The following is a 72,089-nucleotide window of genomic DNA, read 5'->3' as shown; positions in this document are numbered from 1 at the left end:
TCACATTTCACATCAGCGCCAAATCAGTTTTTTACAGTTTCTTTTTGTTTTTCCTCATATATCATGGCATCAGACTGTCATCTTACTAAATGCCAAAACCACTTAAAAATGAAACCAGAAAAAACCAGCTTGTACTTCCCGAATTCCATGAAAAAAAAATATACACGGACAATCGACCGCCTCGTTTTTTCCCACCCTTTCCCTGTCTTCCCCACGGACTCCATTCCGTATACTATTAGCTTGTTCTCTATGGTGGGGGCATCGAAGCCCCTCTACGGTGTCACATCATCGCCATGTAAGAAACGAGTCTTCGAAGCCCTTCTTCATAACGTCTTGGCTAAGTTCCATGGAGTGAGATTAAAAAAAATCATTATGAATGTTTTGTTTATAATATACTAAAAGATAATATATATCTGACTTGTATTTATAGACGCATAGATGGTATATACCTATGTTACATATTATCATACGAAATGTGCCACGTCACAAGAAGACCACACGATGCTCATTGATAATGATAATATGGTGTATATGTGAGTTGTAATGACTAGGGTGGATAGACGACAAGGTAATGTTTGAGTGCTAGTATGCATCTATGTATGCTACCAATATCATTCATCAAGGTAAAGCGGGAATGTAACGAACCCTTGGAGTTTATGATAAAGCATATCTCGACAAAGTGCAAGTGAATTTTGTGTCGATTTATTCTGTTAAGAAACACTGGACTAAGTGTCAAACATGCGACCCGATATAACGTTGACCGGGAAGTGTCAATGAAATATGTACTCGGAAAAAATATAACATTGGTAAATGTCATATACCATAAACACCCGAGTGAGAAAAGCGTTGTATGTCAAACATCTCGACGTGTATATTATAAATATTTTATTTGAAAATCATATGCAAAGGTTTTTTTTTTCCTTTTTTCAGGTAAACTAGTAATTTCTTAACAAAATTTTAATGACTAATAGTGAAAACGACTAAGCGTATTATAGACTACAGTTTGACAGCCAATGAGCTAGATGGAGAGGTAAGGGGGAGACCTGATGTTTTATGTGACCCATGTTCGATTATCCCCCCCCCCCATTTAGTTTTGCGGACATTGGGTGATGATGATAGACTAGACGAGTATGTGGTGTTCACTAGTTTGATCCTTGAACTGGCCGAGTTTTATCTCACTTCACTATTGTGTCTTCGAGCGAGTGTTCACAGGGAATGACCTTAGATAAATGATTTCCCTTATCGTAAAAAAGAAAGTAATAATATATGTATAATAAATAATATGAGTATATGTATATTATAAAGTGACAATCTAGAGATGATTATAAGTTTTAACTAGAACTAGAATGATTGAGTGGACCCTAGTGAAGATGCCACGAAGTTTCCTATGTTCGTTTTATTCATCTTCAACAATCAACATGACAACATCCTATCCATACCTTCTTGGTCATATAGTGTACCTTCGGCCAACGTCTCCTCACGTTACATTGGGTCACATAACATTTGCTAGCTTCCATGTTTGTACTTGACTTATTAATTAGTTTTCGGTGTCACGAGAATATTCTCAAGGTTGTATATCGCGATTATAAATAAAAATGACACATATGTTAACTCATCAAGAAATGATCATTAAAGTTACCAAATTAGTCGATATTATCGTTAGAAAATGAATGGTTTACGTGTTATGTGGTCGTGTAGATAGAAGGGAATAGTCTTATCTTGCATTGTCCATATGTGTTTTGTGTATACAAATGAAACATGATTATTAATATAGGTTTGTGTATGAATGGTTTTTTTAATATATTATATAACTCAGGATGTGTACTCAGGTATAGAAATAATTATAAAATCTTTATGGGTTTGAAATGTGTATGATATTAGGTGAAATCCGTCGGATTACCCGCATTGTGCCGCATTAAACTTAAATAATAAGTAGTATGTTACACTTGTTATAAACATGAATATAATAAGATTATAGGGTGGTTATAACTATGGCCGAGCGTTAGATATTTCACGTTGGTTTTATAGATAAGTTTATGATTGGATTTCCAGTAATAGACATCCCAATAAGTAACAACAAGCGCGATGGATATGAGACCCACATGAACCCCAAATTTTCTTATATGTTATTGAACGTATCACATTAAAAGGTATTCTAAACATATTATATTTGGTCTAATGAAGTTGAACACGTATATATTTCTGAGTAGACGGATGTTATAGAAAGTAACTGGTACATAATTTATAAAGCTTTGCATGTAATTAGACTATGTGTAGTGGAGGGGCTACAAATTAGGACGTTTTGCATCATGTGGCGCTCAGTCAGCAAAGAGTGGGTTTTTGTTTTTAGGGTGTAATGGTGTAGGAGCTACAAATAGTAATATAATATATATATACATATATATATATATATATCACACACACATGTATATAATAATAATATAAACACACAAAACACACACACATGTTGGCCGACAAGAAACCCCCGCCCCCGCCCCTTTTCGCCCACATATCGCCGGTGGGGGAGGGGTGTTCCCCCTTCTTCTCGCCCCAATTTGCTCAAACTCACGCCCCATTACGGATAGTCTTAGGGGTCGAAATATTTGTGCCATACTCCCATGAAAGTGAGAATCATAGTATTGAAATGAAACAAGAAAGTATTAGCCTTTATATGCAACAAGAAACTGTTGGGCTTCACACGCAACAAGCCCAATTTTTAAGCCATGATAAAAGAAGTTTTGTTTTTTTTTGAAAGTTAATGATAAAAGAAGTTAATAAGGTATTATGTACCATAGGTTATGTTAAAATACGAAGTAAAAAAAAGTGAGAAGTATGTGAAGTAATCAAGTATATTAATTTTTAATTTAAATGATTTGAGAATAAAAAAAATGATAGAAAGGGCATATATGGAAAAGTCCATATTTGTTGACTTTTCCCCTGATGCAATGCACAAGTTAATTATCTCATCATTTTAAAACGCCTATAACCTTTTCATACATAAATTTGTTTTAAAAAAAGTTCACCATAATAAAAAACGTTTTTTTTCTTTAATATGATTTCATATTGTTGTTAAAAAATTAACAAAAATATCTTGAAGGATGTGTATCAAACCAGGCCTGTTTGGGGTATACCCACATTTGGGCTCGGGTCCAAGTGTCAAGCCCAAAAATCCCCAATATTTCTATCAAGATAAATGGTACCAAATTGGCTAGTTTTCCTCTTAATGTCTATCAAATTCTAATAATAATAATAATAATAATAATAATAATAATAAAATGAAAGTTAATGCTTTTATAATATTCGGGTGTTTAGAGTTACCATTTTTTAATTTGGACCTATTATTGTAATTAGAGGTGGCAAATGGGTTGGGTTGGATCGAACGAATCATGGGTTGAAATGAGTCATGGGTCAAAACGAGTATGAGTCAAAATAAGTTTGGGTCAAAACGAGTCAATTAAAAAAAGGGTTGTTTTGGTTTGGGTCAAAATAGGTTAGGGTCAAACCGTTTTTTTTTTTTTTTTTTTGTGAACGAGAATAACGGCGGAAACATTTTAGTTTTTTTAGATTTTTCGTTTTTTACTTATATAAGTTATGATTTTTTTAATTATTGTTTTTGAATTTTTTTAGCGGTTTTCTATTAAGATCAAAACCCTCAAAAAAATATTCAAAAATAATAATAAAAAAATTATAACTCAAATTATAAATCATAAACAAAAAAAGTAAACACACTAAAATGTTTCATACGTTGTCCTCGTTCCATAAAAAAAACATCTAGAATCGAACCGAAATCAAAAGAATCGATGAAAATGAAACAAAGAAACAAAAAGCCAAAACCGGACTACATCAATTGAAATTGAAAAAAACAATTAAAACGAAACTAAAAGAATTCAAACCGAACAAAAACAAAACTGATAAAACGAACAAAAACGAGTCCGGAATCGACCAGAAAGAAACAAAAGAAACCAAAACCCAACACGTCGCGGTGAAAAATCGTGTTGACTTGAAACCTGAACCGAACCCGTTCCGATCTAAAACCCGTTTCGTGCCGAAATCTGTCTTGTACGAAAACCCGTTCCGATCCGAAACCTGTCACATTTCCTTAGGATACTAACCCAAATCGACCCATTTCTTTGAACTTGTCGACCCATTTTGACCCGAAAATAAAATGATGGAATTTCAAATGACTCATTTTGACTCATTTATTTAAAACATTTTACCCAAACCAACTCATTTAACTTTTAAAACAACTCAAATTCACTCATTTGAAAGGGTTTGGGTCAAGATTGCACCCCTAATTGTAATCTATTAATAGCAATTAAAAACAGTTTGAAGAATGTATACGTAGATAGTACTTGTTGCAACCCATTTGACACACATACGTACCCCATCTCTTATTTATGTTCGTTCCAAGAAAAAATGTTTATAATTAAAAAGGTTCGGCCGGGTGTCGAGTTAGGATGAGTTCAAGTCTGATTTAGACATGGTATTTCATCAAACAAACAAAACTTTAGACCTATAGAATCAGTAGTATCAGGCACGAGACATAGAAACTTTTTATCTATCTGGTTTATTGGATTTAGATGTGATAATTTTCGGGTCGGATCAAGACACGTAATAAAACACAATGTCATTAGTTTATAAACTCACTTGTTTGAATTTGAACCTGGAGCCTCGAAGAGAAGCAACATGCTCTTGATTACTAGGCCGTGAGATCATTACAAAACCCTATTGTTAATCACTAACAACATACATACATACATACATACCATCAACCGACTATTACAGGCTGCAAAAAGAAGCCTGTAATAGTCGGTTACTCGGTTGTCAACTACATAACATTACTTTATCTGAAAGCTTGCAGATACTGTCACGCCAAAACATATACACAAAAGAAACGACTACGTTGTTTTTTTTTCTTTATCTAGGCAGATAAAACTCAGATAAATAGAAAATTTAACAACCTTAAAGTAGACAATTTTGACCCACTTACTAACTGTCACATTGCAACAACATCCTGTCTTCTAACGTAGTTAGTGCAGATTCAGTTGTTTAAAAGCAAACCAAGAAACATTAAAAGTGATCTAATCTATATGTTGTGCTGGTCGCAGGACGGGGGAACTACAGTAACCTCCATGGAGCGTACCACCTTATGGGAGTACCTGGTAAGTCCACTAGTTCAACCTTTTATGAAATTAATATATGTTTTCAAAATGTTTGATATTACGTGTTTGTGATCCACCAGCAAACGACGTTTCGGTCAGGACGCAAAAAAGACTGAAGGAGAAACATAACTGAGGTCTGAAGGTTTCAAAAAAAGAAGCTCACTTTTGTCACATCCACGTCTTTTCAAGTGTTTGCTAGGATTTTGGTTCATGTTTCTTCGTATGCAGTTTGACTTTTCTGTCTTTTTTTTTCACCTTGTAAACAAATCTGGAACTGGTTGTGTTCGCTGCGGTTGTTGATGCTATGGAATCTCGCTCGTACCTTTCTTATATACGCGCAGTGGCTCATTGAAAAATAGCATGTTAATTTCTGAACTATCGTCGGCCTTGCTGATAATGAGATCTTCTCTTTTCATGTTCTCATCATATTATTGATCCTAAACAATCGTCTGATTTCTTTTTCCGGTAGTGCCATTCTTGTATGCCTTTGAATGCATAATTAATAATAACACAATTTTCCTTCGTTTGACCAAACAAACAATCCCCAAAGTTTGAAAGAAATATACTTGAGTGCCTACTAAAATCTAAAGTAAACAAAAGACAGAACCATGAGAAAGCCAAGCCCAACAACCCTAAACTTGAAAACATAAGTATGCAACATGTTCTAATTAAAATGCGATTAGATTGTTGAAATGGGTAGGACGAAGGATTGAGAGACGTAAGAAGCGGATGTGCAGGTGTGACGATGGTGATGACGAGGTCACTCTAATTATTTACTTGTTAAATAAATTAAAATGGCTAAATACAATTAACGCCTGAAGAATCAAAATCATAAGAATAAGAATGATTCTTGGAGGTTGGTTAATCGAACATAGATTGAGAAGTAGCTATTATTTGTGACTAAACTCTTACAATGTACAAACTCTTCTATTTATACCCAAATGACTAATATACAGTTGACTTCTAACAAACTCCTATTTTGACTTTTACCAACTTAAACTTTGACCACAACTAAAACATCCAGTTGACTGACTCTATTTAACCGTAACTAAACGTGAGTACGTATCATATACTAATGCGAGGGATTTGTAAGTGCTCACCTTAGAAGCATTGAATCAAGCTCATATTCGTTTATACAATGCATTTGGGCTGCAACTATTAATTAGTTCTAGGCAATTAAACCTCTCTTGACTCGTAACTATTAACATAGCTATACATATATTGAACATATTAAACACATCACTTAAAACTTCCATTGATTATCAAAATAAACATTTACCTTCTGTTAGATACTCATTTTGTTGAACAAAAATTTTCACATATACTAACAGCCTCAAAAGTTTCCTTGGGCTAGAATGCTACCCCTAAACTCTTAATTAATCCCAAAACCTTTCTTTGGTGTTCATCTTGGATTCGAAACCCGGTTGGTATGCCATAACAGACTGGAGCAGCACCCTTTAGACAGGGTATTAAGCACCCGATCCTTTTTGTGTGTTTACAACCAACTTCACACTCATTTGTGCACTGGGAAGAGGATGATCTTGCGTCTTGCCACACTCTTAAAAGAGCTTTGGTGAAATCGATAGCACCGGTGTCTAGCACATCCCAAAGGTTCCCTATAACAAGGGGAGATCCGACCACTAAGTAATAAAGTGGGCCCGGATTCGGGGCATATGACCCGTTTAAACGCAAGGATCCACTGGAGCATCCCATGAGAAAAGCAGCCGCACACTCTTTAACTTCTACCAGCTTTTTGACGGGCATATACATATCACCTAGTGTACAAAAAAAGGGGATCATAATTATATAAATATATAAAGCTGGTTGTAAACGAGAAATTACGTATAAAGCCCACATACCGCCTCCATGACCAATGTACATATAAAAATTGCGTTCTCGTAGGACCGCGATCAATTCCTCTACGCTAGCTTTGGTTCCGCTTGTTCCCTGAAAAGGTAAATAAACAATCAGCCAAAAGTCTTTGCAGGTCAACCCAACTTACCCAAATAAAAGATGGAACTTTTCCCATAATCATACATGGGTATGCATCATTTGAAATGTTAACAGTAATAGTATTAAATTTATTGATATATCAATAATTACTAGTTATGTTTTCACAACGAATAAAATAAGCTTGTAACTACATACCTTTAATTTTAATGCTTCAAACATTCGCTTTAATGCTTGTATCGTTGGAATGTCACCCGATGGATTAAGTAGATAGTACGAATCTAATGGATCAATCTTCGGTAACGATAAAACACCATGTTCGTCTTTAACTTTAAAACGATGGCCTCTCTTATAAGCATACAGAATGCTCAAAACAATCAGCATTCTATATACTTCTTGGTCTTTTAACACAGGTAGACTCTCCCACGGAAGCATCTTGCATGTCAAAAAAACAAAAGGCATTTTTATCACATATTTGATACTTCCACAGTGATACAAAAGTACATGCAACAAATAACAATTTAGGAGTGTGAGCATCAGAAATACACATCAGGTCTAAAACCCAAAATAATTGCCTCACCTCAAAAGATGGCGAAGATTTCTGTCAAGGTTTGACATCAATTTCCAATCAACTTCTTTTAAATTTGGATTGGGGAAACCTCCCAAAATGTCTTTGATATGGCTCCAGGATCTTTGTGAACAACGGAGCAATGTCATCAACAACTGTGTGGCCGCCCCACGGAAAATTCCACCTTCCCTCTTTCACAATTGGGATATCTGAAAGTCCTAAAGGTTTAAATGAAACATGAAATAAGTTCAAGTGCCAGTTTTTACAAACTGAGTGTCCAATTGTGTAGCTATCTATGTACCTATTACAACTAGATCAATTGGCAAAATAACAACAATAGGAGCAATACCACCATCAGCCAAGACTGTTTCTTAAACTCCAAGGACAATATATCCCATGATCATCTTCAAGTACGCTAAGACAAACTATTGTAACTTGAGGAAGATCATTAAAAAAACCTTCTAGTTCCCAAACAGATTTAGGTGCCAGCCTGCAGTTAGAAATGTCATATACGAAACTATATCGCAATCTTGATCCATTACTTATAAAGGTTTAATCGTTCATATTTTATCTCAAGCGAGTCAAACATGTAAACTCAAAAACGCAGATATACATGCAAACGAATCAATTGGGTTGGAGGTTCTGAAAAGCATATTGCTAGCACAACATCTCAAAAATCATTTGCTTAAAATAATGGACTTATTACTGAAATAATATAGTTTTTACAATCTTGTATGGCACGCATAACTTATCTAAAAAATTAATAATGATGGACAAAACAGTGTGTTTCGACATGTTACCCGCCCGCCTAATTTACCACTATCTCTAGTGAAGAGGCCTGGCACATACCTAACTGAGCTGAGATACGATGAGCTGGATGGGAAAACACCCTGAAAAATAGTTTAAGGGACAGAATTAAAGGCAAACTAAAAAATTTACAAATCAACAAATATAAGTTAATTGTTTGTGAATAGAATTCAAAATTACTATAAAAGTTCATTGATAATGAACCAATTGTACCTGTGGTAATTTCAATTTAAAGATATAGTAACAATAATAAAAATGCATCAACATATGACATTCACTAAAAAGGGACACAGAAAACATGTATTCATTAAAAATACTTACCTAAGAGGCTTGTAGAAAATAAGCCGCCCAATAATTCTTGCATAAACTGCTAGTAGAAGTCAACATACAAAAATCCCCGTTTGAAGAAGCAATTGCATACAACACGGCTAGCAGCCTTGATACCTGTAACAACATCATCATCATCATCATAATAAATTACCAGAGTCAGCATATATGAAATGTGAAATTGAACTCGATGCATAAAGGTTGTCTGAAACTATAATCATAACTACCTTCCAAGAGAGTTCGGGAACCTCATAGCATAATATGAAAGAATGTTTCAACATGGAAACCACTAGGGGTGTGGATGACGTGTCAGGAGAACGATTCTTATCAAAAAGATTTACTCTTTACTCAAGAAGATAACACTAAAAACTAATATACGTTTGTGCTAAACTTTACAGCATTAAATTAATGTAGTAATACCTAGCAGGATCGTCACAATAATGTCTTAGTGATGACTGGCATATGTTGTAAAGTGACGATGCATGCTCAAGTGCATATGCTTCTCCAATGACGTTCTTGTTAAATAGCTTATCCAGAAAAGCCAATGAAATGATGGGCGGCAATGGATCAAAAGTATTCTTGATGAACATCACATATATGCTCATAAAAAATGCTTCATGTGCCTTCTGGTTTGGCCATTATCCCACATACAGTTTCCTGGAAATATAAGGACAAAACATGATAAACAAATTAATATAAATAACAACGTAACGGCCAGATATGCTAATAACTGCATAAGTTAGACTAGAACTAGTTTGTCACCTACTTGAGGTTACATAAAATTTATTAATACAACTTATGACAAGAAAAGCTAAGAGTTTTCAAGTCAGTTTTATAATACCTAAACCGATGAGAATTTTATTCAAGATTTGTCTTCGTGTATAATCCCATTTTATCTTTATGACACTTTTCAACAGGGAAGATTCCGTGACCTTTAAAGAAACACAGTGCCAGCAGCTTATTTTACCAAAAATGCATGTACTACCACACCCACAACAATCAACCGGGTTAACCTCTGACTTCTGTGTCCTTTTCGACTTGTTATCCGCATCTTCACTCTTCAACATAGAGGTTATATTGATTCCAGCAATCACCTTTCGCTCTGCTTGTAAAGTTTTTTCACCCTTTCTACCTTTATCGCCACTTAAACCACCATCACAAAAAATTTCATTCAGCAGAACTGTATCCCTGGGCTTACTAATACAGTTTACCCAATCAGGAAGCTTCAATATTTCTGCAGCAGCATTATAGAAGCCTTTAGCTTTAGATATAAGTAAACGTTTTTCTGCATTAATGCTTCTGTGTAGAGTTCTCCATGTTGTTGTTTAACTGCAGCTTCTAAGATTGACTTGCACTTTAAGCAAAAAGCCAGACCCGACCAATTAGCCAAAATTGTTTGTGCATGGGTTAGCTCTTCTTCAGCTAGATGCCACAACTGCTTTTTGCTGTACAGTTTTCCTGTTACAAAACAAACGAGAAATCAGTTGGCAGCCTCCTGGATTTCAAGGAAGCTATGAATATTAAAACAAAATTTGGTCGAAAGCGTATAATGAGAAGTATATTAGGATATAAAGCGAAAACATCCAACAACATAAACTCATTTGGTAGACACATAACCATATTATACAAACACTACTTCGGAGAGGCAGCAATTCAGACTGGTAGCAAAGATAAATCAATTTGGACTGTGTTTCATCTCTCTCTCTCATATATATATAGGATCATGTGAGAACTTTTTTGAAATTGAGAACTATGAGAACTATTTTGGACCACAAAAAACCCAAAAATAAAAATAATCATAAAATAAAAAAACATACAAAAATCAAAAAAGTAAAAAAAAAACCAAAATTCTTATTTTATCATCCTGTTTTCATAAAAAAAACTCGGTTTAGCTAAATTATATACACATATGTATAATATATACATATATGTACATTTACATGGTGTCAAGTTTAGTCAACATTTCTGTTTAATTATTTTCTGTAGGTCAAACACGAACCCAATTATGCTCCTATAAATGACCCCACCTTTTAATTACTTCTGTTTGTCCATAATTTGAGCTCATGGTGTCAAGTTGCAATTTTGTGAATGTCCTTTATATATGTTTTAAAAATTACATATAACATATGTTAGAATAGTGTAACAAGTGTTACTAAAAATGTTACATATATCATAAGTTCTTAGCATCAGCAGTTCCTTGTAGACAAGAATCAATTGAAGTAATCTGAGACATAATGCTCCTGCAAACCAAACGATGAAAATTTATTTTAATATTGTTAGAATATACATGAGATTTGAAAAGAAAATTCCAAAAACCCATCCAAAATCCAACTAGAAAATCAAATAACGTTGGAATTCTAATAAATAACCCACAAATATCATAAAAAAAACAAACAAAAATCTGTAACATTTTTTCAAAACAACCAAACCCAAAATCGGCAGACAAGATTCATCAAGAATATACAAAAAAATTGCAAAACTAAAAAACAAACACACACAAAAAGTTACAAAACTAAAAAACAAACACACCCAACAAAATTTCATGGATGAACATAACCATACTCCCAAGATACCGCCAGATCCAAAATCACTTGATCTCATTTTAAAAATCAAATTATTTCTAGTATTAACATCGAAAACAATTTCTCTCTTACTTTATGAACATCGAAAATCAACGTACCTTTGGATTAACTATGGCTTGCGAATTCCGGCAACCGCGGTGGTCGTGAATCCGTTTTGTCGATTTGTATATGGGTTTTGGAACTTGGCTTCGATATGCTTTGGATCATGGTTTTGATTAACATTATCACCATATTTGGATTCTTCTTTGTTGTGTAATTGAAAGAAAGAAATTATAAGAAAGAAAGAAGATATTTGGATCTAGACAAAGAAAGAAATTTGAATTTAGAGAGAAGAAAAATAAGATTCGTTCTTTGTAGTGTGTGTTTTAGAAAAGAGAAACGATTAGGACATAAAGTATGAAAGAGAATCTTTGATAGTGACATAAAGTATGATAGTTGTTTTTACCCATTTGCCCTTTTTGTACTTGATTGTTATAAAATAATCAACTAAAAAAATCAGATTTATATGGATCAATCTCAACCATTCAAAACAACAAATCAATGGCTTAGAAAGAGTTTCCGGGGTCTTCGAGACAGTTTTTATTTAGAGAGAAGAATAGGGGTTCGAATAAAAAGAAAAAGTTTCCTAAGAATGGTAAGAACCAATAGATTTTTGACAAGTGACATTACAACATATGGTGAAAGAATAATTATAAGAAACTATGTCGGTTATAGTGGTGAAAGAGTAATTCTATAAAACTATGACGGTTTTTAGTAATTTTAAATCTCAACCATTGATTGATATTATCCAAGGGCTATGAGTTATTCATAGTCTTCCTAGGAAACTACTTTTTTTAGTATAACCCTCCTCCTCCTCTTTCTCTCTCTCTCTCTCTATATATATATATAGAGAGAGAGAGAGAGAGAGGACTGTTATTTAAAAACTTGAAGGAACCATTGAAACCTAACGTTTTTTATAAATTTTTTTGTATGTTAATGTTATTTGAGTGTAGTTTCATCATTTTGTATATCTATATTTATAATTATAATTATAATTTTGAAAATTAGTTTTTATACATATCCATGTTTTATTTTACACCTATGTAAATTTGGTAGTGCATAAATTTTACACATATGTAAACTTGTGATTAAGATATGTAATCAAAATTTTTTATATAAAATATGATAAAACTACTCTTAAATATTGTTAGTATATAAACAAAATTAAAAAAATGTTTGATTGTTTAAAGTTCCTAACAATTATTAACTTTTTTTAAGTTCTTAAATGATACCAACCATATATATATATCAAACGTGGCTTATACACGTATAGAAAACAAAAAAAAACAAATTATTGAAAATAAAATAGCAGACCTAAAGCAATATGGAAGCTAACCGAGAAATTTGGCAATCCTTGTAAAACAGCAATGTCCTTTCCCTGTACCAACAAAGCTTCAGCCAGCCTCAGACCAATTCCCCACAATTAATCTCGTGTATACTTCCAAGCTGAATAACATTATCCAAACATGTAACAAGAATTTAATAATTCCAACATTTTTTTGAAAGGTTAAAATATCAAATTAATTAACACTAAACTTCAAAATTATACCTGAAGAATGCTTTCGAGGAAACGAGACAGTACATTCCATGGTTATTAAATTCTTATACAACCTAAGGACCATTCAAGTAGTTATAAACATTTGACTAAAATTAAAACTTCCGTATCCATTTGACCCGTGCCCAACACGATTAGCCTGCACTCCATGATGATAATTATAAGGCTAAGGGGTGTGGGGGGCGCGAGAGGGGGCGTGAGTGGGGGCGCCAGCCAATAATATTGTGACGTGTGGCAGAGAGAGAAACTTGATAAGATGGGTGTTGGTAGTGGTGATAGCGCCCCGGGCCATGGTGTGGAGGGGCGCGAGAGGGGGCGCGAGCGGTTTATTTTTTTATTTTTTTATAAATGTATTAAAAAAACGTATTATTAAAAAAACAAGAAATTATTTAAAAAACACACATTAATTAAAAAAACACATTAATATATAAAAAAAAATTAAAGTACTAAAGAAAAACATTATTCTTATTATTCGGCTTCGTCTTCTTCGATCAACCTCTTCCGGATACGTTCCTTTTGTTTTTCCATCAGCATTTGGTCGACCGGATTTAGGTGGCTGAAGTCCAAATCTCTCATTCTTTTTTTTTCCTTTTTGTCAATAGAGACCACCTCCATGGTTTTGTTGAATTTATTGAGGGATTCAACAAGATCGTTGATGTTTACGGCTTCCCCCTCAGCCGGTTTTTTCCCCCTGGCGTCCCTTCCCAATGGCCGCCTCCTCGGCGGTGAAGACGTTTCCTCCCCCGCAACGTTTAGGTCGAATCCAACCCGGCAATCCGACCCGGCGGAAGTGCTGTACGCTCCAGACGAACTAGCTTTAGTCCGTTTCGGCCCTACTTCCGCATCAAGGTCCGGCGCCACCAGCTCAACCCACTTGGAACACCTTCTCAACCTCTCCCACACCTTTACACCGTCCAACGTCTTCACCGTCCCATACCTCCGCAGGCACTCCTGCTTCCACTCTTCGACAGTGAAATTATAGACCGCCAAATCGTCACTGCCACTTGGTCTCATACGACCGGCGTTCCTGTTGAACAGATTAGTAAACAAGCCGACAAATTTTCTGATTTCGGTCCACCGACCCGAAATCATATCGGCGGTCCGCTCTGTACTCCCAACGAGCGAATAGAACGTCTCCCTAACCTTTGTCCAAAAGACCTTGCTCTTTTGGTAGTCCGCTGCAAAATGCATAATAAATTTGTATGTCATTTAACTTTTTTATTTAACTTTTTTATTAAAAATCATTTTTAAAAACGTTAAAACAATTACCGCAACGCCGATCCTCAGAAGTGGCTATCCAAGCCCGACACAGGGCTTCCTTCTCATCCGATGACCACGGAGTGATTTTCCGTTTCGCCCTTCCGGTCGAAGCCGAACCCGACCCGTCCGTTGCAACTTGTTTTTTCCGGTGGACGCGTCTTCTTTGTCCCGCAGCTTCACCTTCTGGTTCTGGTTCTTGTGTCTCCGGAACTACAAAGTTAGGAGACGGTTGTATGTTGGATGGTTGAAAGCCGGATGGTTGTTGCGACCCCGAATAAAACATCGGTTGGTCCGGTGCCGACCATAAATCGTCGTAACTGTAATCTGATTCTAGGTTTTGGTACCAATTTCCAGCCATGTTTTTAAAAAAAGGTTTGGAAGATGGGGTGATTTCGGGTTTTGGGTGTGGTATGTGATATTGGTATGTGATATTGGTTTGGGTTTGATATATGTTTAATACAGATAAACAAAATCGAGTTGGATATTGGTTTGATATGGGTTTGATATGGGTTTGTTATTATATATAGGAAAAAAAAAGTTTTTTTTTTTAATAAAACACCCCCCAACGGCTCTATTCACGCTTTCCAAGAAAATTTCACGCCATTCTCAGCCGCTAGCACCCTGGCGCCTGCCTCGTTTTCCGCTCTCGCGCCCCTCTCGCGCCCCTATCGCGCCTCGGTGGTGTGGTGCTCGCGCCCCGTCTGGCCTCTTGCGCCCTTCCTAGCGCTCCACACCCCTCAGCCTAAGGCTGAGGGGTGTGGGTGGCGCGAGAGGGGGCGTGAGTGGGGGCGCCAGCCAATAATATTGTGACGTGTGGCAGAGAGAGAAACTTGATAAGATGGGTGTTGGTAGTGGTGATAGCGCCCCGGGCCATGGTGTGGAGGGGCGCGAGAGGGGGCGCGAGCGGTTTATTTTTTTATTTTTTTATAAATGTATTAAAAAAACGTATTATTAAAAAAACAAGAAATTATTTAAAAAAACACACATTAATTAAAAAAACACATTAATATATAAAAAAAAATTAAAGTACTAAAGAAAAACATTATTCTTATTATTCGGCTTCGTCTTCTTCGATCAACCTCTTCCGGATACGTTCCTTTTGTTTTTCCATCAGCATTTGGTCGACCGGATTTAGGTGGCTGAAGTCCCTTGCAAGGAAGTCCAAATCTCTCATTCTTTTTTTTTTCCTTTTTGTCAATAGAGAACACCTCCATGGTTTTGTTGAATTTATTGAGGGATTCAACAAGATCGTTGATGTTTACAGCTTCCCCCTCAGCCGGTTTTTTCCCCCTGGCGTCCCTTCCCAATGGCCGCCTCCTCGGCGGTGAAGACGTTTCCTCCCCCGCAACGTTTAGGTCGAATCCAACCCGGCAATCCGACCCGGCGGAAGTGCTGTACGCTCCAGACGAACTAGTTTTAGTCCGTTTCGGCCCTACTTCCGCATCAAGGTCCGGCGCCACCAGCTCAACCCACTTGGAACACCTTCTCAACCTCTCCCACACCTTTACACCGTCCCACGTCTTCACCGTCCCATACCTCCGCAGGCACTCCTGCTTCCACTCTTCGACAGTGAAATTATAGACCGCCAAATCGTCACTGCCACTTGGTCTCATACGACCGGCGTTCCTGTTGAACAGATTAGTAAACAAGCCGACAAATTTTCTGATTTCGGTCCACCGACCCGAAATCATATCGGCGGTCCGCTCTGTACTCCCAACGAGCGAATAGAACGTCTCCCTAACCTTTGTCCAAAAGACCTTGCTCTTTTGGTAGTCCGCTGCAAAATGCATAATAAATTTGTATGTCATTTAACTTTTTTATTTAACTTTTTTATTAAAAATCATTTTTAAAAACGTTAAAACAATTACCGCAACGCCGATCCTCAGAAGTGGCTATCCAAGCCCGACACAGGGCTTCCTTCTCATCCGATGACCACGGAGTGATTTTCCGTTTCGCCCTTCCGGTCGAAGCCGAACCCGACCCGTCCGTTGCAACTTGTTTTTTCCGGTGGACGCGTCTTCTTTGTCCCGCAGCTTCACCTTCTGGTTCTGGTTCTTGTGTCTCCGGAACGGTTGTATGTTGGATGGTTGAAAGCCGGATGGTTGTTGCGACCCCGAATAAAACATCGGTTGGTCCGGTGCCGACCATAAATCGTCGTAACTGTAATCTGATTCTAGGTTTGGGTACCAATTTCCAGCCATGTTTTTAAAAAAAGGTTTGGAAGATGGGGTGATTTCGGGTTTTGGGTGTGGTATGTGATATTGGTATGTGATATTGGTTTGGGTTTGATATATGTTTAATACAGAGAAACAAAATCGAGTTGGATATTGGTTTGATATGGGTTTGATATGGGTTTGTTATTATATATAGGAAAAAAAAAAGTTTTTTTTTTAATAAAACATCCCCCAACGGCTCTATTCACGCTTTCCAAGAAAATTTCACGCCATTCTCAGCCGCTAGCACCCTGGCGCCTGCCTCGTTTTCCGCTCTCGCGCCCCTCTCGTGCCCCTATCGCGCCTCGGTGGTGTGGTGCTCGCGCCCCGGGGCGCGAGCGTCTGGCCTCTTGCGCCCTTCCTAGCGCTCCACACCCCTCAGCCTAATGAACAGAGAGCATTTATACTTGAAGAAAGAAACATGGATTTGATTCCCTCACGCGTTGAACAAGTAGCCTAACATAGAAAAAAATAGTGAATGCGAATAAAAATAAGTTTTCTTATGCTAAAGGTAGTGGGACTTGGTTGAGCCCCAAGTGATCCAATATATTTGCGCCACGTAGGCGATGACATGGCCATGGATCAAGCCCCGCAACCAAGCCCTAGAGAGTGTAGTGGTCCAGGTGATCAGGTGCTTGATCCAGTTTTTTATTTATTTAATTATTTTAAATAATACATTAAAATAATAATATAAAACATTACATTAATAATAATACAAAACATTACGTTGATACTAGTCTAATACAAGATTACCGGAACAATGGGGCTCGGGGGCGATTTTGATCTCTCAAAAAGCTTACCGTCGTTTGAACCGCTTGACAAATGAGTTCGTCTTCTTCGGTAGAATAGGAAGACGAAGACGATGACGACGATGCCATTTATAAATATGGAGATAAAGAGAAGTTTTGATAGAGAGAATGTGTGGTTTGAGTTATTATAGAAAGTGTGGATTTGTATTTATAGGTAAAAAAAATTAAATATATTTGACTGGCCAACGGATAGGTTGACCAGTCAGCGAGTCTCCAACAGCTCTTTCCTCCCGCGGTCACAGCCACGCCGGACCACCGCGCCCCTAACCACCTGAGGGGTGTAGCGGTGTTCGCGAGCCACGTAAGGGTCGTGCCCCCGCTCACCCCCCACTACCCTCAGCCTTATATTATGAGTAGGTTAGTGTTGTATTAGCCTAGTTTTTGCAATTATATTTAGCATATTATTAGCTACAAACTTCAAAAAAACATATACTCCATACCTTGTTAACGAGTTCCAAAGCAGACTTCTTAATTAATATTATCAATTTCATGTTGCGCATCTTCGGTCCCAATATTATATTTACAATGAATAGAAGGTATGATGGAAAAACAGCGTTTAAAGTTAACTGGTGCAGTACATAGACCATGACTTAATCTTTTGGACTCCCAAAGCATGGCCAAACACTTCTCAAAATCTACATTTTGTCTCGTAACCAATTTGATAATCAACTAATTATAAATTTCTGAGTGAAGTTCCATATGACCCTGCAAACAAAGACATGGTACAACAAACCTTAAGTTCGTATAAACTTTATAAAATAAAGGCATACAAAACAAATAAATAAATTAATAATGACAACAAGTAAACAAACCTTGACCAATAACATGTCACCAACATAATACAGCAACATAACGAGTTATTTCAGCAGATGGGGAGCATGACCATAACTTTAAAGCATCACGAATATCATTCCCAAAATCCTGTTAATTTGCACCAGAATAAATATATACAAAAAAGAAGACTTAATAACATGTATAAGTGGCAAGATGCAAGCTGGCTAATGAGCCAATTTAGTGGATTCATAAGACTTGAATTACATGCCACCCATCAGCACATATATTATCCATTTTTTTATACACAATAAAGGTGTTAATTAAGACTTTGAAAACAATACTGTTTAAATGCTAACCTAAAACTTTAAAGAAAGACTATTTTTTAGAGTTTGTAAGCATTAAAAATAGACTCTAAAAACATTAAACCCATTTTAATTACCTGATTTTGTAGCTAACCTTTTCTACTAGCCCATTAGAGAATAAAACATAACATATACTGAATTAGTCCTAAGTAAACGGTTCAAATCTGCATAAGCTATAAGATCCTGAAAAAACACGTCTCAATGTAACATCCCATTTTATCGGGTATTATAAGTTATAATGTATTTAAATAACGGTGACTAGTTTTATAATTTATATACATGATTCGATTAAACAAGGCATGTTTGGTAAAATGACAAGGAAGGTTTTAGAGCTAATATTAACTAGTACATGGATGAATGGCAAGTTAAGAAATTAATTAATGATAACATAAGAATTCTGGAAGGAGTAGTTTTGTTGTGTGATGAAACTTGAACTAAAAGAGGTGACCTTCTATATATATGACATAAGCTAAAACCTTTTGTATGAATTAACATTATTGTTTGATATACATGCTTCTACATTTATGTCTTGAACTAACTGATACTTATGATTTGTACTATTGATAGACCATGTTGATTGCTTGTGAGAATTTATTTGTCTTATGATTGGTTCATGCCGAAATTTCTATATAGACTTTGACTTAATACATATTTTTTTAGATGTATTAAGGTGATATACTAATCATTTACTCGGTGTTGGACATCGCCCCCGTGTAACTTTTGACAAAGAACCTGGAGAAATGTTTACACTAACCCGTAGAATTGTAGAAACCTTGACAACGAACCTTAAATCATATTTCAATTAATATAATTTATTTTTGCTATTTATATTATGTAACTCGACTCGAACCGTTTAACCGGACCGGACAGAAAACGCCAAACTCTAGAGATAGACAATCGGTCGTCCGTCCCTCAAAAATTGACTAGAAAAACAAATTTTCTAGGAAATCAATTTCTCAATAGACATAATGAATATTGGGATCACGTTAAAGATAGATTTGACTAGGAAATTAATTTTCCCACATTACATATGTTTTTCTAACAAACTTACATAAACTCTAAATCAACATTAAATTGTTTAGATTTTTTTTGAAGCTCGAGCTCAGCTCGTGTGTTGTTTTCTTTACCTTGAGCTCAACCCGTGTGTTGTTTTTTAAGCTCGTGCTTGCCTTGGCTCGGCACCTTATTATTTTTTAATTATTTTTATATATTTTGAGAAAACCATAAATGAGCGTAAACTTGGCTCGAACTCGTTTAGTGACTTAAACAAGCCAAAGCTCGTTTTGAGCTTGTCTGTTTAGTGTGAAATTAATACATTTTAATAAAAAACAAATAAAAATTAAAAATCCACAAGGCTCGTTAATAATTAACAAACCTATAAAAAGCTTCCAATTGCTCAGACATGATAACTAAAAACCTTTATTTGGCTCTTTATCAATCTGACCTCAAGTAGCCCCCAACACCTCAACTCGTTTACACCCTGAGCCCCCCGACCCGACCACTCTAAAACGAGAAAACTAAAAGCAAACATTGTAACAAATCCAAAACTATATGACCTATACCATAAACAAGCCTAACATCCGCTATATAAATTGAGAAATTAATACATCTAAATACAAAAATAATAATAATAATAATTTTAAAAATACATAACTCTCGTTAAGGCTCAACGAGCTTCCCATACAACGCTCGAGTTCAAGCTCGATAACTAAAACGAGTTTATTCAAGTTTTTTATCGATCCGAGCTCGACGAATCAAAAACTAAAGTGACCTTAACAAAAACCACCACAAATACAGTTACAGTTATTATTCTCCGTCGGTGATTCAGGGGATGTTTGGGATTCCTTATTTTACCTTCTTATGACTTATATAAATTATAAGTTACAAAAAAAGTGTTTACGTATACAAAAGTCCTTTTAAGTTTCTCCTTATTTACAGTCTTAAAATTTAAGTTTTCATAAGGTAGACTTTATTAACTTTATCTTCTTATCAATATCAGATTTCCCATTCTACCCTGCTTCCACCATTCCACCCGGCATCAATTTACCATCGTCTGACCCTGCATCGATTCATTATTATCAACCCTAACCTGCTTCAACCATTGAATTCACACACCCAACTCATCAATTCGAATTATTCTCAAACCTAACCTTTCTTTCGATCATTGATATGTCATATCAGTTTGTTTGTTTAACTATACAAACAAAACACTTGAAATCAATCAACAACAGCTGCTGCTATCTCTATCTCCATATATTAATTAAACAGTTCTCGCCAACTCTAGAAACAAACTTTATTTGAAATAAAAGTTTCTTTGATGTGATCTGAGATTACGGCTATGGTTAGCTAGCTTAGATACACCACTTATGCTAAAAAGCTACAAGTTTTATGTTCTTCTATATATACTCTGTTGTTTTGCTTCTTGAAGCTCATTTTGGATGATTTGTTTTGAGAAAAGGGAGTCTGTGTGTGTAAATTATTATTCTGTAGAATTGAATTTTTATAAGACAGTTTACACTTGAGGGCTAATTGGTTTAATCTCAAGGACATAATAATAAGGGTATAAAGGGAAGAGTTATGTTTTGATTCAGCTAATCGGGTTAACTTGCTCGGGTTTCGGGTTAAAGAGATTGTTAGATGGATAAAACTTTGTTGATCAAATTTTCATAAATTTACGCAGTTATTGTAATAATATAGCTATGATAACACTTTGATTATTTATAAGTATAACTAAATAGTAAATGGATAAAGCCTTTACCATTATAATTTGAAGTCCGCCTTGCTGTAATGTGATCGCTACCCGAACCAAGAAGTCCATTAGAGAGCTTTCATGACAAAGATTAAATAAATAATTAATTACATGCACAGTCCCTGTTGTATAAAAACAGTTTAAACGCTGCAGCTGGTGCTGCATAAAAACGGTTTTTTAACCAGTTTTAACCGGTTTTTTAACCAGTTTTTTTTATAAAAACCGGAACTGTTTTAACCAGTTTTTTTACAATATTATGACCCGCTGAAGCTGCTGCATAAAAACAGTTTTAACCGGTTTTTTTTTTTAAATTGGAACTGTTTTAACCGGTTTTTTAACCATGTTATGACCTGCTGAAGCTGCTGCATAAAAACAGTTTAACCGGTTTTTTTAACCAGTTTTAACCGGTTTTTTAACCATTTTTTTTTAAACTGGAGCTGTTTTAACCAGTTTTGTGCACATTTGGCTTAGTTCTTGTTTCTAATTTATCTTGTAGGAAGATAAAGACTTTGCTAAATTTTGGGACGCAAATTTGCAAATTTGAAAATTGTCTTAGCATCGATGGCTATTCATAACTTTATTAGAAAGGCCGGTAGGTTTGATGATTTGAAACTGCCCAACAAGAATCTTACAATCCCATAGAAGGTGGTCCTATTGATGAAGATCATGAAGAAGTTCCGGCTACAAATCGTACGGCTGATGATAATATGCTTATGACAGCGATAAGAGATGCTATTGCGCAAGAAATAATGGAATCGCAAAGCGGAATTTAGTATGACATTATTTTGTTATTATTGTGTATTTTTGGTGTTTTTTTTAACATCTCGAATGTAGTATTCTTACGGTTTAATCAAAAAATTATATGTAACAAATGATGTATATTTTGTAATTTCTTTTTCAATATGCTAGAAATGAAAAAAGTATAAAATGGTATAAATAAGCAATCCCAAACACTTTTTAAAAATAACTTATTCACTCGTATAAAAATGTCCTTTTTGATTATTTTACATAAATAAATTAAACCAGACACTTTTTTTAAAACTCCTCATCAAATAGTCGTAATACCTTTTTCACTTATCATCAAAAAAACAAAAACAAAACTTTTCACCTTAAATAAGAAATCCCAAACACCCTCAACCGATTCAATTTTAACGTCACCGGAAAGATAATATGATGATAGATCTCGGCTCATTCGCCGACGACAAATTCGACGCTAAGAAATGGATAAACAGCGCGTGCCAGTCACGTCACCCTCAGGATCCGTTAGACAAGCACTTAGTGGATCTGGAAATGAAGCTCCAGATGATGTCAGAGGAGATCGCCGCGTCGTTAGAGGAACAGAGCTCCGCAGCGATCCTACGCGTACCACGCGCCACGCGTGACGTCATCCGGTTACGAGATGTCGCGGTTTCGCTCCGTCAGAACGTCGCGGCGATACTGCTTAAGCTTAAAAAAGTAAGATCTCAGTGTTAATGTTATTATAAGTGTTTAATTTGTTATTAGGTTTGAAATTGTTATAGGAGTGTATAGATTTGGTGTAGTTTTAGGTATTTCATTAGGTGATTTTGAAGATAGAGGCTAATTTTGCAATGCTGTTTCAGTTATGGTGTTAATTAGGGTTTATAGAATCAACAAGTTTTTCAGTAAGCTCAACAGTAAGATCTCCGTGTTGATTGTTAGTATATTGTTGTTGTAGTTGTTTAATTTGTTGTTAGGTTTGAATAGGTTATTGGATTGTATAGGTTTGATGTAGTTATAGGTGTTTTACAAGGTGATTTTATAGATAGATGCTAATTTTGCTATGCTGTTTCGGTTATGGTGATAAATTAGGGTTTATAGAATCAAAATGTTCTTCAGTAAGCTCAATAGTAAGATATCCGTGTTGATTGTTAGTATATTGTTGTTTTAGTTGTTTAATATGTTGTTAGGTTTGAATATGCTATTGGATTGTATAGATTTGGTGTAGTTATAGGTGTTTTGCACGGTGATTTTATAGATAGATGTTAATTTTGCATTGCTGTTTCAGTTTTGCTGTCAAATTAGGGTTTGCATACTTTCTGTATGTACTGATCACTGTACAGCTAGTATTGTAGCTTTAGGAATCAAAATGTTCTTCAGTAAGCTTAACAGTAAGATCTCAGTGTTGATTGTTGATGTGTTGTTGTTGTAGTTGTTTAATTAGGCTTTAGGTCTGATATGTTATTGGATTGTATAGATTTGGTGTGGTTTAAGGTGTTTTGCATGGTGATTTTGTAGATAGATGCTAGTTTTGTGATGCTGTTTCAGTTTTGCTGTTAAGTTAGGGTTTATAGAATCAAAATGTTCTTCGGTAAGCTTAACAGTAAGATCTTAGTATTGATTGTGATATATTGTTTTTGTAGTTGTTTAATTAGGTTTTTAGGTTTGAATATGTTATTGGATTGTATAGATTTGGTGTAGCTATAGGTGTTTTGCAAGGTGATTTTGTAGATAGATGTTAATTTTGCAATGCTCTTTCAGTTTTGCTGTTAAATTAGGGCTTATAGATCTACATTTGCCAGTATTGTAGCTTTAGAGTCAAAATGTTCTTCAGTAAGCTAAAAAAAAGTTAGATCTCAGTGTTTAATTTGTTATTAGGTTTGATATGTTTTGATTTTGCAATGCTGTTCGGTACTTTGGTTTATGCTGTAAAATTAGGGTTTATAGAATCAGTAAGATCTCAGTGTTGATTGTTAATATATTATTGCTGTAGTTGTTTAATTTGTTGTTAGGTTTGAATATATTATTGGAGTGTATAGTTTTGGTTTAGTTTTAGGTTTGAAATTGTTATTGGAGTGTATAGATTTGTTGATTGTTGATATATGTTGTTGTAGCTGTTTAATTTGTTGTTTTGTTGTTAGGTTTGAAATTGTTATGGTTTGTATAGATTTGGTGTAGTTTTAGGTGTTTTAGGCGGTGATTTTGTAAATAGATGCTAGTTTTGTAATGCTGTTTCAGTTTTGGTGTTAAATTAGGGTTTATAGAATCAAAATGTTCTTCAGTAAGCTTTAAAGTAAGATCTTAGTGTTGATATATTGTTGTCGTAATTGTTTAATTTGTTGTTTATGAAATTGTATTGGATTATTATATAGATTTGGTGTGGTTTTAGGTATCTCACATGGTGCTTTTGTAGAGAGATGCTGATTTTGCAATGGTGATTCAGTTTTGCTGTTAACTTAGGGTTTATAGATGTTGCTTTGCAGTATTGTAGCTTTAGAATCTTCAGTAAGCTCAAAAACGTAAGATATCATTGTTGATCTCAGTATATGGTATTGTAGCTTTTGAATCAAAATGTCATTCAGTAAAGCATTATTTGTGCATTATAGTTTGATGTATGATAAGAGACATTTGGTATGATCATCACTGTAACTAGTTAAAACTTTTAATAAATTGTGCAAGTATCAGTTAAAATATAACTATGCGTGAGTTCAATGTCAGATATCTCTAACATTTCTTAGTTAGTAATACTGTAACTCTCATTGTGATATCTATAGGCTGAGGGTTCAGCAGCAGAATCGATAGCTACCCTTGCTAAAGTTGATACTGTGAAGCAGAGAATGGAAGCTGCCTATGAAACACTGCAGGTTGAGTTATTGTTCATTCATTTGAATTTATCAGCTACATTTTTCTTAATTTTGTGATTTGTTTTATTATTATGTCACTATAGTATTTCAACATTTTTGATTTTCTTTATATATAGGATGCTGCAGGGCTGACTCAATTAAGCTCCACTGTGGAGGACGTTTTTGCTAGTAATGATCTTCCCCGTGCAGCAGAAACATTGGCCAACATGAGGCGTTGCTTGAATGCTGTCGGGGAGGTAAAAATCAACTCACTGCACATACATCATTATATATAAAAGGTCCCAACATTTATTAATATGGTTTTACTTTCTCTTTTTCTTTCAGGTTGCTGAATTTGCCAATATTAGAAAGCAGCTTGAAGTCTTGGAGGACAGACTGGACTCAATGGTTCAACCTCGTCTAACAGATGCAATAACCAATCGCAAGGTGCAATTCAAAATTCAAGTTTTCGAATAAAAGTTATAATGTGGCACCTATAAGTATTTGTTTTTCCTGTTTTTAGGTTAATACTGCCCAAGATTTGAGGGAAATTCTCATTCGGATTGGAAGATACAAGTCATTGGAGAATCACTATACCAAAGTTCATTTAAAGTTTATAAGGAAGCTATGGGAAGATTATGAGCTAAAACAACGTACTAAGACTGGAAGCGAAAGGAATCAAGTTGAAAGTAGTTCAAGTTCCCATGATTATCAACCAAGTTTGCCTACAGTTACATTTCCTGGTTGGCTGCCGAGTTTTTATGATGAATTGTTACTTTATCTTGAACAAGAATGGAAATGGTAAAGGTTTTCTTCTTCATTCTTGATTTCAGCATACTAAATTTTTCTTGATATAAGTTTTTAGGATTATGGTATACACGTTGACTATTTTATGGTTAAAGCTTGACTTGAATGACTAATTATGTTATACTTTTCAGGTCTATGCTTGCGTTTCCAGACGATTACAAGACTCTTGTCCCAAAGCTATTAATTGAAGCAATGGTGGCCATTGGTGCTAGTTTTGTTTCCCGCATCAACCTTGCAACCGGAGATGTAGTCCCTGAAACCAAAGCATTAGGAAAAGGTTGCAATCTGAAAATCTTTTTAATGTTTAAGTTTGTATACATCACATGCAATATGTTACTATTCATATTGTAAACTAAAATATGCTGCATTATCACAATCTTAGCTTTCATGTTATTGTTTCAGGTGTATTGGATATCTTATCTGGGGACATGCCAAAAGGTGTTAAAGTGCAGACAAAGCATTTAGATGCATTAATTGATCTACACAACATGAGATTCCACTCCATTCGCTTGTACCGCGCTCTACTGGCTCTAAGACCCAACATTCTAGGAGTAACCTACACTCCAAAATTGATTCAAAAGCTTGCGGTTGGCATGGCAGTGTGAGGTGCTCGTCGATCTCTCCGAACCGTTATACCCCAAGCCACGGCGAAACAGCCCAAGCGCAAGCAAGCTTGGCCGCCCAGCGTCCTCAAATCATTCAATGTCATCAGCTGAGAATGTAGATCAGTCGATGCTTCTTCGGCCAAATACGATATACAAGTGGGACCTGCACTATGCGCAAGCTGTGCGAAAAACCGCTTCTTTTTTCCGGTTCTGAAACAACTTGGGCGAAATAGGGTTCTACCGGGAGTAAAGGGAAGTGCATGAATTCTTGGAAAAAGAGGGAGCGAGCCTATATAAAAATGGAATCAAGCAAATTCAATGAATAGATAGAGTCAACGGTACGACAGACAGCGCTGCCTACACGCGAATTTGCTTCCGAAGTCGAGCAGTCTCAATTTCACTACAGGATTTTAGAATGAATGCTGGGCTGGGCCACCTCGAATGGCGTGAGCCGCATGCGGGGAGACCCGCACGTACGGTTTTTAGGGGGATCTGGTCGAAAGAACCTAAAAAACTCGAAGAAGAGCGACAAGTTCTCGAACAAACAGCGGGAGAAGCAGACTGAGCCTGTTACATTGATAAAAGGCAGTCCTATGATCACCATCTTCAAAAAGAAAAAGGACACATACTACGACCAGTAAGCTCAGCACGAGTATCGACCTACTGAGGCAATGACCAGCAACACAAAACGAGGGTTTCGCTCGTTATAGGACTTGACCAAACATCTCACGACACGAGCTGACGACAGCCATGCAGCACCTGTATGAAAGTAAGTACCATCCCTTTAAGGACAGGTTTTCTTGTTCATATGTCAAGGGCTGGTAAGGTTTTGCGCGTTGTATCGAATTAAACCACATGCAGGCAGTTTTGCGAGAAATGTACAACACCTTTTTGGGGAATCGGATCTTAATGTTTTGAGGGACACTCTTAAGGCAATCTATCTCCCTTATGAATCATACAAGCAAAGATAAATTCCCACATCCCTTTACTATATTGTTCCACATTTTAAATATCATATGTTTATGTTTATGTTCATGTTCATGATCTAGATATGGACAAATGGAGCGTGTCACCCTCTCAGCAGAGATCTCAGCCATTGATCTGAGAGGAGCAGTTACTCGTGGTGTTGGTGCACAAGGCATTGAACTCAGTGAAACCGTTAGAAGAATGGAAGAATCAATCCCACAAGTCATTGTACTTCTAGAAGCATCTGTTGACAGATGCATCAGCTTTACTGGTGGCTCAGAAGCCGATGAGCTCGTTCTAGCCCTTGATGATGTCATGCTACAGTTCATTTCAACCCTACAAGAAATCCTAATACCCTAAGACTTGTATGTGGTGTTGATGTCGCTCCTGATAGTTTAAAGAAGGAAGCAGGCTCTGAGAAAAGAGACGGGGCCCGCAAGTTTGAGTTGTCAAGTGAGGAAGAATGGTCTTATGTTCAAAGTGCATTGCAAATATTAACGGTCGCGGATTGTTTGTCGAGCCGATCTGCGGTTTTTGAAGCTTCATTGAGAGCTACACTTGCTAGATTGAATACAAATTTGTCTTCTGCTGTGTTCGGGACAAGTATTGACCCGAATTCTACACATGAGGCACTTGATGGACATGGAGATTTATCTATGGCAGGAAGGGCTGCGTTGGACGTGGCTGCATTAAGGCTGTTTGATGCTCCAGAGAAAGCGCAAAAGCTTTTTAATTTGTTGGAGCAGGTACACACTTTACTTTTATTATTGTTGTTGCTGAGGTGGCAAGATGTGTGGGTTTGTTGGGTTGGGTGCCGAGGAGGCTTGTGAACGAACTGAGCAAACACAAACATGACATGTTTGTGATAGTTGGTTTATTAAGAAAACGTGCGTGTTCGTTTATTAAAAAATGTGTGTGTTTATGTTCGTTTGTTTTTTAAATAAACGAACATAAATGAATCAACATAACTAAACATAGATGAACAAGAGCTATCACCAACTAAAATTAAGCGCTAACATCAATCTGCCGGGCCTATAAATTTAGAAAACTAGACTAAATTGTAGTGGGTACTGGTATATAAATGCAAGTAACTGAACGGACTTAAAACACATGTAAACTAATGAACATAACAAGCGTAACTGAATGAACAGAACGAATGTTCACGAACATAAATGAACGAATGTAGCATGTTCATGTTCATTCGTTTAAGTAAATGAACAAAAAATCTTGTTTCGTGTTCGTTCGTTTATTAAATAAACGAAATTCCCGCCAAACAGTTCATGAAAGGTTCGCTAAACGTTCGGTTTGTTTACAAGCCTAGTGATGAGTCAAAACGGGCTCAGATACTGTCTAGTTTTACTTTTTTTTTTATAAATATTTGTCGTATAGTTTTGGTTGCTAAAACAATATTATTACAGTAATAATATAAATCTTTGGATTAAACAATTTAGGTGATTGTATGGATTTAATAAAACAGGTTCAAATCAGTTTTGATAATTTTGTACGGGCTGTATTGGGTTTGGCCAAAAAAACACTTATCAATTTATAATTTTTTCTTGAATATATTGTGTCAATATGGCTACATAAAATATATTATTTTAATTATAAAAAAACGTAATTTCTCTAGTAGTATGATCGAGTAGGTTACATTAAAAACAACCTTTGGAATTTTTGGGCGACTTTTCACCCATTTGATCTACTTTCTCTTAAGCTCGGTTATTTCCATTTTAATCTGCATTTGTTTCTAACTATGCATATATTTGATCTACAAAAGTTAACATTATTTTATATTTCAACAGTCGAAAGATCCACGGTTTCATGCACTTCCAGTTGCATCTCAAAGAGTTTCAGCATTTGTGGACACGGTGAATGAACTTGTATACGACGTGCTAATATCCAAAGTAAGAAAGCAGTTTAACGGTGTAGCAAATCTGCCCATTTGGTCTTCTGTAGAAGAACAAACCGCTTTTCACTTACCAAGCTTTAGCGCATACGCTCAATCATATGTCACAACTGTTGGTGAATACCTTCTCACTTTACCCCAACAGTTAGAGCCACTCGCCGAAACCATTTCTAACAACGATGCCAATGCTGAGGAGGCACAGTTCTTTGCTACAGAATGGATGTTTAAGGTAACACACATTTTCTTATTTGTTTGGTATACACATAAAACATAAAATAATGTTTGCCATAGTACCAGACTTAAATCAAAATAAAATTTACAAACATAAAGTTGCGAGTTACTGCTTCAGTACCGCTAGTGAACTATCTCGTGTAGCCCAGAAAATTAATAAACGCAAGTAATTAGAGAAAAATAAAATTACTGTAATATTAAATAGTTAAAGACATATTATTTAGAGTATTAGGGGTGAAATTGGAACTAAAAAAATCATTTATTAATATTATTTTTGTACTGTACAATGAATAGAAGTTTAATTCACATAACCAACATTGGTTTGTATAACCAACACTACCCTATATTAATGTAGGTTGCTGAAGGAGCAGCGGCTTTATTTATGGAGCAACTACGAGGTATCCAATATATAACCGATCGTGGAGCACAACAACTGTCGGTGGATATTGAGTACTTGAGTGATGTATTGTCGGCGTTGTCAATGCCAATTCCTCCGATTTTGGCTACATTTCACACTTGCTTATCAACCCCACGAGATCAACTCAAAGATGTCATTAAAAATGATTCAGAAAGTCTTCATATCCCCACGGCTAATCTTGTTTGCAAGATGCGACGTGTGAATCTCGAGTGATGACAGACTGAGAAACTGTTTTGTTTGTTACCGAACAATGTAATTTTGCGTATATGACATTAAACATTTACAGTGTACTTGATGAGGTTGCTTTTACATACAACGTATATCGTTAGTAATAACAATTTGTCGACACGTTAAATCATGCATGGACGTAGTATTTGTAATTTGTGTTAGAAAAAAAGGCGATCGATGCCAATGAGAAGTTTTATAAACAACACTGATGTGTTTAGATACCGAATTTATAACATTCAAAATGAACGAGCTTCCAGAACCTCGAGGTTTCATTAGTTCTCACTTTTCGATTTCCTTAGCTTAGAAAATATTTATGGCTCAAAATAAAAAATGAATTCTAGCTCGGTTCAGCTTTCAAATCAAAAACCTCGAATTTTAGCAGAATGGGTACCCATCGCTTATCGGTTTTGGTCTTGATTTTGAGTTCTCGGTTTAGTTCCTCAGTTCGATAATGGCTAAATGTTTAATTGTTTTCACCAAATGGAAAAATCTCAATATCTATAAACAAATCGTGTCTCTGATGAATGTTAGTGATGAAAAAGTGAGTGTTACGTCACTGCCTATGAGGCGGTGGGACTCATTAAAAGTAGGGGTGAGCAACATAACCGTCATAACGGTTAACCGAATCATAACCAACATAATCGAACCGATAACCAACATGCCGGTGGGCCGGTTTAATAAAATTTCAAAAAACGCTGGTTTTGGTTAAAGACAATTCCAAACCCGCCATAATCGAACCAACGCATTTACTTAACCTAACAATTTGTTCTGGTTTAGCTTCCACCAATCATATAGTCGGATTATACCATTTTAATGTTTTTGGTTCAGCGTTTGTTATCTTTTAACTTGAATTTCATTTTGGTTCAACGTTTGTTATCTTATAACGGATCGGTTATGGTTACAGTTATCCATTAACCGACATATCGATTATGATTATGGGCTTGGACCAAAACCGTCCCAGACCGACCAATACACGCCCCTAATTAAAAGTGTGTAGAGTGTAACAGGCTAATGGTTTAGTTATAAAATAAATAAAGTAAACAAAATAAGGATGTGATGTGCAATTGTTTGATTGGCAACAAAAATCAAATTAACTCACTCACACTTGTTACCAAGACAACGCCCCTTCAATGACGCCCCTCACTATCCCGTCAATCGTCATGGTGTCAAGAGCGCGATTGGCTGATGTGGACGTGGGTTAATGCTTTCATATTGAGTTTTCTAAAACTAATAAGCTTATTTTTGGTTTCAAACCTAATCATAAACCCAAATTAAGTTTTCTAAAACCAACTTTTTTTTTACAGAACCACACTCTCTACTCTACAACTAAATTCTAAACTCTTAACGCCAATTACCGAACTCGCTTTTGATTTCAAACTGAGCCATAAACGAGTACGTAATTCGATCAAGTAATCAGCGTTAAACCGAATACCGAAGGAGCTAGTTATAACAAAGTCATGGCTTCCTATTCAGTCATTTTTAGCTATTTCAGCTACTTCACTAGAGGTTAAGCTTCTCAAGTAACGTTTTTGCTTCTTTGATTAGTATACTTATTCTATTTAAAATTAAACATCCACAACGATCTCCTATTTAAAAGATTAACGAAAAATCATTACTTTAATCACAAATTTAATTTTTTCTTATATAATTGAAGTGTTAAAAAGAATAACAACTATATAAGTTTTCTAATAAAGTTATGGTACAAAAACCAACACATAAAAAACCAACTTCCGAGGCTGCTTATCGCCCTTTTTCACAATAGGAAACCTGCAGCACATTTAGGATATACCTGCTTCCGTTCTTGATTTAACGCGCAAGTTATTAGTATCCCACAACTTTTAAGGCATAGAGGGTGTTGAAAGTCGATGACTTTCTAACAACGTGAGACGGGCTTGTCACATATTTGTTCCATAACGACCCGTTGTAGCCCGTCTTGGAAAAACCGACCTCAAAACAAGATTATCATGCTTGACATCATTTGTAAACCTCATAAAATGCCTAAGTATATAATTAGAAAAAAACCCGAAAAAAGTATGCAGGGATATGGTTACCTCAACCAACAAGGATTCAAGATTTACGTGGAAAACCATGGCTTTCAGCAGCGGGAATATTAATTTGTATAAACCATATCTGTGTTCTAATAAACTCAAGACTCTTTAGAACATATAGTTCAACCGAACGTTGAAACAGACAATCATAAGCAACTAGCAGGTAATAATAATAATAATAAGGTATATTGTTTTTTTATTAATCCCAACTATCATATTTTGGTCGTTTCTGGTCCCAACTAACGAATTGGCTACTGAGTGTCCCTTCTTTTAGCGTATTTGTTCCCAACGGTCCGCAGCTAACAAAATCCTAACGTCGTTACTTGCAGGTGACGGGGAAAAACGTTTTTGGCCAGAAAAGTCACATTTTTTGCCAGAAAACTCAACAGTTTCCAAGGTTACAAAGATGTTTTTCCGGCGACCTGCGACTAACTGCATTAGGATTCTGTTAGTCGCAGACTTGCGACTGTTGGAACGCATACGTTAAAAGATGGGACTGTCAACAACCAATTTGTTAGTTGGGACCGGCGGTGACCAAAATATAATAGGTGGGATTAATAAACACCGATACACCTAATAATAATAATCGTAACACCTACCTCAGATTCTTTTCTCCTTAGTTATATTGAATTGATTGATAGAAGATTAGTAGTCTCAACAAAGCTGTGAGAACAAAAAACGCGGTTCGGTTCACTCATGAAAAGAACATTATATAACTTTCAAACTCCAAACACACATTCATATAGAATGTTAACAAACTATAACAAAAAGAAGTCTACCTCATCCGACTTCAAATCCATCAAAACTTATCTACAGAAACCGACTAATACGGACTTCTGGACGACCTCTTTCTCCCATGATGCCTGACAGGCGAACGCGATCTGCTGCGGTAACCTCCACGGTTGTATCGATCCCTGTTCATCACACCTCCATTTCTATAATTAGTATGATTATTGTTATTGTACCTACGATCCGATGCTCTTCCTGTATCACGGTTGTTTCTCTTGTTTCGGTCTCTGGACCTGTCGCGGTCCCGCCTGTCACGGTCACGATTCTTGTCCAGGTCAGCAGACCCACTTGGGCTTCGGTGTCTTCCTTCGCTTTCTGTTTCTCGTTTCTTCCTTCGTTCTTCGGCTTCTTTCTCCCTTGCTAACCTTTCCACTTCTCTTGCCTTCTCTCTCGCCTCCTGGTATTTAATTACAAATTATGTTTTCGTAAAAAAAAACCTCTAAAAAGTTGAATATTTGCATTGGTTACAATGATCGAGTCAAGCAAAAAGAAGCTGGCCCGAGTTGAAATGGGCCCGAAATAATTTTTTTTCCTTTTTCAAAAAGATACCAAATTAATGCACATTAATTATTAATATAAACTTATATGACTACAAAAAAATAAGATCTTTGAATGAAACTAACACAACCCCTTTGACCCGGTTGACTCGTTTCAAGACAAAAGACGACCCGTGTCAACCCATTTGACCCGTCAATATAAAACATGACTCATTTGACCCGTTCAGAATAAAACAAAACCATTTGACCCGCTTGAGATAAAACGCAACCCATCATTTGACCCGTTCAAGATAAAACATGACCCGTATCAGCCCATTTGACCCGTTCAAGATTAAACATGATCCACTTAACCCGTCAAGATAAAACGCGCCCATTTTACCTGTTAAAACACAACCCATTTGATTCAAGATATAAGACGACCCATTTGACACATTCAAGATAAAAGACGCCCCATATCAACCCATTTGCAAGATAAGACATGACCCGTTTGACCCGTTCAAGATCAAACACAACCCTTATCGACCCGTTTATATTTATACAGAACAAAATGGTACCTTGTACTCGGAGAGGAAATCTCTGACCAAGCCATAACCGATATGCTGCTTTCCAGAGACATGAGACTGAGTTCTTTCAAGAGCATCATTTGCAATCAGAAACGAACCACATGTCTCACAAAGAGCCATCATCTTTTCTTGTGCAATCATTGTAACATTCCCGTTTTGTGGCTGCAAAGTCAACGCAGTCTTCTCAATGTTGAGCAAATCCACCTGTACAAACAAATGCCAATTAATAAACAAATAAATAATTATATATATATATATACGCTATACAAAAAAAAATAAAAAAAATAAAAAAAATACCTTCTTCATGAGTGCCCCAGCCTCATCCACTTTTCCAGCTTCTCCAAGAGCCTCCACCGACTCTAAAAGGTTCTTGATTTTCTCTTCTAGAACAGATAATTGTTCGGATTTTTCAACCGGCACAGGTGGCGGTGGAGGAACTTCAACTTCTTGGGCCAGACGCTCACGTCCCCGCCTAACTCTCCTATCCAAATCCATCACCTAAAGAAAATAAATGTGAAAAAATGTAAATAAATGCAAGGACTTTATTACCATACTATGATGTTAATGCAACAAGCTTCCTTCAAAACGGATCATTTAACACACATCGGGTTCGATTTGACCCAACACTTTTCTAGCCAGTTAATATATTTTAAAGATAGTTGATATTATTAAATAAAGTTGAAAACATTCATTTAACACATTGAGTGACTTTAAACCCGATTGACCCGTTTCGACTTTTGCAACTTAAGTTTGCCCTGTTTGACCCGTTGGAGTAAATAATAACCAAAAAAGATCATATTTCAGAAAAAAAAAATAGTAAATTGACTTACCAATCTTTCACAGAAATTAGCCAAATCTGCTTCGAATCTTGGCACATAGGAATCATGCCTTGGAGAACTCTCAAAGCTAGAATAAGCAGCAAAAACAAAAAAATACAAAAAAAAATGTTAAAACTCTCATGAACGATATAAAAAATGCAGAAAGAGATGGCTATGATGATAAAAATAAACTTCCACAATTAGCACATAAGCAGATAAACCTTCAATGTAACTAAAAGTAAAAGTATGCGTTTCAAGCAGCTTCAAATAAACTTCAGCTTAAATAAGGAAAAATATTAAACGCAAGAAACGATTTCGATATACCATACTCGCAAAGCAGGTCAACAAAAACAATGAACATGCACGGAATCATATGTACAAAGCATAAATAGAATCAAATTTAGAAATAAGTCAACATCGGTACAAGCTCGCTATCACGGATAGTTAAGTAATTTACGAAGTATAACACCGTAGGAAGGTATTTAGAGTAACATTTGTCAGGTGTTGCATTTATTATAACTGACACAACAAATGTGACAAATGATCTATCTACAGATTATAGCATAAATTCTAGAGTTCATTTCGTTACCTTTCTTTCAACTTCGGATCATGGATTTTAGGGCACGGACCGAGATCACTTCGAGTGTTCACAAACAGATCATGAGGGCAAAACTTCACCATGTAAAAGCTACATACTTCCTTGTCATCCCAAGTAATCTCTCGGTGTCCCCTCCTCTCTTCTTCCGTCAAATTGCGAGCTGAAAACACACCATCACCAAGAATTAAACATAAACGAAAACACATCAAATTACAAAATCAGGTTTCTAATTGCAATTATACCGAATCTAGCATCGAAAAACTAAAAGCCAAACAAAATCAATTAAACATAAATAAACACATTAAATTACAAAATTAGGGTTTCTATTGCAATTCACTTGAAATTAACTCGAATCTAGCACCGGAAAACTATAATCTAAACAAAATCGGTTAAACATAAATAAACACATCAGAATTAAATTACAAGATTAGGGTTTTGAATTGCAATTAACTTAAATTCAAAAACCTAAAATTTAAACAAAATCGACTCATATCAACACAAGAACGCATCAAAATACAAAATTAGGGTTTCGAATTGCAATTCACTTGAAATTAAACCAGACCCAGATTCAAAAACCTAAAATTTCAAACAAAATCAATTAAGCATAAATTAACCCATCAATTTACAAAATCAAGGTCTCGAATTGCAATCAACCAAACCCAGATTCAAAAACCTAAATTTCAAATTAAATCAATTAACCATAAATTATTAACACATCAAATTACAAGAAACTAAACCAAATCCAGATTCAAAAACTTAAAATCCAACCAAAAATCAATTAAACATATATTAACCCCATCAAATTACAAAATTATGGTTGCTAATTGCAATTCACTTAAAATTAAACCTAACCCAGATTCAAAATCCAAGTCAATTAAACATAAAATAACCCATCAAATTACAAGATTAGGGTTTCGAATTGCAATTCACTTGAAATTAAACCAAACCCAGATTCAAAAACTTAAACTTTAAACAAAACTAAACAAACCCAGATTCGAGAACGAGTCGAATTGCATAATAAAAGAACGAACCTGAACCCATGAGTTCATCTAGCAATGCTCGTTGGGCGTCCATGAATGAATGAAATTGAAAGCAATCGGATGGTGTTTGAAACCCTAATAATTGGTTTTCTTGATCCAAGGGTTTATGCTTATGATGTTATCGGTTTTTTAAGGTCGGCACGAGCTCGAGTCGACGAGTTGTTTAGGCTTGTTAATATTTTTCTATTAATGTTGTTTGAAAAGAATAAAAGTTTTTCTATAAATGTATAAAGATAATAATAATAAACGGGTTGAGCCCATGCTTAAAAAAAGACTCACGGGCTAAGATTAAACTTTAGTAAGAAAAAAGTCTGAAATGAGCTGAGCTTGAGCCTTCGTATGTCAAAGCGAGCCACTCTCGAGATTGACTCGACTTGCTTTAGGTTGGTTACAGTTTTTCTATAAATGTCGTTCAAAAAAATAAAAGTTTCTCTATAAATTTATAAAACTAATTAAAAACTTATTTAAATTAATTGATAAATAATAAACAGGTTGAGTCGGGCTTGAAAAAGGACTCACGAGCTAGTAAAAGAGCTTGAAATTAGCTGAGTTCGAGCTCTCGTATGTCAATACGAGCCGCACTCAAGACTAGTCGAGCTCGGGCTTGATTCGGCTTGTTTACACCCTTGTTTGAAAATTTCTAAAGATGACAAAACAATCCCATGTTTGATTAGAAGTTATTATTATTATTATTATTATTATTATTATTATTATTATTATTATTATTTTAACTTGAACGATGAAAGTATTAAGTGTTATATAAAGTTTGTTCATATTTTGTTCTCTTTTTATAAGTGTCATGTTCTCATGTTACCTATGACCATTAAACACTCTTATTATGATGTCTCCATTAGCGTTGTTCAGAAAGCTCGAGGCTCAAAGCTCGGGCTCGTGGCTCGCTCGATAAAAACTCGAATACAACTAGCTAAAAAAACTTGATTTGAAACATCCTGAGTTGAGTTGGCTCATTTTTGTAACCGAGCCAAAATCGACCTAGGCTCGGCTCGATCATGACACGATCTTAATCTTGTTTAACTTCAAAATCGAGTTAGAGCCTTAGTTGAGTTGCCCCATTTAATTTTAAGCCCGATCTCGAAACCACCCTGGCTCGACTCGAGCTCGATTCCATTTGCCAAAACCATTTCCAAAGTGTTTGGTTTTTATTTGCCTTTTATCCATGTGTTTAGTTTGCTTAATTGGAGTATGAAGATCTAGACAGAGAGATAGAGATGATCATATGTAATGACAAAATTCGTAGAGTTTGCTGGTTTGCTTGATACTAGAGTTGTTAAATTTTAAAAATCCACACGTAGCTCTATTTTAAACGAGTATAGATCAAATATGGATAACTAGTTATAATGCGCGACATGAGGTTGTTGTTAAAGGCATAAAGTTAATAGGATGAATTGATGAGTGCATCTAAACATCTACAAAGATAGATTATTATGCATCGATAGATTCGTTTTGTTATTAATGACCGGTAGAATCACGATAGTAGACGATTGGTATTAATTCATATGTTGTTTGCCCGTCTCATTGATATTGTGCAACCCTATTGTGTAGTAAAGCAAGTAAACAAACAAACGATTGGTGATCTTTAATGGCTTTACAATTGTATACAAGTGGTTAGTTTGTTAGATCAACCATACGAGTAGGTAGCTAAATCTCTATAACGATTCAATAACTATGTGATAAACATGGATGATTCTCTAATAGTGGTAAGAGACTAAACTGATCTAAAAATGCAGTGATAACAAAATATACATCTTTTTATGTTGTGGATATATTCTATCAACGACTAACATATAGTGGTATTATGTTCTCGGCTACGATAGTCTTTAAATGAGATGATGTTTTTGATGTTCTCTTTTCTTATGGTCTTGTGTGGTGTTGTTGTCATTTGGTAGATGACCAGGACCTTGAGTGGTTGCATTAGGTTGTGATGGTATATATTGTTGATCTTTGATATTTGATATGTTCATATATGTCTTTTATGCTGGAATTATTTAGACCTAGCAATACAAACATTACCGATGATTTTATGGTAACTCACAATGACTTTTTCAATTTTATTAAAAACGAAAACCATACTAAAACACTGAAAAAAAACGATCTATTTATACTAAAGATATAACTTGTTCACCAATATTGCTAAACGAACTGCAACTAGGAAACCAAAAAAACAAAAATAAACTAATTAAAACAAACTTTATCGTTTCTTTTATGATTTATATGACCTTCATTTTTTTGGGTAGACATTTATGAACCATTATTCCCTTACAAATGTCATTTTTCGTCTATTGCGTGTAAATAGAAGCAGCCGTCCTCTTTCTCTTATCGGGTATGTGAATAGCAACCGATGAATTTGAGGTGATAGCTTGTGAAAACAAAAATATTGAAAATAACAAGGGAGACTAGCAAATGTTTGTGCATAAAATTACATGTCATCTACAAATTAAAATTGGATATCGTATTAAATAAGCAACTCACACGCCACATATGATGTATTATGTAACATTTAAGCTATTATAATATTTATTCTGATATAACTATATGACTGCTTTACATATAAAGTTATAAACTATTCGATGTATCGTTATTATTTATCTATTATTCTATTTATAGTGTATCACACTTAAAAAATCTATTTCTTACATAATGTTGGTTTTCAGGTGTACAAATTGCACCTTGGGTTTATATAACATTTTTTTTATTTATTAGCAATGTTGTAAAAGTAGGTTTCCAAGACCGAGTACACCCCGAGTACTCGTTACAAGGTATGTCGCCGAGGCGAGTTGCTTTAATTCCGCCTAATTACTATGAATTGATTAAAGGTGGTCAACCTTAATTAAAATCGCATTTAGTCGGTAAACTTGGGCCGATTTTGGCTTAAGAAGATAAAACATAACTCATATTTCTTTAATATTAAATAATAAATATCATTTTATTACTTAATGACTAACAAGTTTTAGAATAATTTATTATTTAAAAATGTATTTCTCTTTTTTGTATTGATCTTTACCTATTTTGTTATAAATATTAGTAAATTTATGATATTCGACATATATATAACATCCAAAAACTAATTTTCTTTATATTTACCATGTCCGAGTACTCTCCGAGTACTCCCCGAGTACTCCGAGTACACCCAACTCCCCAGTCGGCCGCCTAGCGACTTTTGCAACCTTGTTTATTAGTCATTTTATGTATGTAAACAACATATGAAAACTTTTAAACAATAAAGTTGAGCGTTGTGGAAATGCGGCGTGAGACATCACTGAAGAGGTATGTACCCGCCTCAACACCAAGCAAGGCGGGTCAACCCACAAGATAAAGACATTATGAAGGCACAAAGCCAAAACCCAGGCGCATGGCGCATACAAAACATGCTCAGGCATCATATGCTCGCGCATCGCATATGCGCGCGGCGCATATCACATGCTCTTGCACATCACATATGCTCGCGCGTCACATATGCGCGTGGCGCACCAGCGCGCGGCGCATATCACACGCTCGTGCATATCACACCTGCGCATGAAATATCTGCGCGTGAGAATAAAAAGAAGACTTCGCGCATCCTCAGGATGGGCGCATATCACACGTACACATAATCAACCTCGTCCTTATCCAAATCAGGATCAGGGCAACCTTGATTGTGCACGTCAGACAATCTTCCAGAAGGCATCTTTTTAAGGAGAAAGAATATGCTGATGTTGACAGCTGCCAAATGAAAGGTCGACAACTCAGCATGACACATGTGCTACCACATGATTACAACCAACGAGAAAGCGCCAGGTGTCCCAGAGGACACGTGGCGCAATGCGATTGGAGGAGGCCAACGAGGCTGAGCCCAACCAGTGGAAACCCTAGCACTATAAATACAGCATCAACTCCACTTTGATGAGACATTCATTCACACTCAATCATTGACAGTTACAAGCAGTGATATCACATTCAATCATATTGAATTATATTCACTCACAGTCAGTGACAGAAAACACACAGTCACACAATCAAGAGTATTCAGCGATTCAGCAATACTCTTGAGATCCACTGACTCACACTTTATTATCTTCTCCACAAAGATACTGATTCTCACGCCGGAGGGTTACCCCAAAGAGGACCCCTCTATCCCTTTCTGAGGGGTAAGTAACGGCGCTGTTCATTTTGTAGGTGGAAGAACACGGATTCAGAGGAACCATCGGTGAAACCGTTTAATCATACCCGAGGAAAGTAGATCTGCTACCAGTGAGTAGATCCACGTTTCTTCATTGGCGCCATCCGTGCCGCTGGCAGGGGCAACATCCCCCGCGCCACCATCATCGCCACCAGCCCTCTCGCAATCATCAAGCAACTTCTTTAGCGCGCCGAGGTCGGGCTGGTCAGCAAGCGCAGCTATCTGTAAATCATTAGAAAAGTAATGAGTACAAAACACTTAGAAAAGTTAGTCAAGTAAAACTCATTAAGATCAAGGTACCTGCATAAGGATGGGGATGGGAGTATTCATATACTTTTCCCCCACCGCGGCCATGTCCGCGCAGGCCGCATCGCTCTTGTAAGGGTACTCGGATGGGTTCTTCCTCAACATGCCATATTCATACCCATCCGTAAACCCTTCAGCTCGGCCCACCAAACGCGCGGCGGCATTGCAGTCCATCACAAGGGCTTGAAACTCGGCGGAATATTTCATCGCCAAAGCGCAGCGAGCCATGCCCTGTGACACCAGCCATTGGCGATCCTGCGCGAGGCCAGCAACAGACGTCTCGAGGGCAGGAACCTGAGAGTTTAATAACTCAACAGTTTCCTTAGTCTTTTTTAGTTCCTCCTTATCAGACGCTGCTGCCGCCAAAATTTTTTCTTTCTCCGCCTGCGCAGCACCAAGTGCTTCCTGGCTAGACGCCGCCGTCGCCAAGGCCTCATCTCTATCGGCCTGCGCGGCCGCCAAATCCCTTTTCAGGCGCGCAACCTCGCTCTCCAGTGATGATTTCTCAGTGATACTCTGGACGATAGCTTGGTCACGCGCCTCGGCCTGCTGTTCCAAGACACGCACTCTGCGCGCGTACTTGGCAACTTCGGCCTCCGCCAACTGCTGCTTCTCCCGCGCAGCTTGGAGCTCATGCCCGCGCTTGATGTATGCGGTGTTGGCACTTGCTCGGTTTTCACTGAGCTCCGCCTGGAGTTTCTCAGCTCGCGCGCGAGCATCAGACAGGTTCCAGGCGGCCACCTTAGCCTCTCGCTGAGCTTCCACAAGAGCGTCGCGTACTTTAATATAATCACGACGAAGCTCTTGGGAAGCAGCGAAGAAAGCCGACCCAGCGAAAACATGGTCGTTCAGCAAGTCCGAGCGGGTGCGCTCCTCCTGATACCTCCTTTCAGTAGGAGGCACGGCATGAGCCCAGAAGTCCTCGCATACGCCCATGGATTGAAAGGAACTCTCTTCATTAATATTCCATCTCGGGCGGTAAACGTGGTCACCTTCCTGCAAAAACACAAGAAAAGTTCTAAGTCATAAAACATACTTATATGGAGATACGCGCAGCGGACCAACAAATCAATACATACCTGCGGGGATGAAGCAGGAAAGTCAGCGCCAGCCCCACCAGAAGTCTGCGCTGCGAACACTTGCGGCATCGCAGGGCTGGCGCGGTCTCCCAAGGAGTCTTCAACTTGAACCCCCTCGTCCTCCTCGTCTTCTTCAACAGGCCTCTTCTCCTGCGACCTGGAAGGCTCCAAACCAGCCTCGCGGAGAGGGCTGCGTGCAGGAGGAGGCGAGGGAGGTCTCGACGCCAAAAGTTCGGCGCGCAATACGGTTTCCTGCTCCTTGGTAATCCCAATAAGGGGAGACTCAGCACTAGCAGGAGCAGGACCAGAACCAGCGGCGCCGGCAGCGGCGCCAGGAGTATCACCAGCAACTGTTGCGCCAGCTACAACTCCTATGAATAAATAAACAAGGAAAAATTGTTTATGACTGACTCCAAAGGGAAAAATTCAGAAGACATATGTGCAAAACTTACCTTGGCGCAATTCTGTTCGCGCATCGAACATCGCCATAAAATCCATTCTACCCTTTTCAGAGGGTAGAACAGGGGATTTCGATGGAGTCCCCGGCGCAGCCGTGGCACCTTGTGGCGCCTTCGGCTGATCTGTTACCGTCCCTGCCTCTGCAAACATTTAAAGGAGCAAAGGTTTAATAACAATTCAGCCAGATGAAGATAAATAAAGTATACCTGTTGCAGGCGCGGCACTACTTCTCTCTTCAGCCGCGCGAAAGGAGGAGGCGACGCCACCATACCTCAAGTGGACAGGAGGTCTGCCCACTCTCACAGGCAGAGAAGCTAAAGAAACCTTTGTGGTAAACACCTGGGTTTCCTTACGTCCCTTCGTTTGAGCATGGGGATGAGCGACAGGGGTGTCATCTTTCTTCTGTTTCTTACTGGCCCCTGCGCCAGATTTCCCCTTAGCTTTGCGCTTTAGTAGGGGCGCCTCCTCTTCCTCCTCCTCCTCTTCCGCGAGCTCTAGCTCGTAGTTTTCAAGCGCATCTACAAAAACAAGCGACAGAACTGTTAATAAACTTGGGTATTCTAAAGGAATGAGCAGAAGTGCGAAGGCTTACCAGGCGCGTCACCGTCAAAGTCAAAATCCAGATCTACTGGGATGAACATGTCATCGAAGCGATCCGGGAAACCAACCTCCCCAGCGCCAAGTTCGACGGAGCCGCCCTCCACATGTTCATCATAAGCGGCAAGGATGTAATCCTTGGTGACTGCGCAAAGCCAAGTTAAATGATATCAGCAAAAGAACGATGTTCGCGCAAAAACAAAAATAAAAAAAAAAAAAAAAAAAAAAAACTTACACAACCCGTCGACTTGGATAACGGGCTCAAGCGCGCTGTCGGCCCAGAGCCTGCTCATGCCGACCCCAACCAGCGCCTCCTCGCAAATTTTCTTCGCGGGGGATGGTTCGGCGGTCAGTTTCTTAACCCATGCGCCAGTTGGGTTCTTGAGGACACCCTCATCCGCAGGCGCAGAAGTGATAGAGCGCATGGTCATACGGATGGGGATCACACCGGCCTTAATGTAAAAAAACCTCTCAGACCAGTCATGAAGGCTCTTGAATGAAACAGTGGAGCACTTCACCTTCTGACTGCGAGGAATAAAAGAGATCCAATTGTCTTGGATCTTGGCCTTATAAAAATATTGAAAGCGCCGAGGAGTGGGTTCCTCGCGCTGGGATTTGCACATGAACTCAAAGTGAGTCACGCGCACGAGTCCAAACGGATGGACTTGGGATATGTGAATCCCATAGAACTTCAGCAGTGCACCCACAAACCTTGTCATCGGGAGACGAAGGTTGCAGTGGGTGAAAAAGTGGCTATATAGGGATATATAGCCGGCAGGCGGGTCCGCCGCCGTTTGCCCGGACCTAGGCAACATGCAGCCAAACAGGGTGGGAAAGCCCTGAGAGGTGATGAGGTTGTCGAGATCTGCCTGCTTCAATTTGCAGGGGATTTCATTCCACCTTTTGGTGGCCTTGGTCCTCCCTACTTCCTCCGATGTGGTCTCAACAACCTTCTTCCCCTTCCCCTTTTGCTTCAATGTCGACATCACCACAGATTTCACACGGCGTCTTCGAGAGGCAACGGAGGTGATTGAAGGGCTAGACGAGTATGAACTATCAGACATACAACTGTAATAGCCGATAATCGAGGATTCGAATCGATGTAAACACTCAAACCAGAATGTGAAAGCAGAAACTTGAATTTTAGCAACAATGAAGATGAAGATAAAAATTTCCTAAGGGCCTGCTTTTATAGGCCCAGGAGAGAGAAATGTGGCAGCTGATCGGATTTCACGCGCCCCCACTCGCAGGGGCAACCCAACGAAGGCGCGACACGTGTCCCTAACAGCTGTGTGAGGGGACAAAAAGATGTAACCGACCTGCCACGGAACAGAGACGCGCCCCCACTCGCAGGTACTAACCAATGCGAGTGCGACACGTGTTCAAGACAGCTGTGTGAGGGGACGTGAAAGGCAACTGTAGCACCTCGAGCACACGAAACGTCTGACACGTTTACGGCGCACGTCATCACCAACCAACCACGTGTTTGGACCTTTCGTTTTCAACCAAATGGATAGAACTTCGCGCGACGATGGAAACAACCAAGAAAACGACAAAACCCCCTATAAAAGGACAATTCAGTGAGTCTAATATCTATCTTACCACGCTCGCGCAAGATAAGACACACATTAGACTGGGGGGGCTTGAAGAGGTATGTACCCGCCTCAACACCAAGCAAGGCGGGTCAACCCACAAGATAAAGACATTATGAAGGCACAAAGCCAAAACCCAGGCGCATGGCGCATACAAAACATGCTCAGGCATCATGCTCGCGCATCGCATATGCGCGCGGCGCATATCACATGCTCTTGCACATCACATATGCTCGCGCGTCACATATGCGCGTGGCGCACCAGCGCGCGGCGCATATCACACGCTCGTGCATATCACACCTGCGCATGAAATATCTGCGCGTGAGAATAAAAAGAAGACTTCGCGCATCCTCAGGATGGGCGCATATCACACGTACACATAATCAACCTCGTCCTTATCCAAATCAGGATCAGGGCAACCTTGATTGTGCACGTCAGACAATCTTCCAGAAGGCATCTTTTTAAGGAGAAAGAATATGCTGATGTTGACAGCTGCCAAATGAAAGGTCGACAACTCAGCATGACACATGTGCTACCACATGATTACAACCAACGAGAAAGCGCCAGGTGTCCCAGAGGACACGTGGCGCAGTGCGATTGGAGGAGGCCAACGAGGCTGAGCCCAACCAGTGGAAACCCTAGCACTATAAATACAGCATCAACTCCACTTTGATGAGACATTCATTCACACTCAATCATTGACAGTTACAAGCAGTGATATCACATTCAATCATATTGAATTATATTCACTCACAGTCAGTGACAGAAAACACACAGTCACACAATCAAGAGTATTCAGCGATTCAGCAATACTCTTGAGATCCACTGACTCACACTTTATTATCTTCTCCACAAAGATACTGATTCTCACGCCGGAGGGTTACCCCAAAGAGGACCCCTCTATCCCTTTCTGAGGGGTAAGTAACGGCGCTGTTCATTTTGTAGGTGGAAGAACACGGATTCAGAGGAACCATCGGTGAAACCGTTTAATCATACCCGAGGAAAGTAGATCTGCTACCAGTGAGTAGATCCACGTTTCTTCAATCACCATCATCCAAGCTGGCGATCGACCATAACGCCACCCCCTCTGCCTCTTCTACAATTAACCTATAACACTCCTTCAACCTCCTGTGTGTTTTTCTTTGTTATGCCGTTAGTCCACAATGATTGGCCTAAGTAAATACATTTTATTCTTATACCATAACAAACATGACAATGTAATCATGTATTATACTAGAGAATGTAAATACACATGACATAAACATACAAAAGTATGATATTCAAATAAAAATAGATATACAATGAAAAGTACACATTTGTAAGTCTTAAAGTATGATATTCAAGTAAATATAATATACGATGAAAAGTTCACATTTGTAAGTCTTAAAATATGATATTTAAGTAAAATAAGATATACGATGGAAAGTTCACATATGTAATGACAACAAACGAACAAACGCTATTTTTATAACATGACTATCAATAAAATCATAATTTCAACAATTAAAAAAAGAAGGGCTGTAAACGAGCTGAACTGAGCTCGCACTCAACAAGGCTTGAACTTTTTTTCTAAAGCTCGAGCTCAGCTCATTAGTCATTTTTTCAAACTCGGGCTCAGTTTAGGCTCAACTTATTTATTAATTAATTTATATACGTTTTAAACTATTTATATATTTTTTTGAAAAATAAAATAGTTAAACGAGCCTAAGCTCAGATTAATCTTGGCTATAAAGTGTAAAACTAATACGTAGAAGTCTAAACAAGAGAAAACTTAAAAGTACACAAAGCTCAACGAGATTTCGAAACAAGGTTCGAGCTTGCACTATAACTAAACGAGCTTTATCTGAGACTCAGACTCAGTTCATTTTGACCTTTTTATCGATCTAATCTCAAATAGCTCGGCTCGATTACACCCTTAATATATAACAAAAAAAAAAAATTACTAGATTAAATTGCAAACTAGTGTATAACGAAAGGAGATATTTTGTACACCATTCCAATCAGTAGCGTCTAAATTAGAAACCAACCTGTTGTTTGATTATTATTACTCCCATTTTATTTATTATCACAAGGATCCTGAATTTGACCAGCTGCTGAATTCAGTCAAAGGTACGTTGTTCAATTCAATCCACCTAGGGTTTCATATTGATCAATTTGATTGATTACTCGTTAGTTATTGTTACAGATCAGATGGCGGATGGCGATAATCCGTCGCGGTACGTGAAACTGAACAAGGATCAAGCGCCGGTTGAGGTCAATCCCGGTGAGCTTAATCAGCCGATCGAAGTGCCTCAGGTTTAATCATCAATCCGTGTTTCGTTTAAGGATTTGTTGACGGATCTGTTAGTTGATTAGCGTTTAGATCGTGTTATGTTAGGGTTTTGTAGACGGTTAGTGTGAATTGAGATGTTTACATTACGTGTTTGTGAAGTGTTTACGGTTTAGGTGTAAAAACTATAGGTGTACTTGTTAGACATTTGAAGTAAGTGTCCAGATCTGCCAGTTGCACTGTTATTGTTGTAGTTTTTTTGGATCTGTTAGTTGATTTGAGTTTAGATCGCGTTACATTTGCGTTTTTCGGTTTTTGTAGACGATCAGTGTGATTACTTGTCCGTTAAGTGGTATGGAGTATGGACTATGGAGATACGTTACATTACGTGATCACCAAGTATTTATGCTGTAGCTATGAAAGCCCTAGGTTTTGAGGAATATGACTGTGTACTTGTTAGAAGTTTGAAGTAGCCAGATCTGTATAAGTTGCACTGTCATTGTTGTAGTTTTTCGGATCTGTTAATAGCTTTGTGTTTAGATCGTGAAACGTTAGCGTTTTTCGGTTTTAGTAGATGATCAGTGTGATTAAAGTATCCAGATCTGCAAGTTGCACTGTCGTTGTAGTTTTTCGGATCTGTTAATTGCTTCGTGTTTAGATTGTGTTACGGTAGGTTTTTCGGTTTTCGTAGACGATCAGTGCGATTACTTGTGTAGTATGGAGATATGTTACATTACATGATCATGAAGTAGTCATGCTTTACAGCTTTAGCTTTAAAAACCCTAGGTTTTGAGGAGTATAATTGTGTAAGTTTTCGTTATTTTTTAGAAATTTGAAGTATCCAGATCTGCAAATTGCACTGTCGTCATCAGGTTTGATTGCATTGTGTGTATTTTACAGATGTGCTGGCGGATCTGTTAATTGATTCATGTTTAGATCATGTTATGTTAGGGTTTTACGGATTTTGTAGACGATTTCTGGAGATATGTACATTATGTGATCGCAAAGTATTCAAGTTTAGCTGTAAAAACCCTAGGTTTTGAGGAATATAATAGTGTAAGTTGTACCACTTGTTAGAAATAATTTCATAGAAGATTAATATAATACGTGCATTACGTGATCACATAGTATTCATGTTTTGGCTGTAAAAACCCTAGTTTTTGAGGAATATAATTGTATTAAGTTGTACTACTTGTTAGTAATTTGAACTTTGAAGTATCCAGATCTGCAGATTGCACTGTCATTGTTAATTTGTTATAATGTTTCATGCTTGATACAGTGAAATTAAGAGGACATGCTGTCCCTATATGATCATGTTAGAACAATTTCACGCGTATGATCGTTTATAGAAGGCCAAGCCTGATCTATTATTTGTCTTTTACTGAATCTGTGAACAGAATGCTTAATCATTGACTGTTTTTTTTTCCTTCTTGGCGATTATATTATTGCAATGGGATCATCACGTGCTTTCTCTGCATCAACAATGAATCACCACATACATTGTTCAAAATAAATTTGCATATTGTGTACAAAGTAGGTTTAAAGTGAGAAGAAAAAAAAGTTCACGAGCTAGTAGCAAACAATCAGTCTGAGATATTAACTGAAATATGTGTTTCATAATTTGAAATTAACATAACAATTATCTGCATCATTCAATAGCAACATCACCTATATTTGTGACATCTTCATCATATTGGTGATTGTATAGGACTATAGGAGGATGACCATGGGTAAACGAGAATTCATTTTTGAGATCTATTCTAGGGGATTCGATGAAACTATGAAGATTGAATTCATTTTTACTCCCATGGTCATCATCCTATTTTACCACCGACCATTGAAGATGATGGATAACCTTAATCGATAAACCATGACAACATTGAATTATTTCTCAATATGATTTAGATTTTAGACGTTATAACTATTATAAGTGATGCTGCTTTGGATGCCACACGTGATTGTTATGTTAATTTTAAAGTATGGCAGGCGTATGCCAACTAGTATCTCAGGATGTTTGTTTGCTAAAGCTCGTGATTTTTTTTCTTACAATTTGAACCTGTTTTGTGTGCAGACATGTCAATTTGTTTTGGTTTAATGTATGTGGTGATTCTATTGATGCAGAGAAACTGAGAAAGTATGTGTTTAATCTCACTGCAATAATATATACGACTCTCATGACTGAATAAGTGATTTGTTTTTGACATGACTACATAGTAATATAGGTACAAGTGTATAAACATACCAAGAAATTATTGTTTTTGTGATTTTCTCATGATTATTTTTTTAAATTTTACAGCTGAATGTTCGCAAGTGCAATGAATGTGGACAGCCTTTACCCGAGAGTTTTGAGCCTCCTGCTGTTGAGCCTTGGACAACTGGTATCTTTGGTTGTGCTGAAGATACGGAAAGCTGTAAGTTTTTTTTACTCAGCAGTCTAACAGAATTGAGCTTTAATGTTTTTTATTCCCGTTGTTAGGTGGTTATTGCAAATTTAAATTCAAATGCTACAGACTGAAAGTACCACACAATACAGAACCATTACATAACGAATATTTAGAGAACTGCCAGAGCTGCATAAGCACTTGTTAAATAAAGTGGGACATTTGTGCGGTTACATAAGACAAATATTAGATAGAGAACTCCCAGAGCTGCATATGCACTTGTTAAATAAAGTGGGACAGTTTTGCCTTGTGCGGTTACGTAACCGTCTTATTACTTATGTATCATAGACATAGTTAAAGCAGTAGGAATAAGTGTTAATATGGTTTTTGTAGTTTTGTACTTAAACTTGGTTATGTGTTGAACTTCTCTGCATTATGCATATTTGCTCTCCGGTTTTCAAATTATTTTTAAAAGATAAAAATGTTAAGGCTACAATCTAATTACATGACACACAAATATAAGCTGATTTATTATGTTTTCTAGTACATTTGCATGTACTATTTACTAGTTTTATATGCCTTTGGTGAAAACTGTAATGTCTAGTTTTGTTGGAAATATTTTGCTCTTTGTAATTATTTGTCAAAAACTTATTATTACATGTTCAGGCTGGACTGGACTTTTTTGCCCTTGTGTTCTGTTTGGGAGAAACTGTGAAAACTTGAGAGATGATTATGCATCTGCAACAACTCCATGTGTTCTTCATGCAATATTCATTGAGGGCGGTTTGGCAGTTGCTGCAACAACAGCCGCATTGCATGGGATTATTGACCCGAGGACGTCGTTTCTCATTTGTGAAGGGGTGTTATTTGGTTGGTGGATGTGTGGTATTTACACTGGCATTGTCAGACAAATGTTACAAAAGAAATACCATCTTAAGGTAACAATTTCAATTTCTTTGGTGGGTCGGGTAATGGATCAAAACAGGTTTGTAAAAAACAAGTTGCTTTGTTCCCGGTTCAAATGGGTAAAGTTGGGTTGACCCTGATAACCCAAAACACTTTTTATCGTTTTGGAAAAAAGAAAAGAAAAGAAGTAATTAGTGTGTCAAATATGATTATAACTATAAAATACACTTTGGATTCATTTGACCCATTTCTTTATTTTTATCAGTTTTACCTGATACATATAAACGTAACCGAGAGTAGTTGACCCATAAATTTGGATAATTGTTTTTATAATACAATTTTCATAAACTTATATTGTACATTTGCTATCCATACAAGTACAAACTTATATATTATCATATTTGACCAACAAAAAATTATTATCAAATGCGTAGCCATTCAAAACACTTAAATTTCGTGCTTACTCATTTCATTAAATACAATTTGTAATATGACTATTATAGTTAAGTGCAATTTTAGTCTTTTCAGTTATGATATATGTGTTCGGTTAAACACGCAGAACGCACCATGTGACCCGTGTTTGGTGCATTGCTGTTTGCACTGGTGTGCTTTATGCCAAGAACACAGGGAAATGAAGGGCCGTCTTTCTGACAACTTTGTGATGCCAATGACTCTGGTCAACCCCCCGCCCGTTCAACAAATGAACTCAGCCGAGGACAACCAAGTTTCGTCTTCTTCTGCACCGTCATCCTCTGCAAATGGACATGAACATCATACCAGCCTAGAGATGCGACAGCTATGAGCTATTACTTTTTAATCTATCAAGTTTCTTTTGCACACATGATATTGAATCGGTTGATTTTTAATGTTCTTTTATTATCGTTCGTTTGATAGGAGGGAGTATGGACTTAAGTTTAGATTTTAAATTTTCGTTTTATGATGGTTAACGTCATATTATAATTACTGTTATTTTGGATGGGATTTAATGATGATACATGCCAATGGCTAAGTTGCGCATTAGTATATGTCTTGGTCTTTCTGTTTGCTGCAAAACTTATTGTTGCCGAATGCAATTTTATTATTAGTTTTATAGCGTTGAAGGAAATTAATTTTGATTTTATATTTCATTTAAACAAAATTAGATTTAAAGAAGTAAGGACTTGTAAAATAGCAAGTTTAGAAAATAATTTGGTTCATGTGTAAACTCATATTACAGGTATGTTTATGAGTAAACAGTCATTTTCGTCCCTCTGGCTTACTCAATTTTGTCATTTTCGTCTGTTTTTTCTCTGGGTATCCTCATGATTTATAAAACTTGACGTTTTTGTCTAGTCACTTAAACGCATCTATTTTCATTGTTTCTTAACTGGTTACTGGTATTATAGTCTTTTTCCGTGTTGTGATGTCTTAATATGAGGTTGCTCGTGCATATGCTTTTTCTTGAGCTGTTTTTTTTTTTTTTTTTTTTTTACACGTTCATATATGATATGGTTGTTTTATGAAGATCTTCAATGTAACTGTTTTAATTGACTTCTGAAAACTTGGTAAATCTAACTATTTTTTGTTCACAAATGGGTGAAAATCTTGTAAGATGTAAAGTGGAACTAAAATTTTGAAACCCAAAATTTTAATTTTAAATCCTAATATTGTAAATTTGGTGGTAATTCTCATGAAAACTTGAACTTAGGACTAATTAAAATTTAAAGTACGTTTGTTACTATGTTATGGGAAAATAATGAATCGTTTGTAGGCGGCAATTAAATAAATGATGGATTACTGCCCATGTGAAACTTATTTTTAATGGCCAACGAATCCTTTGAGTGAGCTAGTGACTAAATTCATCGTAACGGGATACACTAGCCTTCCGATCTGGGGAAAACCCTCACCTAAGGCCAACACCGTGAACACTCGCCTGAAGGCACGACAATGCGGTGAGATAAAACTTGTTCAGTTCAAACATCCAACTAGTGAACGCCATCTACTCACATAGTCACCCATCATCACTCTGGAGCCGCTGAAACTAAAAGTTGGGGACATGAATTGAACCTGAATCACATAGAATATTAAGTCTCTTCCTTACCACTTCACCACCAGCTCATTGGCCTATCTGACCCCTCTTGAAGATCCAAGTGTATGTTAAATTATGTTTTCTCTGATCATCAAAATTCCAAAATCTGATGTATATACAGACGTGTATACAATATATCACACGATACACACTACATAGAGAGCATAACCTTCATTAGGAATGTAAACTAGCCGAGCCTCAGCTCAACTAGGCTCGAGCTTGGCTTGTGATTTTTTGTCAAGATCAATTTCGACTCTTTTATTATATATCAGTTAATATATATATATATATATACTAGCTTTACAATGTGGTCTCAATAACTAAATAAGCTTTATTTAAGACAGCAGTTTTACTCTAGCTCAGACTCGCTTCACAGCCAAAAAAAACCCAAAATGTAAACACACAAAAGCACAAGGCCACACAAACCAGCAATATTATATTCTCTCCATAACTATATATCAAGTTCAAGAACACACAACAATAAACAATAACAAGATAATAATAACAATAATAGTAACATGACTCCTAAAACCCTCTCATCCCTCACCTCATTCACCCCATTTCTTCCTCACCAATTCAAACCCTCAAAACCCATTAATCCAAACCGGACAATAATCATCTGCAAGTCAATTAACCCACAAACCCAACCCGAATTATCCGTTTCTCCACCCGACCCACATGGGTCCGGACCCGCTGCCCCGACCCGAGGAGACATATTTCTTGAAAGGCAACAGATCTTGGCGGCTAATGTTATTGAGAAGAAGAATAATAATAAGAATAAAAAGAAGGTGGATAAAGTTAGGAGTGGTGTGTTGAAAGGTGTAAGCTTTAGTTGTTATGGGTGTGGAGCTCCGTTGCAGGTTGTGGAAATGGATGCTCCGGGTTATGTTGACCCGGATACTTATGAATTGGTATGTCTTTCAAACCCGGATGGGTAATTGTTTTTATTTATTTATTGTGGAAATTGTATACTTTTTTATATATTTTTTATATATATTTTGAGAAAACCTAAAATGAGCTCGTCTCGAGCTCGTTTAGTACCTTAAATGAGCCAAAATCTTGGCTCGAGCTCGGCTGGTGAGTAGTTTGTTTATATATTTCTATAGTTAGTTAGTTAGTTACATATATATTCATAATTATTAACTTTTATATATAATATAATGTATGTTAATTAATTACTTTTATTATATTTTTATATATAATAATTGTTAAATAAATATTGTGGATAAAGTTATATAAATAGAAAGCTTGTTTAAGTTCAGGGGCCGGCTCGAGCTCGATGTGTGAAGTGCGGGTTCGAGCTCGTTTATTAAACAGGCCTTGATAAAAGCCCGGACTTGATTCAAGTTTTTGATGAGCCGATCTTGAGTAGCTCATGAGCGGCTTGGCTCGCTTAGACCCCTATAGCTTACAATACTAGTATATTAGCTTGCAAATATACTTTAGTGTGAAGTTCAAATGTTTCGAGTTCTTTTTCTAAAGCTTGAGCTTGGCTTGCGAGTCATTTTTTCAAGCTCAAGCTCGGCTCATTTACTATTTTCAAATTTCAATTATTTTTTTTTAAATTTTTAGTTATATTTATATATATTTTAATGAAAACTGTAACGGGCCAAAGCTTGGATCCAGCCCGGTTGTGCATCGTGAAATTAATATGTAGAAGTACAAAGTAGTTAAAACTTGAAAATATACTAGGCTCGTTAAGGCTCAACGAGTCTAAATGATCTTCCCATACAAAGCTGAGCTCGGGCCTGATAACTAAACGAGCTTTATTCGGACTCGATAAGGCTCGGATCGTTTTGAGTGCTTTATTGATCCGATCTCTAGCAGCTCGTTTGCACCCCACTCCTAGTGTTAAACTGTTAGTTGATATCATGGTAGGTTTATAATTTATTAGTTATCTGAATAATGAATAAGTTAATACCATGGCAAAATTATTATTAGAATATAAATCTGTTTCTTTTTTGGTAAATGAGTTAATTATTCTTTGGGTGACTTTGAGCAGATTAGTCAGCCTTCTTTTTAGAAATCTTATTATATTATCTTTTCGAAACAGCTATAAAATATAATGCAAATTGACCCATTTTCACACAATTTGATTTTGTTGGTTTGTTTTTTGGGGGTGCTATTTCATTTGCAGAAGAAGAAACATCGTCAGCTGAGGACGATTCTTTGTGGCAGGTGCCGCCTGTTATCCCACGGTCACATGGTCACCGCTGTTGGCGGAAATGGCGGGTATGCAGGCGGAAAGCAGTTTGTTACAGCAGAGGAGCTTCGGGAAAAGTTGCGTCACTTACGCCATGAAAAAGCTTTAATTGTAAAACTGGTAAGTCCAATCTGTTTAACCAATATTGTGTCTAAAATTGTCAATTCTAATTATTAGGTTAATGATCTTTTAGTTTACAATACTAATGGTTTAGGGTTGTTTGCTTAATCTGTTTTAGGTTGATATAGTGGATTTCAATGGCAGTTTCTTGGCTCACGTGCGTGATCTAGCTGGCGCGAATCCAATAATATTAGTAATAACTAAGGTAATAATATATGTCGTTTTTTTCATTTTCTTTTTGAGATTAAAAGTTAAAACCGATCTTATTACTTTGCTAATTTTATTTATTTATTTTGTTTGTGCCGTTAATGAAGGTTGACCTTCTTCCGAAAGGGACAGATTTTAATTGTGTTGGTGATTGGGTTGTTGAAGCCACCATGAAAAAGAAGCTCAAGTAATAATATTTTATATTTTTATAATAGTTTAAGTGCTAACTTTCTTAATTGCTTTACTATTAGTATTAAACTATTATTCAGTATTATTATAATATTTTTTTTGTAATCATGAAGTTTTGTTTTTTGTTGCAGTGTTTTAAGTGTCCAATTAACAAGTTCAAAATCATTGGTTGGAATTACGGGAGTCGTGTCTGAAATTCAAAAGGAGAAGAAGGGTCGGGACGTGTATATCCTGGTTAGTAAATTTCACATTTTCGCTACATAAACGCTAAAAACTTTATGCACTACCGCGTTAATTAGATCCAGTTTAAAAATGTCACATAAAGCGTTGACCTTTTTTATTTCTTTATTTCTTTCTTTAGGGAGCAGCTAATGTCGGGAAATCTGCGTTTATCAATGCAGTATTGAGTAAGTTACTTTGGAGTTGAGATTTAAGATTGTTAAAGTTCAATTTATTTATTTAGTTATTTATGTTTTAATTAATTTAACTGGTTCTCATGTAATGCAAGTATGTAACTTTAGTTGTAAAATTACAGAGATGCTATCAGATAAAGATCCTGTTGCTGCAATGGCAAGAAAATACAAACCGATACAATCTGCTGTTCCTGGAACCACAGTCGGTCCGATTCAAATTAACGCGTTCCTTGGAGGAGGGGTATATGCATGTTACTTATATTGTTTCACGTTAAATACAAGAGAAAATTTTAATCTTTTTGTGAAATTATATTTTGTCATCTGAAGTTTAAATTGTTGTATTCAGAAAGTATATGATACACCTGGAGTTCATCTTCATCATAGACAAGCTGCAGTGGTTCATTCACAAGATTTACCCGCCCTTGCTCCACGCAGTCGGCTCAGAGGTCAATCATTTACAGTATGTACAATTCCTATTTCTTTTTCCTTTTTTAAAATTTCTTTTTGTTAGTTGGTGTTTGGGTTTACATTTGGATAAACAAATGTTGCTTCTGTTAACTATATATACACATTTTAACCTAATTAGAGGTTTTTACTTTCATTTCAAAATCGTCTCATTTTTTAATATTATAATTTTTTTTTGGCAAAAATGCCATTTTGGTCATTTTATAAATTAATTTACTAAATAAACATATTTTACCAAATACATGACACAACAGAAACACATCCAAACACATCTTCTAGTATCCAATTTATTACAATTGATTATTTGAGTCTGATTATTCAATGTCGCTCCATAGGGGTGTGAATGAAACTGATAAAAAACGATTTGAACTAAAAAAAAACCGAACCAATGTAACTGAACTCGTACAAAAACTGACGGTTTGGTTATATGTTTTTGTAAAAACCAAACTTTAGATTCAATTTCTATTTTTCATTTAATAAAATTGAAAAAATCGAACAGAATAGAATTCATGGATTTTCATTTTTTTATTTTGAGTTATAAATAATTTATAAGAGTTTAATAAATAGTGTAATCCAAATATAGTATTCCAAATGTCTAATAATCAGTTAATTATTAACTAACCACAACATTTAGGCCCAAATTCATTATTTTGGGCCATTTTTCTTCAGCTAAGAAATATTTCAAGCCCAAATGTCAAAACTGAAACAGAACGGTTTTCAAAAATTAAAAAACCGAAATTTTGTTTTTGGTATATTTTGAGCCCAAAACCGGCCCATGTGCATTGTGCACCCCTCCATAACATCCAAACAACTCCTACCCTTATTTAGTTATTTTGTTTATGTTTTATTTTATGCTCTTGATATGTATGTTTTTTATTCGTTTTTGTCACCCATAACAGAAACAGGTTGCTTTGGACCAATGGGTAAGCGAAAAAATAGAGTTTAACAGCTTGGCAGGTTTTTCCATATTCTGGGGTGGCCTCGTTCGAGTTGATATTTTGAAGGTATCTAACTTTGTAACCGTCACTAATCATACAACGCAAAATCTTGCACTATCAGCCTTCTTACTCATTTTCTCCATTTTATTTCTATATTTTAGGTTCTTCCAGAAACTTGTTTAACATTTTATGGACCCAAGGCGGTAAAGCTTCATATTGTACCCACAAATAAAGCAGATGAATTTTACAAGGTATCATTTAAATGTTTAATATCGATAAAGGTTGGAATAAAAATCACTTTATCCAAAAGAGAAAATGATCATTATTGTTAGTCCATAGTGTTTGTAATCATATTTAAAACAATATTTTGACTACTTGAGTCAAATATAAAAGTCAAAATTTTGACTCGATGAAGAATTCTTGTAACTTGTGCAGAAAGAGTTGGGAAGTCTTTTAACGCCTCCAAGTGGAGAACAAGTACAAGATTGGGCAGGGCTCGAGACGGCCCGCCAGTTACAAATAACGTTTGACGACACACAAAGGTATGCATTCCATAACAGTAATCGGGTCAAACTAGTCAAAAAGCCATCCAAGTTGTAAAAAATTGGTAAAAGTTTTTATCTTTATATGCATAATTCAACAACTTGTAGGCCTGCTTGTGATGTGGCGATCTCGGGTCTAGGGTGGATAACGGTCGAACCAGTTAGCCAAACACTTAAAGAACCTGAGTCAGATTTAGTACTAGAGGACACGGTGATTTCACTAGATGTTCATGTTCCAAAGGCAGTTGAGATATTTGTGCGGGCCCCACTTCCGATCGGGAAGTTTGGGTCAGAATGGTATCAATATAGAGACTTGACTGAAAAAGAAGAAGAAACAAGACCCAAGTGGTACTTTTGAAACCCCTATTAAGTGAAGCAGAAAAATATGTAGGGGTGTATTTGTCACCTTCATTTTGTATTGTAAACTAGTAGATGTAAACTTGTGCGTTACGGTGAGGTAGTTGATAATATTCAAACTTTATATAAAAAAAGGTAATTGTAATGTTAAGTTGTGCGTTGTGGTGTGGGCGTTGATATCTGATAACATTGTGAATTTTATATAGAAAGAAAAATAAATAGCGCTGAAACGTGATAAAAGAAAGCATGTAACATCGGCGCATTATCATTGTACAACTCATTTATGCAATAGACGGGGTTAGCAAAAAGTACGAACTTAAAACAATGATAATGAGATAAAAAAAATACAAAATTATTGTTATATCCTTGACTTAAAAGACAAAACAAACGGGTTTAGAAAAAAGTACTAAAATGATATGTTTTTGAAACGTGAAGTTTGTAGTTGCAATGAATTCAAACCGGTACTATATTTGCGTAATTAAACAAAAGTCTTTGTTATATAATGAGATATGATGATTTTATTCAAGTCTTTCTATGTAAAAAACATTGCTTTTTTGATTACATAACAATGCTATAATAAGTTTACCTTGTACAATAATAATACAAGTGCACTGCAATGCACTATTACAAGTACACACAATAATAAACAAATTCACAGCTTCAGTTCTTCAAATTTGCAACTTTTTGAAAAACTTACCCCCTCGTTTACCGAATCCCGAGCTCGAGAGACTCGTTGAGAGGAGAGATCGGTTATCGGGTGTCCATTTTAAGTCTTTAAGATTATAAAACAAAGTTGAGAGTGCAGGAGTGACTTCATCTTCTTTGATGTTTTTACATGATATAACCCGCAGATTTTTGAGTTCTTTCAAAGAGAGGACCACGGATTCTAGACCACCTGTTGTTAGCCTTGAGCATCCTTCTAGCGACAGGAATTTTAGCCTCCTGTTAACACAAAACAAGTTAAGATTTTTTTGTCTACAGTTGCCAATTTCGACCCGTTTAGTAATTGAAATGGTTGATTTGGTGTATATCTCTTTTATCTCAAACGGGTCAAAAATGAAAAATTTTATCTCTAAAGGGTCAAATGGGTAAGATACAGCTTTATCTCTAAAGCGTCAAATTTATCAGGTTTAATCTCTAAAAGGTCAAAGATTTTCACTTTACGGGTCAAACAGGTAAAACATGGTTTTATCTCTAAGGGGTCAAAGGATAAAACACGGTTTTACCTTTAACGGGCCAAATGGGTTAAAAGAAGATTTTACCTTTAACGGGCCAAAAAGGTAAAATAGGAAAACGTTAACTAAGAAGGTTTTACCCTAAAAAAATTACCCGTTTTTATGCATCAGCAAGCATGACCTTTTTTTTATATTTCCAACTTTATTTAATCTTTCAGAGAAAAGACAACTTTTTTCTATTTTTTAAAAATATTTTCAACCTTTAATCTTGAAAAAAAGAAAATGAACAGGGGATATGAATCTGCAATCCTTAATCATTGCTACTAGAGGGAAGATTCAACCAGTTTGTATAAAATGGTTTGATTCGTGTATTGTATTCTATTAATAAAATAAAATACAAAAAAGAAAAAACTGAAAAAATAAAATAAATTTGACAATTCAACCGGATCCACATTGAAAGATTATTCGTCACAAGCCTCAACGACAACCCATTTTGACCCGTTACCTGAACTGCCCATCTGTACATCTCTAATAAACACCTTTTATGGTACCCTTCTAAAATTACTAGACTTAAACAAGATACAATTATATTATAGAAACTTAACCAGATGGCTGCAAGTAAATCTTTAACTTAGCAACAATCCAAGAACAATAAAAAGCGAAAAATCAAGAAAACACAAATGTACCTGCAAAGACCAGCACTAACAAACATGCCATCTTTCAATCCCCAACAATCTTTAACAACCATCTCTCTAACCGACCGACACACGACAAAAACCGCCCTCAAACTCTGCTTATCCCTCAACTGACACCGCTCCAGATGCAACCTTTCAAGCATCCGACAACAACCCAAATGCTCATCAAGTCCCGGGCTTTCATCAATCCGCTTACATGAAACCAACCTCAAACTTTTCAAATTCTCACAAAACGAAAGACCCGATAACCAACCGTCATCCATCCTATGATCACAAAAAGTCAACTCTTCAAGCATCTGACAACACTGTCCGATCGCGCGAATCCCATCGTAACTACCTTCACATCCTCTGAGCTCAAGCTTCACTAACCGCTTACACCCTTGTGCTAAAATAGTCAACCCTATATCCGACACCAAAGACGAGTATAACCCGTCAACCGTCCCGATCAACTTCAGTATCTGCAAATTCTTAAACGCTGCAATACCGCGCAGAACCTGATCATGACAGTTATGCAAAACCAGTTCTTGCATAGTCAAACACCCCTCTGCAAGATTTAATAATCCAATTTCACTACAGTTTGCAACGACGAGTCGTTGCAGATTCGGGTACGAACCGGATAAAACTCGCAGCCCGAAATCCACTTCCGTTACATTTCGCAAATTAACGTTATCCGGCACAAAAACATCCGAATCAACACGAAACGGGCCGAACTCACGCCCTAACGAAAGACCCGAACTTTTTATACAGTTACTTGACACCACAATCCCATTAAGCAAATCAACATCTATAAGATTCGGAAACCGAAAAAACATCCGACCTGATACAAAAAAGTTCCAATCGAACACCCTAACCGACTTAACCAACCGCCCGTGCAGACCCAACCACTTTTTCGATACCAACGAAAGACCCGAACTTTTCGAGTCCTCGCAAACTTTCGACACGATTCGGGAGAGGGTTTCGTCCGAAAGCGGTGAAATATCCGGGAAATCAGAATCTGGGGTTTCATTGTTTAGGGTTTGGTTTACAAATGTCAAATTCTCGGGCTGCCGTGGCGGCGAAGGCGGCGGCGGTGATGATGGTCTTGGTGGGTCCGGTGGTGGTTTCCGGTAGAAGGAACGGCGGTGGATTGCGGAGAAGACGACGTGATCAAGGGTTTTCTTGTTCTTTGACCAGAGAGTTGACCAGTTCAATGGTGAAGAATTGTTGGGGTTTTGATTCTCTAAAGAACAGGAAGACATTTGGGGTTTGATTTCGGATGTGGGTTTGGGTTTGATTTGATTATTGTTGAGTTTGCATTTGGGTTTCAAGATTTGTGAGTTAGGGTTTTGATGGGTTCTTGATTTGGGGGTTTTTGAATTGAGTGTTAACGGCTCTTTTTATGGGGTCCCACCAAGGTTTGAGTTTATTAATTTGCAACTTGTTAAATTCATTTTGTTATTATTATATTGTGTGTTTAATAATGATACATTGATAAATGATAATGATTTGGGGGAAAGAAAGTAATGACTAATGAGAGGAACATGTTAGATTTATGATATATTTTATCTATATGATAAAGTTATGATAATTAAACAATGAGGGCAGTATTACTCGGGCATTGTACGGTGCTATTTGTGTTTGGTTACAAATATCGTTGTTTTTATTTGATGATATTTAGTTGTTACATTTAGATCTAAGTAGTATGAACACAAATTTTAGAGAAAAACACATTATTTTGTATCGTATATAAAAAGTTGTGATGCTTAAAATTGGATATGGCATTGCTAATTATCGCCGATTGAGATATTTTGCCATTGTGGTATGTGGGGGTCCGTTTTTTGGGATTTTTAATGGAGACTAGCCTCTCTCCCTATTTATTTAGGTGGTTTAGGGTTATATTCAGCTAAGGATGTTTCCACATATGCTTTCGTAGCCTCGAGAGCACAATCTTGGAAATTACAGGACCACATTTTGCGTGATTGTGGTGTTGATGGGTTAGATTCCGATTTTGGGTGTGCGATGGATTATTTGCACAATTCTATTCCCGATTTTGATCTTGGTGGGTTCGCTAATAAGGATCCCCCCCCCCTAAAAGCCCAAAATGCTTTGGCGAGTGCCCTTTATAGTAAAACAGTCCAAAGTTTGGGAGAAAAGTTTGCCATGTCCTCTCGTCAAAGAGCGGTATTAGAATGTCTTCAGGCTCCTCATGCTCAAGACTTTTTGACTGTCACCCCCATTGAAGGGTTATGCCAACACATGTCAGCAGTGGAGTACCGAGCCATTATTAAATATCGTTTAATGATCCTCCTGTTCCCAGTTGATGAGTCATGCCCGGTTTGTCATAAGGTTTGTTTAGATAATTTTGGTAAGCATGCGGTTCATTGCAAAGAACTCCCGGAGTTTAAATATAGACATGATTTGGTCAGGGATGTCCTTTGTCATGTGTTAAAATGTTCGGGAATCTCGGCAAGAAAAGAGGCTCTTGTTCTTGTTGGATCCACGTGAAGGAAGGTCTACTCTCCGACCAGCGGACATTCTTGTGTTTTGTTTGGATGGGTGAGGGGGAAACATGCTTGTGTGGACCTTACTGGGGTGTCCCCTCTTGTCGGGCTTAGGGACACCGGGTTTGTTGCTAGGCAGGTCGTGCTAAAGGCAGAATCATGAAAATTGGCTAAGCACGAGAAGGCGTGTGTGGAGAATCAACACGCCTTCATTCCTTTTGCTTTTGACACATTTGGGTCTCTTGCCCCCCGATGCTAGGGATGAGCATGGGATGGTACCGGCCGATTTTCCCGATCCTGAAAATTGGAAATTCTTGGTACCGGTACCGGTACCGAAATATTCGGTTAGGTACCGGTACGGTACGGGTACCGGGACAGTACCAGGATAGTACCTGTACCGAGGGTAAAAAATCGGGAAATACCCGTACCGTACCGTACCGATCCCGAAACTTTAAACCTTGGTACCGATTCGGTACCGACGGTACCAAATCGGTACCGATTTCGGTATCGGTACCGGTACCAATCGGTACCGGTACCGATTTTGCTCATCCCTACCCGATGCTGCTACGTTTCAAAAAAGAGTTCAACGGGTCGTGCACAGTAACTCATTGATGCCGAAGAACGATAATTTTGTTTTCAGTAGGGTCGGTTTTACCATTCAAAATGGGATGGTGGCGCAGCTTGTTGCCCGCTTACCTGCATCTTTATTGTAATTGGATCCTTTTATTTGAAATGAAAATTATATTTCTTTTTTGATAAAGACTAAATCAGATGCTCTTTTAACTGGTACACAAATAACATTATCTCCATTCTTAACGATTGTTAAGATAACATCCGAGTTCTTAACTTTCTTTACATAGTTGGTGCATTAGAGGTTGTGTCTTAGGTTTCTTTTGTTGTAAACGGTGCTCGAGATTGAACATTGCAGTTGTTCATCGCCGGTACTTTGCAAAATTAGGTAATGCTTTGTTCACTTGGTGGTTGATTTGGGTTGTTGGTTTCACCTTTGCTCTACAATGTAGGTTATCATAATTCGGGGTTTTAAGAGTATGTTATCATGGTGTATTAGTGTTTGTAGTGGAGAGGCTTTAGTTAGCAAAGGATATGCGTTGCGTCCGGTTAAAAGCGGTTCGCTGATGAGTTTTAGTTGACAAAAAATATGTGTAGTGGGTTGAAGAGGTAGGTCCCAGCAGAGCCCAGTTGGACCCGCAAGACTCACCTTGAAAAGAGACGTCTGCGCAGAAACCAACTGGATCCGCAGGACCAACCATGCTCAGAGACGTGACGTCCTTACGCGCAGTACGCAAGCTGTTCCCGCAGGAAATGCCTCCCAATGGTGAAGGACTCCGCCTGTTCCCGCAGCTTCGGATACAAGCCATCAGGGAAGGCCACCCGCGCAGCAAGGCTACACGCACAAGGCACTTAGCTCTCAATCACTCAGTGTCACCTGAAGGAATGAGCAAAGCCGGGAACAATCCCGCACAAGGGCGGGAGGGGGAATACTCCCGCCCAAATAAGCCAGTCCGTACGATACGGGAAGATCTTCTGTACTGTACCTGACGAGGTATGGGCAAAAGATCTGACTAAAGATACGACAGCTTATTGACAACTGTATGGCGAGCAGCATGCTCCTGTATTGTATGTCACTATTAGCCGCTGCCTACTCACCAACTCCTGTCATACCACGTGCATAGCCGGCAGTTGGTGGAAAAGGAATAGTACACAGCAGGCCTGGTCACTATCAGCCGCTGCCTACCCACCAACTACCAGCAGGGCACGTGCGTAGGCCACTGTTGGTTGAACAGGAATACTATTCAGCAGGCCACACCTCCTTGGAAACCTACCTTCGGCTATAAATACCACAAATGGTATGATCATCTCATCTTAACATATCTTATCATCATATACCTGATATCTGCCCTAGCAATCTCTTAATATACATTTATATTTAAAGAGCAATCTAGTCTGATTCTCACGCCGGAGGGTGGTCACAAGGAGGAACCCCCCCTTCTCAGTGACAAGCTCACGGTGTCTGTTTTGCAGGTTATCAGAAGAACCATCTTCACCGGGTCTAACCCCTCGTGGGAAACATCTATCTAACCCCCAGGTTACCCGTAATCTGCCCGGGGTCCGGTTAGTGTTTCTTCATTGGCGCCATCCGTGCATAAAAGCTAGAACTTCATTTTTCTCCAGTTTTTTCAAACTTCTGGAAAGATGGTTAAAGAAACTCCGGTAACCACAACCCCAGCTACTGGGGGGAATACCGGCTACACAGTTTTTACAAACACTACCCCGGTTACCCAAGCCGGGGCAAGTGAAGTAAATTTTACGAACACTACCCCAGTTACCCAAGCTGGGGCAAGTGCAGTAAATAATCGCTCACTGGGATTCACCGATACCCAGTTAGAGAAACGAACAAGACTCCCCCGTCAAACACTCGATGAAGTTAAGGCATGGGCGGAGGCACGTCAAAAGGAATTCCAAGCTGAGTTGGACGAACGCTTGCGTTCCGTCCAACAGGCTGACGAATTCGAAGAATACTTGGACGATGACTCGGAGGAGTCCGACTCCGACGCGAACCCTCGCCATAGGGCAAAAGGGAAGCGTAAGGAAACGGACTCCCAACCGAGAAGGCATTTTGGAGAGGCCTTCAAACCAAAAAACACAGGTGGGAGTCCACGTGACTTCTCCAAAACATTCAGACCAAATGTTGCAAATGCGGGAACGTCCAAATTTGCAAGGGACATTGCGGAAGCAATTGCCCCAAAAAGTGCCAAACAAATGTCCAGCATAGGCACATATGATGGTATATCGGACCCAGATGATCATTTGAACAGATTCATAGCGGGGGCAACCGTCAGTAGTTGGACGGAACCTACGTGGTGTTACATGTTCCAAATGACGCTTGTTGGGGCTGCTAGAGCGTGGTTCGATCGTCTACCGGTCAACCACATCTACGACTGGGCAGACTTCCAACAGAAGTTTAGCCAACACTTCAGCCAGCAAAGAAAGTATACCGAGGAGCAATGGACAATCCTCAAGTGCATTCGAGAAAAAGATGAATCTTTGCTAGACTTCATCACTCGCTTCAACTCGAAGAAGCTAAGTCTGGGTAACATTAGCGAAGATCTTGTTCGCGCTGCTTTTATTCAGGGCGCGAACGACCCAGAGCTCATCCGCACCTTAACGGGTAAAGATGGCATGCCATCCACATGGGATGCCATCATGACAGCAGCTAAACGCTTTGCGGAAACGGAGAAGCAACTGGGTAGAGATCTCCCACAGAGCACGAACCTCTACACCCAGAAAACAAGAGAAGACAACGTCCTTACCGCCCGATTAAACAAAAAGCGGAAGCTAGGCATTTGGCAGTCAATGGTAAACTTTGACACCTCATCCGGCTTGCAGCATCGGTTAGGCGGAAGGGATAACGTACAGTCAAACAAGAACTCCAGATGGACGCCGCTCACCAAAAGCGTCACCGAGATATTCGCTACTGAGGAGCTCCCATGGCCAAAGCCTCAAATAATCCGACATCGTCACAATGCTGATCGGAGCAAATACTGTGACTTTCACAGGACAAAAGGCCACAACACCGAAGAATGCATAGACGTAAAGGACATGGTCGAAGCATTTGTCAGAGATGGGACGCTCGCGCACCTCGTGGCGCAATGAACGCTGAGCAGGCTGATGCGTGTAGAACCCCAGCTGGGGAAAACACGAATAAAATTCCAGCTTCAATGTGGAGACTACATGCTGCGTAAAGAACGAGATCCCGAACCAGGTGCGTATCGGCCTGCTCAGGCGGGGATGAACCCGATGGAGCCGGCCTCTTCACGCCGCTCACCATTGTCATCCTGGGCTCTTCGGTGACAGTTGTCACAGCCTCCGGAATGGTGGTCTTATCACCACCGGGATTCCCCGCCACCTCTTCGCTCTCGGTCTCCAAGTCAGACCGAGGCACCGGATCGGCAGTGGAGGCCACCTTCTCCTTCCCCTTCCCGCCGGCAGCCTTCTTCTTCCGCACCAACGGAGGACCATCTGCGGATTCCTCATCAGAACATACGATTAGAGGAATTCCAGCAGAGGTTTCAACATTGAGGGGTCGAGGGTCGAATAGCGCCTTACCTGGCCGCCTGGGGCTAAGGATCTCGTGGCCTAGCGGATAGACCTCCACGAACCGATCCGCCGTTTGTTCTAGGATGGGCAACTCGTTCTCGTCTAGAGCGCGAGTACCCATCCGAGCGGGACCGTCAGCCTCTGGCGGGTACATGAGCGACTGCAAGACGTTCCCCTCTGAAATAAACAGGAAAGAAGTTAGAAGAAATTCTAAATCAACAAAAAGAAACAAAGCATACCGTAAGGAACAGAGTTCGAACCGTATTCAAGGACGATTGGGATCTTTGGCGCATCCGCAGCCTTCCACACCCGGCTCATCCCCAGCATCACCATCCCGGACTCCGCAAACCGGTAAACCGGAGATTGGACTCGGGATATCTTCGCAAACCATTCCGCCTCCTGGTAGTTGGAGGCGTGAAGGATGGGAAGTGCTTGCCCGTTCTTGAATTTCATGGCAAGGGGGATGGCGCGAGCGGAGATGTAGAAGAACTCCCGCTTCCACGAGCGAAGACTGCGCTCGGTTGCGCAAATCTTCAAACCCTTAATCCGGGTTATCAACGTATACCACCCCTGGATGCACCTCCAAGAGTAGAAGGTCATCAGGCGGTCAACATAGGGCTCAATGCCCAGTATCCGGCACACCCACTCGAAGTGGCGAACCTTGGCAATCGCCATCGGATGCACCTCGGTCAGGTGCACACCGTGCCTCTCAAGGACACGGTAAACAAACTTTGTCAATGGGAACCTAAGATTCCCATAGACAAAGAATGCAGCATAAACCCCGATCTTGCCTCTTGGGGCATCATACACCGTCTGGTGGGGTTCAGGAAACTCAGGCTCGAGAGACTCGAGCATGAACTTCCTGACGACGTACTGATACAGATCGACAGGCAGAGCACACTGGCACTCGCCAGCAGTACTCTTGTCATCGGCTGTAGACTCGAGATCACGTGAAGACATCTTGCAGAAAGAAGAAAACGATTTCAAGGGAATGCTCGACTGAAATGATGAGTATTCGCCGGAAATCGTTTTGAAGATGAAGAGAAGAGTGAAAGTGTGGATTACAAAGAACCCTCTCCCCCTTTATATACTAATCGCAATTAATGCGATGAATTTAATGCGGAAGAGAGAGAAATCAAAGGTGCAATGAAACTATGACACGTGGCAAAAAGCAAGCTGCTGTTGACAGGACGCGTACCATTAATTTCGCGGCCACGCGCCCGAAAAATCGTGCCCACGCGCCTGAAAAAGCGTCTGGAATGACCATGTACTGTCACGTCACCATAACTTCCTGCACGTCCTGACACAGTCAGAAGAAACCGTCGCACGACGTTTCAGAGGTTTGGACTGTTCTTATCCTTTCACCAACTCTTCGAATTTCAAAAAAAAAAAAAAAAAAATTCAAAAAGATTCAAAAGTAAGCGGGAAAATACCCCTTACCTTGGCAACCAAGTAACCGTAAGACGGATGCGGGTACAGTGTTAAGGCAAAACCCTTCACATACCTAGCACCCGCAGGGAATTGAAGCCAAGAATACCTTGGCAACCAAGTAACCGTAAGACGGATGCGGGTACAGTGTTAAGGCAAAACCCTTCACATACCTAGCACCCGCAGGGAATTGAAGCCAAGAATAACTTGGCAACCAAGTAACCGTAAGACGGATGCGGGTACAGTGTTAAGGCAAAACCCTTCACATACCTAGCACCCGCAGGAAATTGAAGCCAAGAATAACTTGGCAACCAAGTAACCGTAAGACGGATGCGGGTACAGTGTTAAGGCAAAACCCTTCACATACCTAGCACCCGCAGGGAATTGAAGCCAAAAATACCCCGGCAACAAAGTAACTATAAGACGGGTGCGGGTACAGTGTTAAGGCAAAACCCTTCACATACCTAGCACCCGTAGGGAATTGACGCCAGGGGTACCTTGGAAGTAAAGTAACCGTAAGACGAGCGCGGGTACAGTGTTAAGGCAAAACCCTTCACATACCTAGCGCTCCGCAGGGAATTGAAACCAAGAAGGATCTTCTGGGCAATGCTTGCGGAAACGGAAATAACATCCCCGCATAGCGGGAACGTCGAGAACTACATTGTTTTGAGGCTCCAGGATGGAATTGGTGGTTTTAACATAATTGATCACTATGTTCAAAACTACCAAAACCTCAGGGAGAATCCACACAAGTGGGACTCAACGCTCCTGACTTGCGAGGAGGTTACAGCCTACCCGCATCATACCCAAAGATCAAGCAGGAAACTCGGGAATTTCTGCAAGTGACAAGGACTTCCGCGGGAAGAATCCCCATGGAAAACCTTAAAAAAACCCTTTTCAAAACCCTTTGCTTAAGTCCAAAAGTTCACCTCACTTTATTAAACACTCATGAGAAGAACATTGGACTGGGGGGACTTGAAGAGGTAGGTCCCAGCAGAGCCCAGTTGGACCCGCAAGACTCACCTTGAAAAGGGACGTCTGCGCAGAAACCAACTGGATCCGCAGGACCAACCATGCTCAGAGACGTGACGTCCTTACGCGCAGTACGCAAGCTGTTCCCGCAGGAAATGCCTCCCAATGGTGAAGGACTCCGCCTGTTCCCGCAGCTTCGGATACAAGCCATCAGGGAAGGCCACCCGCGCAGTAAGGCTACACGCACAAGGCACTTAGCTCTCAATCACTCAGTGGGTAGGCATAGGTTCGTTTTTTACCAGCTTATGATTGATTCTTAACTGGTGTATGATCAGTTTTAAGCTTTTTTCAATTCTCAACCGGTTAAAAATATGTGTAGTGGGTAGGCAATTAGGCATCAGTTCGAGTTTTTTTGACCACTTTATGATTGGTTCTTAACCGGTTTACGTAATCAGGGAGATGTTGCAGATGTTCGTAACGCGTTAGACACCGCTGCAACGCTTTTAAAGAGTATCGAATGCACAATCCTGAAACTCTCTCACGAGGTAATTTTTTTCCTTTCTAAAAACACACATTCATCTAAGATAAAAAAGTTACATGAGTCGTATCCATGTTTGAAACACGCAGAGAAGTCTTGTTATCTGTTAACTGAGCTTTCGATTATCGCAAAAGAAGAAACCGAGTTATTGACCGGGCTACAAGCATGGATGACTAATGTTGTGTCTCTAAAGGTGTTCACAAAGGTGTTCACTGCTTCATTTAACTACATACTATTTTGTTTAGAAATAAACTTTAGTTTAAGCAAATGTCAAAAAAGAGAAAAGCTTAAGAGGTCAACTAATTCAAACAAACTGAAAACAGTGATGGCAGCCAAGTGTTTGCACCGCCGACGAACAACCTATATCTCGTGTTGCAGTTTAGAAGTTTAGAACACCACTGAACCGCCTTTTTCCGGTGAACTAAAACTATTTTAGGTTTTTTTTCTCAGTATATTCAATGTTTTATGTTTATAGAATATAGTTGATTGTAATAGAACTAAAAACAAAATAATATACCCAAACAAAACATAACAAGTCATAAAATATCTCAAATAACAAAATCATAACTCGGTTACGACAATAATAAACCAAAAACATTCTGAACTCGAAAACAGAATCTTAGCGTATGTATTAGCCCAAGCCAAATCATCGGTTGGAGCCAAATGAGTTGACTAGAAAAATAAAAATAAAAAAACATCCAAACGACTTACTATCTCTCACTTCTTGAATAATACCACTGATCACCGTCTTCCTGTAAAAAACCAAAGGATCATCAGATGTGCAAACATGAAAATAAATGAGATCACAACTTGTAAGCAATACTTACCAAAATTATGCCATCATAATCATCATCAACGCCTATCGGTTTTGCCTTTAGACCGCTTGCCCGAATACAAATGTTTAGGTTTCAGATTAGGAATAACTCTATCACCCTCACCCTTTCTAGCATCTTTGTTCCTCTTCTTAATAGAATCCCGACCCAGTTTAAACGCCTTAGCCTTTTGAACAGAATCTTTAAATCCCTCACCTGGAACCACCATATCCGTTGGCGGTCTTGACCTTGACCTGGACCCTGACCTGGACAATGACCTCAACCTCTTCTTCTTATTCGAACCCTCATCATCCACATTCATATCATCATCCCTTGACCTCTCCCTCTTCCGACCCCTTGACTTGCTTCTGGCCCGCTCCATGGCTTTAGACGGGTCAAGCCCCAAAGACGACAGCTGACGACCCATTCTTTCAGAAGTGAACTTTCTATCCTTATCAAACTTTCTTGGCACGATGGGTCGGCTTTCTGCAGTGCTCTTTTTGATTCTGTGTTCTCTGATGAGTAAGCTTTTCTTTTTCCTAATTGCAGCTAGCTCCTTTTGCTGTTCCGGGGTTAGATCCTCTACATCCATGTCCACCTCATCATCTTCCTGCTCCTGCCGAAGACCCTCTTCTTTCTCCAACTCCTCAAGCCTTTGTAAAATATCAGGATCCACAAAATCATAAACATTATGCCCGTCAAGTATTTCAGGCATGTTATCTTCTTTCCATTCATCATTTGCAAGAAGATAATGTTTCTTCAAACTAGCAGAATAAACACCCGCACCACCGTTTTCTTCTTCAAGATCCTTTTCAAGTTTTTTCTTCTCTTTTTCTGCTTCTTTAGCCCTTGCTTCAAGAACCGCTTGTGGTATAAAAGCGGGCCGTTCTTTCTGATCACGCTGTTTTGGAATCGCCACATGAAAACGCTGCAAAACAGAATCTATCTTTTTAGACTTCATTTTAACTTCAACTCTTTGATCTAACAACCGTTCACACGCAGCATTTTTAACAGCAATCACACCCTCTTCGGTCAACGTGCTCATAGTCAAAAGCACATCAGCACCTTCTCTCGCCTCACCACCTTGACCGATTAACGTTTTCATCGCTTCCGACTTCATTTCCTCAACCAACTTCTTGTCATCCTCAGATATTCCTTCCAGTGACTGCAAATCCGTCTTGTTGCAAACAATAATCAAAGGCTTGTTCATAAACAAAGACTTGATACTGTGAAAGAGTGCTGCTTGTTGAGCAACCGTGTATCCACACGAACCAGAAATATCAAGAAAAAACAAAACAGCAGCTCTTAGATGTGCCAACGCAGTTATACTACACATTTCAATAATGTTCCGGTCTTCAAACGGTCTATCCAAAATCCCTGGTGTGTCAATCACTTGATACCTCAGGTACTTATAATCAGTATGACCAACAAACAAAGACTTTGTGGTGAAAGCATACGGCTGCACATCAACATCGGCTCTTGTAATCTTGTTAATAAACGAGCTTTTACCGACATTTGGATACCCACATATCAATATCGTTCTCGTGTTGGGGTCAATAGAAGGAAGTCTCGCCATGTGTTGTCTGATCTGGTCAAGATACGCCAAACTCGGACCGATTCTTTTGGTGACAGTACACATACGACCAAGAGCAGCAACTTTCAAAGCCTTGCACCTATAAAGCGAGTCACCATATTTCAACAACTTCACATAATCTTTAGCGATTTTGGAAATAAGATTCCTTGCGGTGTTGATTTGACCAAGGGCGAGTTTGTAATGATCTTTGTTGTAAAGAACGTGAAGAAGGTCACCGTAGAAAGGATGGATGTCGTCAAGCCTCGGGAAGTCTTCGATGATGGTGGTAAGCTTTTCGTGAAAGTTGGTCTGTGTGAATTTGACTTTTCGCATGTAAAACTGGCGAATGCGATTGATTGCGTAGCCCTTGTGAACGACCGTAGGCGTCTGCCTTTGTGTTCGACTGAGTACGATATCAACGAAATCTTTCCCGGTAGGTACTTTAGTGATTTTCTTGAAATTATACTGCACCATATCTGCAAAAATAAAAGTCAGATACAGGTCAAAATTGGGATATTAACAATTAATAATAAACAAGCTGAGCCAAAGGTTGAGATTTTAACAATTAATCATCTAAAATAATTAACAAAACCCTCAGCAATCACATCATCGATTACAATAACGTGAAACAAATAACAAAACCTAGAGAGTAAATGATTCATTTCAGTTGATGAACAGATGTAAACATATAACGAAATCAATCCAATCGAACTAGAAGCAGCATCAATCAATTAATTACATGGTAAGAATTGAAGGAGTTACCGGATAGATAGATAGACT

At 38.1% G+C, this 72,089-nt stretch overlaps 4 protein-coding genes and 2 pseudogenes across 6 annotated transcripts; 3 read left to right on the top strand and 3 right to left on the bottom strand.

Moving 5' to 3' along the window:
• The first annotated feature begins 22,323 nt into the window (after window positions 1-22,323).
• LOC143628522 (conserved oligomeric Golgi complex subunit 7-like) lies at window positions 22,324-30,023 on the top strand (annotated as a pseudogene). The gene is made up of 11 exons (XR_013152764.1): window positions 22,324-22,612; window positions 24,670-24,759; window positions 24,876-24,995; window positions 25,084-25,185; window positions 25,262-25,539; window positions 25,677-25,822; window positions 25,948-26,037; window positions 27,009-27,115; window positions 27,198-27,862; window positions 28,916-29,248; window positions 29,606-30,023. The product of XR_013152764.1 is annotated as a conserved oligomeric Golgi complex subunit 7-like (transcript).
• A 2,415-nt stretch (window positions 30,024-32,438) lies between these two features.
• Window positions 32,439-36,374, bottom strand: LOC143626974 (uncharacterized). The gene is made up of 6 exons (XM_077096888.1): window positions 36,241-36,374; window positions 35,201-35,369; window positions 34,624-34,699; window positions 34,091-34,291; window positions 33,785-33,997; window positions 32,439-33,130 (listed from the first exon to the last, which is right to left on the bottom strand). Exons 1-6 carry the CDS (start codon window positions 36,281-36,283, stop codon window positions 32,768-32,770), a joined length of 1,065 nt encoding a protein of 354 aa, XP_076953003.1. The 5' UTR covers window positions 36,284-36,374; the 3' UTR covers window positions 32,439-32,767.
• Window positions 36,375-46,502: 10,128 nt separating this feature from the next.
• Window positions 46,503-51,008, top strand: LOC143626958 (cell number regulator 6-like). Of its 2 annotated transcripts, none has more exons than XM_077096879.1 (5): window positions 46,503-46,568; window positions 46,645-46,754; window positions 49,025-49,139; window positions 49,776-50,047; window positions 50,575-51,008. In XM_077096879.1, exons 2-5 carry the CDS (start codon window positions 46,650-46,652, stop codon window positions 50,815-50,817), a joined length of 735 nt encoding a protein of 244 aa, XP_076952994.1. In that variant the 5' UTR covers window positions 46,503-46,568; window positions 46,645-46,649; the 3' UTR covers window positions 50,818-51,008. The 2 variants fall into 2 exon arrangements, with proteins under 2 accessions (XP_076952994.1, XP_076952999.1); XM_077096884.1 differs by having other exon boundaries at window positions 46,521-46,568; window positions 46,650-46,754.
• A 1,593-nt stretch (window positions 51,009-52,601) lies between these two features.
• On the top strand, window positions 52,602-57,703 carry LOC143626947 (NO-associated protein 1, chloroplastic/mitochondrial-like). The gene is made up of 12 exons (XM_077096872.1): window positions 52,602-52,994; window positions 54,221-54,406; window positions 54,525-54,611; window positions 54,721-54,800; window positions 54,934-55,036; window positions 55,164-55,209; window positions 55,338-55,456; window positions 55,562-55,675; window positions 56,580-56,684; window positions 56,780-56,869; window positions 57,054-57,160; window positions 57,269-57,703. The coding sequence occupies exons 1-12, from the start codon at window positions 52,602-52,604 to the stop codon at window positions 57,516-57,518; spliced, it is 1,680 nt and encodes a 559-aa protein (XP_076952987.1). The 3' UTR covers window positions 57,519-57,703.
• Window positions 57,704-58,109: 406 nt separating this feature from the next.
• Window positions 58,110-60,765, bottom strand: LOC143626937 (F-box protein At5g51370-like). The gene is made up of 2 exons (XM_077096866.1): window positions 59,379-60,765; window positions 58,110-58,459 (listed from the first exon to the last, which is right to left on the bottom strand). Exons 1-2 carry the CDS (start codon window positions 60,623-60,625, stop codon window positions 58,186-58,188), a joined length of 1,521 nt encoding a protein of 506 aa, XP_076952981.1. The 5' UTR covers window positions 60,626-60,765; the 3' UTR covers window positions 58,110-58,185.
• An 8,925-nt stretch (window positions 60,766-69,690) lies between these two features.
• On the bottom strand, window positions 69,691-71,789 carry LOC143628513 (nucleolar GTP-binding protein 1 pseudogene; annotated as a pseudogene).
• Between the last annotated feature and the right edge of the window lie 300 nt (window positions 71,790-72,089).

This window comes from Bidens hawaiensis, unplaced genomic scaffold (genome assembly GCF_021521415.1).
Source record: "Bidens hawaiensis isolate Kalapana, Puna unplaced genomic scaffold, B.hawaiensis_p1.1 tig00000458_1, whole genome shotgun sequence".
NCBI lineage: Eukaryota > Viridiplantae > Streptophyta > Magnoliopsida > Asterales > Asteraceae > Bidens > Bidens hawaiensis.
This window is presented reverse-complemented; position numbering and strand designations above follow the sequence as displayed.

What these genes read in the sequence shown, in the direction of transcription:
- LOC143626974 (XM_077096888.1), bottom strand. Translation starts at nt 36,283, where the DNA reads ATGGACGCCCAACGAGCATTGCTAGATGAACTCATGGGTTCAG. An exon ending in AGATGAACTCATGGGTTCAG is followed by an intron (nt 35,370 to 36,240) that starts GTTCGTTCTTTT and finishes GTGTGTTTTCAG; the next exon opens with CTCGCAATTTGACGGAAGAA. An exon ending in GATCCGAAGTTGAAAGAAAG is followed by an intron (nt 34,700 to 35,200) that starts GTAACGAAATGA and finishes TGCTTATTCTAG; the next exon opens with CTTTGAGAGTTCTCCAAGGC.
- LOC143626958 (XM_077096879.1), top strand. Translation starts at nt 46,650, where the DNA reads ATGGCGGATGGCGATAATCCGTCGCGGTACGTGAAACTGAACAAGGAT. An exon ending in AGCCGATCGAAGTGCCTCAG is followed by an intron (nt 46,755 to 49,024) that starts GTTTAATCATCA and finishes TAAATTTTACAG; the next exon opens with CTGAATGTTCGCAAGTGCAA. An exon ending in AAAAGAAATACCATCTTAAG is followed by an intron (nt 50,048 to 50,574) that starts GTAACAATTTCA and finishes TTAAACACGCAG; the next exon opens with AACGCACCATGTGACCCGTG.
- LOC143626937 (XM_077096866.1), bottom strand. Translation starts at nt 60,625, where the DNA reads ATGTCTTCCTGTTCTTTAGAGAATCAAAACCCCAACAATTCTTCACCA. An exon ending in GTTAGTGCTGGTCTTTGCAG is followed by an intron (nt 58,460 to 59,378) that starts GTACATTTGTGT and finishes TTGTGTTAACAG; the next exon opens with GAGGCTAAAATTCCTGTCGC.
- LOC143626947 (XM_077096872.1), top strand. Translation starts at nt 52,602, where the DNA reads ATGACTCCTAAAACCCTCTCATCCCTCACCTCATTCACCCCATTTCTT. An exon ending in TCAGAGGTCAATCATTTACA is followed by an intron (nt 55,676 to 56,579) that starts GTATGTACAATT and finishes CACCCATAACAG; the next exon opens with AAACAGGTTGCTTTGGACCA. An exon ending in ACGTTTGACGACACACAAAG is followed by an intron (nt 57,161 to 57,268) that starts GTATGCATTCCA and finishes AACAACTTGTAG; the next exon opens with GCCTGCTTGTGATGTGGCGA.